This window comes from Chenopodium album, chromosome 19 (assembly GCF_948465745.1).
Source record: "Chenopodium album chromosome 19, dcCheAlbu1.1, whole genome shotgun sequence".
NCBI classification, from domain to species: Eukaryota; Viridiplantae; Streptophyta; class Magnoliopsida; order Caryophyllales; family Amaranthaceae; genus Chenopodium; species Chenopodium album.
Window position 1 is genome coordinate 34,363,299 of NC_137852.1, and position 72,089 is coordinate 34,435,387.

At 41.3% G+C, this 72,089-nt stretch overlaps 1 protein-coding gene and 1 non-coding gene across 2 annotated transcripts; both read right to left on the reverse strand.

Moving 5' to 3' along the window:
- Window positions 1–17,680: 17,680 nt before the first annotated feature.
- On the reverse strand, window positions 17,681–27,746 carry LOC145595224 (protein ELC-like). Its single transcript, XM_081651603.1, has 2 exons — window positions 26,343–27,746; window positions 17,681–18,110 (listed from the first exon to the last, which is right to left on the reverse strand). The coding sequence occupies exon 1, from the start codon at window positions 27,661–27,663 to the stop codon at window positions 26,383–26,385; it is 1,281 nt and encodes a 426-aa protein (XP_081507729.1). The 5' UTR covers window positions 27,664–27,746; the 3' UTR covers window positions 17,681–18,110; window positions 26,343–26,382.
- A 42,690-nt stretch (window positions 27,747–70,436) lies between these two features.
- LOC145596226 (small nucleolar RNA R71) lies at window positions 70,437–70,543 on the reverse strand. Its single transcript, XR_014103095.1, has one exon. It is a non-coding gene; the product is annotated as a small nucleolar RNA R71 (small nucleolar RNA).
- Between the last annotated feature and the right edge of the window lie 1,546 nt (window positions 70,544–72,089).

The window sequence follows — 72,089 nt, forward strand, 5'->3', positions numbered from 1 at the left end:
CCAAAATAATCTACACACTTTCAAGGCCGTTTATGACATTGGTATCAATATTGAAGACGACCTAGCTAAACAAAAAGCTACTAACAACAATAACTCCAACAGTGGCTGGAAAGGCAAGAAGAACGACAATCCTTCTTCTTCCAAAACCACCCACTAAAATAATGTTGGCACCTTTAATCTAAATGAGGTCCTAGCTATGAATAATCAAGGACAAAAGAAACCGTTTAGGAAGAACTATACTCCTATCGGTACGAGTTATGATACCGCTTTCGATCGCCTACACGCAAAAGGTCTTATAACTCCTATTGGACCGTTTGGGGACCCACCTGTCGAAAGGAGAACGGCTAGCTGGAACCCAAACGCACACTGTAAGTATCATTAAGGTAGGGGCCATCCCACGGAAAATTGTTGGAGGCTAAAAGAAGCCATCCAAGATCTAATCGATAGCAACAAACTTCCATTGCCCCCTGCAAGCAAGAAGCTAACACTAATAGAAAAATTGAAAAAAACACCGCTCAATGGCCACCGGTTTTTGAAAACTGGTGGCGTAAAAAATGGGCGGGATAGGCTAATTTATATTGCCACCGGTTCAAACCGAACCGGTGGCATAAATGGTAAAGGCCACCGGTTTGAACCCGTGGCAATAATCAGTTAAAAAAAAACCCTTATAAGCCCCAAACCCTACCACTCTCCCCTCTCATCAGCCGCTCTCTCTCCTCTCTCCCCTCTCCTCTTTCTCTCTCTCCTGCTCTCCCCTATTCTCATCTCATCTCCTTCTTCGATCCTCCTTCTCCTTCTCATCTCCTTCGCCCTCTTGCCCTCTTCTCATCTCCTTCGCCCTCTTCTCCTTCGATCTCTTCGTCTCCTTCTCTTTCATTTCCGCCATCACCAAGACCACCACCGCCAAAATAAACCACTACATGCACCACGAAGACATGCACGAGGTTTGTGTTCAATTAATCGATTTTTCTTGGTTAATTAATCGGATTTTGTTGGTTTTATTTGATTGATTTTCCGGGTTTAATTAGTCGTTTTTGGAATTGTTTGAGTTTCTTAATCGATTTTAATTTGTTTTTTAATCGATTTTAATCAATTAATTTTGGGTTTTTGTTTTTGAGTTCGTGAATCAATTGATTGTTAATATGCATGTTTTTTTGCTGGGTATGATTGATTCTCATCTCCTCTCGTCTCTCGCCTCTCTTGGTTAATTTATTTTGTTTAGTTTTTTTGCATTTAATTTAGTTTCAAATTTTCTGGGTTTAATTTCGAAATTGATGGGTTCGATATTGATTCAAATTTCAGGGTTTAATTTTTTGCTGGGTGTGATTGATTTTTGAAAGTTTTTAAATCAATCTGCCGCACAGCTCTACAATCTCACATAACAACAACATTATTCTTCACAAAAAGAACTTTCTTCTTCATTGGTTTTAATAATTTGTGGGTTTTTTTCGCAATTTTTTTTTAGTTTTAATATTCTGGGTTTGCTTGGTCTATAATCTCTAACAATTTCTGTTTTTTTTTTTCTGGGTTTTCTTTTTCTGGGTTTTTTTCTGGGTTCTCTTTTATGGGTTTTTGTTTATTTTCTGGGTTTGGTTTATTTTCTGGGTTCTGTTTAATTTCTGGGTTTATGGCTTTTTTTTTCTTTTTTCCGCAGCTTATTTATTTTTTTGTTTTAATTGATGCAGGTATATCGATTTAGATCTTAGATCGAAGAATCAAGATGCAAGAATATTGATTTGGATGTTGTATGGGGTTTGTTTGATTTTATTGTTGTAATTTTTTTTATTTATATTGTAATTTTTTTTGATTTATATGTTGTAATTGTTAGATTAAATTGTAATTTTGATGTCCGTAATTGTGATCGAAAACTCATCATTAATAAAATTATGATGTTGCGTTTCTAATTGTTTGATTATTATTATTTTTTTTTTTTTGCATTTGTTGGAGGAAAAAAGAGTACTCATTAATGGAATCAGCTCAGTATCCACCGTTTTATATTTCAAGTGAATAAAACACAAAAAAAAAAAAAAAAAAAAATTACATGGACTATTGCCACCGGTTAACCGGTGGCATTTAATTTAATATCGAAGAAAAAAAAGGTGGGAAGTGAGTATTGCCACCGGTTAACCGGTGGCAATAATCATTTTTGCCACCGGTTTTGAACCGGTGGCCTTTTCTTGGGGTTATTGCCACCCCCCAAATGACCACCGGTTCAAAACCGCTGGCTTATCGGGGTTTTGAACCGGTGGCTAAGTGGTTTTTTCGCCTAGTGTAAGTATCAACACCGCACCACTATCGGATTCTTTGGCCATTTTCGATGAAGAAAGTCAAGTTGACCCATCGAGTCTTATTAAACCTGTCGAGACTATTGAAAAAGAGGAAATCTTCGAGGATGCTAATGACTCTTTCCCTTATGGGCAAGAACCTGCAACTAAACAGGAAGTATACATGCTTATACAGGTTATGTCAGAAGCAAACAGGTTAATGTACCAAGCCACGGAGGTTCTAAAAGAACGCAATGAGTTACTCAAGAATAGACCTCCACCAAGAGAGAAGAAACCCTTCTCCCTCTAAGTGATTGACACTCCCAAAAGGAACAATAGGCCATACACTCCAATTAGGACATCTTACGCAAATATGTTCAAAATGCTCTCCGAGAATGGTAAAATTCAACCTCCCGAACCGAGACCATTTGAGTCACTTAAAAGGACATATAGGTATTACTGTCCATATCATCAATCAGGGGGTCATACAATAGAAAATTGTTTCAAGTTCAAAGAATTGGTTCAACGACTGATTGATGACAAGAAGATAGTCCAATTCCCGCAAGATGCTACAATTAATGGAGTATGGGACAGTGATGATGAGGATGTCTACCTCAAGGATTTCGAAGAAACTCCACTTTCAACAATATATCCAGTAGGTGACATTTGGAACGAGGAGGATTCACCTATAGATGTCCTTACAAGGTCCGGGAGAATGCAACATCCCATCACAACACAACCTATACCTACTATTCAACAAGTTCCTATACCTATTATAGAGGACAACGATGTTGTCAAACAATTAAAGAAGACTAAAGTCGAAATGAATGTATGGAAACTTTTAGCTACATCCCGAGAACATAGAGTTGCGGTTATGGATGCTTTGGCTAAAGTAGGGATAGATTCGAACATAGTCGAAATGAACAGTACTTGATTTTAAATTTTGAAATGAAAAACATAAAATTAATTACAATCATACTAATAATAATAATAATTACAATAATAATAATAATAATAATAATAATAATAATAAAGACAAAGCTTTTACGGCATGTTCCCGTTGTTGGCCTTGGTCAAGCCTTCGCGGATTTGTAGCTTCTATATAATGGAGTGGTTAAGTCTGACATTTTGAGTAATTTTAGTGAGGTCGCTGCCCCTAAACTCATGAAGAAATTAGCAGATATATTTCACAAAGGTTACCGCATCTGCAGAATCTACCTTCTCTTTATCTCCTCGTCAATTAGCATTATGGAAATCCCAGCAAGGAGTTCACACCTTTGCTTGGCTACGGGCTGTCCCTATTTCTGGGTTGGGTCAGACGATGAACGCAAAGACATACCGATATGTGTTGTGCTACCAGGTGGGTGTTCCATTGTTCTCTATCTCGACGCCGTGCTCTGCTTGTTCTCGGGTTTTTACTAGGGATATATTTGGCGACCATGCGGTGTCATGTTGTTCGGGATACTCTTGTAGATATTTGCTACAGATCTGGGATTTCTGCAAGAAAGGAGGTTGACAAAGGATTGTCTGGAGGGAATGACGAGGCCCTCAGACCTGCCGATGTGTTGCTTTATTCATGGGATCGTGGTCGTGATGTATGTGTCGACTTCATAGGGTCTTCTCTTTTGAAATAGACAGGGCTAGCTAACTTTGATCCTGGACGGGTTGTGGCTGATGTGGCTCATCGGAAGCGGGTTAAGTACGAAGCTCTTTATTGGGCGAATGGATATGGTTTCATTCCCTTCTTCTTTTCTTCACTTGAGGAATTAGAGAAGGAGGTTGTGGCGCTACTGAAGCGGGTTCAGATGTTCTCGACGACGCAAGACATTGGGGCTCGTGCGGCAGCTCATATCATCACTAGGGTAGGTTTTGCTATAGGCTATAGCTAGTGGAGTGGGAGCCCAGATTGTACAATAACAATAACAATTGTTTCGGGGTTTTTTGTGATTCCCTCGGATACTGGTCGCGCTCTGTTGACAAAGACTTGGACACCTGCAAAATAACGAATATTCCGGTGATCGGAATATTCGCCTCCGACGCTCAAGTTAGTGAACGGAAACGGAAAGGGCTAGGGAGAGAAAGTAGAGAGAAGTTGGAGCGTTTAGAGCTCTAGTATTTATGTCACATCAAATTCCACCCCTCCCATCATAAATGATTGGGGTATTTATAGGGGTGGGAGCTTGTGCCCCCTTAGGGTTATTAACCTAAAATCTCGGGACGTGATTGGCTGCGCAATCAGAGGTCGCCACGTGTCATGGGGGGCGCCGTTTTACGGCTTTCAGGGCTTTCTCGGGATTTGGGCCTGAGGTCATCAGAGCCCTTTTCTCTTTCTGACTTGTAGCTTTAGGGCGTTTGACATGGCTGACAAGTGTCACCTTAACAAGGAGACACGTGTCTCACTCTCATATGGACACGTGTCACCTATTTATTGGGCCACGTGTCACTATGAGATTGGGCCATGTACTTGGGGCATTTTTTACCCTAAACATTTGCCCCTCAGAGGGGGTGGCTCGTACACTTACTGGCCGCCTCCTCTGATATTGCATGCGGACGTCCTGGTACTCTGGGTTGGATTTTCTTCTCATCTGCCCTGGACGTCCGTATACTTCTGATTCAAGACTCTTTTTGCTACGTGGACGTCCATATATCTTGCCCTGGACGTCCTCGTAGTCTAGGATGAGCTTGGCTTTTTGTTTAGTTAGATGTCCATATTTTTTTTAATGGACGTTCTCATACTCGGAGAGAGGTTTACCCTCTGGATCCATGCGGTCGCCCGCTGGACGTCCTCACACTCTAGGAGAAGTTAACCTTCTACCTACCCAAAGCAGCCACACAGAAGGAACTGGACGTTCTGGTACCCTGGGAGGAGCTTATCTCCTAACTACTCAAAACGGCCACAAAAATGAAACTGGACGTTCTGGTACTCTGTGAGGAGCTTATCTCCTAACCACTCAGAACGGCCACAAAAATGAAACTGGACGTTCTGGTACTCTGGGAGGAGCTTATCTCCTGACTACCCAGGACGGCCACAGAAATGAAACTGGACGTTTTGGTACTTTGGGAGGAGCTTATCTCCCTACTACCCAGGACGGCCACAGAAATGAAACTGGACGTTCTGGTACTTTGGGAGGAGCTTATCTCCCTACTACCCAGAACGGCCACATATTTTCTTTTGGGGTGACCTGGGCTTTCCTGATTTCAGACGTACTTTTTGACTCTCCCACCATGCTTCGTATGTCTGGACTCTCGTTTTGAACTGTACGTTTGAGAACTGGGCGAACGCTTTTCAACTCAGATCTTTCTCGTTGTGGAGACTAAGTGTTGAAGGTGTAAAATTCTCGAATCTTCCACTTAACTCATTTCATTCACTTTAACGTGCCGTTAATGGTCCGTCTGGTGTTTTTCACAAGTTAACAGAACCCTAACGTCGTCCACTTACTTCTTTCTAGTAATTTCTCAAGGAATTACTGTTTGAATGTTTAGGCGGGAAAGATGATTTTACCATTTTACCCCCATGAATTCTTTCTATAAATATGGGAGGTAAATTCTCATTTTCACACTTTACCCAATTGTGAATTCTAGAGAGAAGGCAGAGCATTCTAGTGAGAGAAAGTGATTTTCCCCTAATCTTCAAGAGCGCCGCCGTGAGTTTGAGTTTTCCGTTGAATTTTCCGGACATATTTGAGTTTTCCGGTCAATCTTCAAGAGCTTCACCACCACCTTCAAAGTTTTCAGAACGTACAGAGGTAGGCCGTCTACATTTCCTCTTTTTATTTTTCCTTGTTTTCTTTTTCTTTTACTTCAATTCTGGATCCATACTCGGCTTCGTCCGACTCTTCTCATGAGGCCGGCCGTTCGCCTGGGACTGAGGAATCTAGAGTGGACGGAGAAGGGATGTCTCCTCCTTGGAGTGAGTCTATGTCTAGTATGTACATACTCACCCCCACTTATTCTTCTTTGTCCCAACAGGCAATGGCAAGAACCATGCGTACGCGAGAGCGTCATGCGGCCAGGAACCCAGACGGCAGTCTGGTTCATCCAAGGGTCCCCTATGACCCCAGTAACCCAAGTACTATGGTGGAGACTAACTCCACCACCCAAACTACGACCGCCTGCACTGGCTCCCAACACCTGGCCGTGGAGGTCACTTCTTCTTTTGAGGAACGCCTTCAAGCTGAAGGCGCCTCGTCCGCTCCTGTCCCGGAACTCAGGTTCCCTCAATTCGCCAACTCGGTCATGGATGGGGCCGAGCTGGTAGCTTGCAGAGACAACCCTTCCAATCCTGGGTCGGACGCTGCTGGTCCGTCCGTCCCCACTTCTTCTTCTCGACCTCGGCCTCCTCTGGGTGGGGCGGACAGGCCCTTAACCGGAATCTCCATCCGAGAACCGTCCGCCCTGCCTATTCGCAACGCCCCTCCTTCGGGAAATGAGACGGACGCTGCCAAGGACAAAGGCAAGGGTCCAATGTTTGAAGAGGACGCTCGTTCTCCCATGGGCGTTCCTAGTTCAAGGGGCCGAAGCTCGGCCGAGGCAGCAAACCTGGATAGGGTGCTGTCTTCGGAGTTTGGGAATGCCCCTCCTCACCCAATGGAAGAAGAAGAAGTTGAGAAAGTGGCCGTGGGTGAGGCGGCCGAAGGTGAGGTGGCGGCCGAGGAAGAGGTCGCCAATGTGGACAACTTCAGGGACCCATACGCCTGTTCAGTTGGGGAGACAGCCCTGAAGTTCTTAAGGAAGGACTTCGAGAAATACAAGGAGTCCCTCCATTTGGGGGAGGGATTCGAGATCATGGTCCCCAGGAAGCCCTTGGCCGTGGCTACCTGGGATGAGGAGAAGCCGCACAGACGAGCGTTCTGCGTTTATAGAGCCGCCTTGGACGTGGGGCTCCGCTTCCCTCTTCACCCATTCGTCCGGACTCTCCTGGACAAGTACGACATCGGCCTCTTCCAACTGACGCCAAACAGTTGGTTGAACATTTTTGGGTACTTGGTGACGTGCATCGCCAAAAAATTCGAGCCAGACTTCGCGGTCTTCTGCGAGATGCACTCACTTACTCGGCTGGAGAAGGATGTGGACGGTTGGCTTATCTTGAGCTCAACCAGGGACTATATGGTCGTGGTTGACCGTGTCAGCAAATAGAGGGACTGGAAGCACCGTTTTTACCGCATCAAAACTCAAGATGCGGAGTTCAATCTTCGCATGAACAGGTGCCATCCAGAGCCTATTCAACTCGGACGTGGAGACCACAAACCTGACAAGCCGCCCATCCACCCAAAACACGAACACCAGCTTGAGTATTTCAAAGTCAAACGGGTCAAGCGGGGCAACAAAACTGAACGGGTCCCTAGCCATTGGGTTCCTCTTGCCAATTGGCTTAGGGACCCTGTCTTCATGTCTGCGTACGGCCTGTACCAGAACATGCCCCAAGGTGGACACTTAGAAATATAGACCCTTTTTGTATACATATAGAACTTTTTAGGAAAATTTTCTAACACTTTGCTTTTTGTCTTTGCAGCGGAGGCGTACGCTATGCTTGACTCGGCCTAAAAAGCTGAAGTGGAGATGTCCGAGGTGGACCTGGCTCGATACAAGGCTCGTTTCAAGATGTACGAGCAAATCAAAGAGGTAAACACTTAGATTATTTTTCGAATTTTTCACCCCTTGATGTGGCCGTTCTGATATATTGGGAGGAACTCTCTTCCTGAGTTTGCACGGACGCTTTATGTCCGTTCATGCATGCTGGGAAGGAGCTTCTTTCCCAGATTGCACGAACACCATTCTATGTAGACTTCAAAAATTTTTCTAACTTTGTATTTTTGCAGACCAAGTCTTCCTCTCCAAAGGCCAGGCGGAAGCAGCCGGCCACATCAACTCCAGAGGCGTCCGCAAACAAGCGGAGAAAGACGGTTGCTTCTAAGCCGTCTTCCAAGGCCGCGGCCACGGCAAAGCTGCAGACTGTTAGTACACAGTCTAAAGGAGAACAACCCCGGCTGACACAAAGCGGGGACTCCAAGCCCGTGGAACCTGTTGCTGATCAGGTCCATGAGGAGTCCGTCCACTCGGACGGTGGGGAAAGGTTAACCCCAGAACAAATGACCGGTCGCTGGATCGGGACGATGCTGGTCAACCCGCCGTCCAGCGACGCTGAAGGGGGACGCCCGGAGGAGGGGGAAACTCCTCTGCCGCCTCCCCCCACCAACCTTTCTCCTCCAACCTTCTCCACTGGTTAGCCTTCTTTTTCCTCACTTTTCATAAGTCTTTGTTTACTTGTAAAATTTAGCTAACTTTTCTTACACGGTCGTCCGCAGATATATCAAAGGAGATGCAGTTGAAGGTGCCCGGCCAGTCACTGACTGGCGCGGACAGGAAGGCCATGCGCGAGGCCATGGTTCGCACGGTCCCCCAAGCGCAGCGAGACAAGCTGCGGGGGATCAACGAAGGCTTCCTCGGCCCCATGCTAAACTGCAGCGCCGAGGTATACTTCAATTCTCCTTATGTTTTTGCTTTCCAACACTTAGCCAATTTTTCCATATTTTTGACTAAGTTTCCTCCGTCTGTCCGCAGCTCTTCCTCCGTTTGAACGCCTTCCTAGATTGGAAGGACAAGGAGAACGAACGGCTGAAGAATGCTTGGCTCGAAATAAGAAAGGCCGAGGATGCTGTAACTGGGACGGCCGCCGTCCAAAGGGTGCACTTTGAGACCCAGATAACCGCGCTGTCCGACAAAGCGGCGCGGCAAACTGAAGACCTGGTCAAACTGGGCAAGGCACTCCAACAGGAGACCTTGGCCAGGGAGGCCATGAGGGTTAAAAGGGACGAGGCCGTCCTGGAGAAGGAAAAATGGAAGTTGGGCTTCGAGGCGTCCGAAGCCTTGAAGAGTGATCTGCAGTTGGCCCAAGCCAACCTTAAGTCTGCGCTAGATGAGGCGGACGCGCTGAGGGCCGAGGTGGAAACCTTGAAGAAGTCCCTTACGGACTATGAGGAGCAACTTAAAACTCCTCGGCCACTTAGCGTGGAAAAAGTTATCCGCATCAAGCAAAATGCGGAAGACAGGCTTAAGGCATACTTCTTTGATGCCTTTGATTTAATGGTGGATGAAGGTGAAGCCGCCTATTACTAGGAACGCTTTAAGAAGCGGCTTCAATACGTCTGCCTTCGAGAAGAGGCGAAGAAGGCCGGCATGCCTCCTCCAGAGCTGGTAGTTACTTCCCCCGAGTCCGGAGAGGACGGGGATGAGGAGGAGGAGGACGCCGAGGAAGTGGAGGAGCCTGCCAACGACGATACGGCTAAGTAGAGCTCAGGTCCTCCAACCGCCGTCTGCCCAGCTTCCCAACTTCTTTCCATATGCAGCTTTTACTTAGCTTTTTCTGTACTTTTTTTTTTTTTTATTTTGAGGCCGCCTGTTAGAACGGTTTTGTAAACATTTTGGCCGCCTTTGCGCGGTCTAATTAATGAAAGTCTGTCCGCCCGTTGAGCGGTTTTTACTTCTGTTTCATACTTAGTAATTTTTTGCAATTTTCTACTTTTTACTTTTTGCAAGTTTTTCGTACGTCTCAATATTATGCTTTTTTGTACGTCTCAATATTATGCTTTTTCGTACGCTTCTAGGGGTATGCCCCTTTATTCGGTGTTCGCCTAGTCCATTTTCACAATAGTTTGATTCACTTAGTAGTTTTTATACCTTAAAAGGGTATGACAACTAATAAGTTAATCAAATCATAGTAATGATTGCCTTTGGACTAGGCGAAGCACCGAATCAATTTAATTGGCCGTGTGGCTTTTATTGTACGAGTGGTCCGTTGAATCTATCGCTCGGACGCACCCTAGAAAACCTAAGTATTATCTCAACTTAGGGATTCCTTGATCGGCCGGGCCAAACGCCTTGGTATGCCCTTGCCTTATTTGTAAAGGACACTTGCTTTCTACACAAGTTTGGAATACCATGCCTTAATTGTCCGCCTAAAATTGGGGCGGTCGCAATGTTTTCTGAAATTCAATCATCTTTTTCTTCTTTTTTTTTTTTTTTTTTTTTTTTTTTTTTTTTTACATGGCCGAATTGCTATATTGGGAGCAATCTTGCTTCCTTTTTGCTTCGGCCATGGTAAGCCATGTTGCTATGTTGGAAGCAACTCAGTGAGTCATGTCACTCGGCCATTAATCATAAAAACAAGCAAATAAATATAGGTTAAACAACAAATAATTCAACAATGTCTGACTTTTCATTAATGTTGTCAAAAGTACATTGTTGTGGCCGTATGGCTTTAATTACAAGGCTCGGTCGATAGACCTAACTGTATAAACAGCTTTTTTTGGCTAAGTACTTAGAGAAACGAAACTCAAACATAATACTTCTTCAAGTTATCAGTGTTCCATGTCCTTGGGATCTGACGGCCATCTATTGCCTCGAGGCGATATGTGCCGTCTCGGACTTCTTCTCTGATTCTGTACGGCCCCTCCCAGTTTGGAGTCAGCTTGCCATCCTCATTGGCTCGGCCAACAGCTTCCATTTTTCTCAATACCAGGTCCCCCATCTTGAGCGGACGCTTAGACACTCGGCGGTTATATGCCCTTGTCATCCTTAAGCGATAAATTTCATGCCTAAGCACCGCATTGCCCCTAGCTTCTGGAAGGAAGTCTAGGGCGGTCTTCATGGCCTCCCAATTGGCCGACTCATCATAAAGCATTACTCGCAAAGTGGGCTCGTACATTTCAATTGGGAGTACAGCCTCGGCTCCATAGACCAAAAAGAATGGAGTTTCCCCGGTAGAACTCTTTGCTGTTGTCCGTATGGACCAGAGTACATTAACCAACTCGTCTGCCCATAGGCCGCCTGCTCTTTCAAGCTTGCGTTTAATCCCATTTGAGATCAACTTGTTATAGGCCTCAACTTGGCCATTGGCTTGTGGTCGGCCGACTGAGGCAAAACAATGAGTAATGCCTTGGTCTCCCAACCACTCTTTGAGTTGACGCGTCTCAAACTAGGGTCCATTGTCGAACACCATTGACTGAGGTACTCCATACCGAGTGATTGTGCTTTTCCAAATGAAGGCTGACACATCCGTCCATTTAATGCCCCGGACGGCCTCAGCTTCAACCCATTTGGTAAAGTAGTCTACTGCCACAAGTACATATCGTCTCTGGCCGGATGCAGGAGTATACGGCCCTAAGATGTCCATGCCCCACTTGGCAAAGGGAAGCGGACTGCTGATGGCTGATAGACTATTTGCTGGACGATGGATAAGAGTTGAAAATCTCTGGCACTTGTCACATTTTTTCACCATTTTCATGGCGTCCGACTTTAGGCTCGGCCAGTAATATCCCAAATGTGTTGCCTTTTCAGCTAAGGCTCGTCCTCCAATATGTGAACCACAATGGCCCTAATGGAGGTCATCCAATACATCATGGCCTCTTTCAGGAGTTATACACTTAAGGTAGGGTTTCACAAAATCTCTTTTGAATAGCTCCCCATCCTTCATCTCAAACCAGGCCGCCTTCCTCTTCAATAGCCAACTCTCTTTTGGATTGTCCGGAAGTATTCCATCTCTTAAGTAGGAAATAATTCCGTCCACCCAAGTTGAACTTCTATCGATGACCTGAACAGGCTCGGCATCAATGCTCCTTTTTTCCTTTACTTCCCAAAACACTGATCTTGGAGTATCACATGATGCCGAGGAAGCCAATTTGGAAAGGGCGTCCGCTTGATGATTTTCTGAACGGGGAACTTGCTTGATAGAAAAAAGTTCTAGGCCCTCGGCCTCATCTTTCACCAGCTGCATGTACTTCATCATGGCCGGCTCCCTAGCCTCGAAGCCACCATTGACTTGGTGGACTATCAGCCGGGAGTCCGAGCATACTTCAATTTTGGTTGCCCTGGCCGCTTTACACATCCTTAGGCCGGCCAACAATGCTTCGTACTCAGCTTCATTGTTTGACGCTTGGAACTGAAATCTCAACGCGTACTCATACTTATCTCCCTCAGGAGATTCACATATAATACCAGCACCACACCCGGTCGCTGTTGCATTACCATCCACAAACACTTTCCAGACTTGGTCCCCGGCCGGCTGAAGATCAGGCCGTGTCATTTCAGCCAAAAAGTCCGCAAAGGTTTGCCCCTTGATTGCCTTTCTTGGTTCAAACACAAGATCAAAACCTCTGAGCTCTAGGGCCCACTTGAGCATGCGGCCACTTGCCTCCAATGTTGAGAACGGCTTCTTCAAAGGTTGGTGTGTATAGACCACAATTGAATGGGCTAGGAAATATGGCCGCAGCTTCTTTGACGCCATATACAAGGCAAGGCCAAATTTTTCTACCGGGGGGTACTTCAGCTCGGCATTATGGAGCACATGACTGACAAAGTATATCGGGGCTTGATGGCCGTCCCTTTCAGCAAGAAGGACGGCACTTAGAGAGTGTTCGGAGATGGCAAGATAAATATATAACTTCTCATTCTTGAGTGGACTGACGAGGCGAGGCAATGTATGCAAGTGATTTTTCAACTGTACGAATGCTTCCTCGGCCTCCTCTGTCCACTCGAACATGGCCTTCTTCTTGATGGTTTGGAAGAAGTAACGGCACTTATCCCCTGACCTTGACAAAAATCTCCCAAGGGCTGCTAAACAGCCGGTCAGTCTTTGCACCTCCTTAATTGTTCTTGGAGACTTCATGTCAAGGACGGCTTGAATTTTTTCAGGATTGGCCTCAATTCCGCGTTGATCAATCAAAAATCCGAGAAACTTGCCGGACTCAACACCAAATACACACTTTTTTGGGTTTAACATCATCTTATGCCGCCTGAGTTCGGTGAACGTTTCTCGTAGATCTTTGAGATGGTCGGCCGGCTCCTTTGACTTGACAATCATGTCGTCAATATATGCCTCCATGTTCCGGCCGAGCTGATCTCTAAAGACCGTATTTACAAGCCTCTGAAATGTAGCAGGGGCATTCTTGAGGCCGAATGGCATAACCTTGTAGCAGTACAACCCCTGCTCAGTCACAAACACTGTTTTCTCTTGATCTTCTTCCCACAAAGGAATTTGATGGAATCCAGAGTATGCGTCCATGAAGCTCATAAGGGCGTGTCCGGCCGTAGAGTCAACCAAACGGTCAATCTTAGGCAAGGGGAAGCTATCCTTTGGACACGCCTTGTTCAAGTCCGTGTAATCCATGCACATCCTCCAACTTCCATTCGGCTTTTTCACAAGAACTACATTGGCCACCCAATCTGGGTAAAAACATTGCCGAATGAAACCGGCGTCCAGCAGCTTTTTCACCTCTGCTGCGGCCGCCTGATTCCTCTCTTCTCCGTGATTTCTCTTCTTCTGTCGGACAGGCTTCATCAAAGGATTCACGGCCAACTTGTGCACGACCAGGTCAGGACTTATTCCTGGCATTTCACCAACTTCAAATGCAAACACATCTTTGAAATCCCTTAACAGCTGAACCAACTCATCCCCAAGCAATCCCAAGGCTATAGTGCCGACACTAACTGTCCGTTCTGGGTAGTTGGAGTCAAGCACTATATCCTGGTGGCTGCCGGCCGGTTGGGGCCTCAACTCATCTGGCCGGCCGACAGTCATTAATTGCTAGGCTTCTTCTGCCCTGGTCGCCTTACGCTTCTGGCCGACCTGGTATGCTGGGAGTGAGGTTCCTTCTTCCTTAACTTCGGACAGTTTTGGGCCGCGTGCTGTTGGCTTCACGGCCAGCTGATTGCATTCCTTAGCCATTTTCTGGCTTCCTTGAATTGTTCCAATTTTTCTGTCCGACCTTTCAAATTTCAGCAACATCAAATGGGGCACTATGACCGCCTTGGCTGCATTGAGAGTAGGGCGGCCAAGGATCACATTGTACCCCGTCAACTCTTTTACAACAAGGAAACGGACGACCATGTCTCTCCCTTCACCCTTTTGTCCAAAACGGACAGGAAGATCAATCCGTCCAACTGGATGAATAATATTCCCCCCAAATCCTACCAAGGGATGAGTTATATCTTGGAGAGCATCTTCTGGGAAACTTAAATTCCTCAAGGCAGAGAGACTTATGATATCGGCCGAACTACCCGTATCAATCAATATCCGCCCCACCTTCAAATTTGCTATTTTCATCACAAAGGCCATGGGATCATTGTGCAAAGCTCTGACCTCTCCTCGGTCAGCCTCACTTATGATCACTTCAGGAAATGGCTCGGCCTTAACAACATCCGTTTGCATCACATTAGAAAAATTACGAGCGTCCTGCTTGATTCCTTTCATGGTAGGGCTGCCTGAAGCAAAGCCTCCTGATATGACGGCCACAAAGCCTGAATCAGTGCTATTCCCATCATCTTCCTTGGCATTGTTTTCATTTTTTTGCTTTTTCTCGGACGTGTTGTCTGTCCGTTTGAAAGTGAATTTGGACTTGGTCACATAGGGTTTCAGCAGACCCTTGTCGGCCAACTTATCCAACAGCCTCTTCAAATTGATACACTCATTCGTGTCATGACCCACATCCTTGTGGTAATGACAATACTTGTTCTTGTTTCTGTACTGGGCCGAGCCTCTCAAGGGCTGAGGCTTCTCAAACTCAAACTTGTCTTTTATCTCCATCAAAATGGAGTAGCCATCCTTGTTGAACTCATACTGAGGTTCGTACGTCTTACTTTTCTTTGACTTGGGTTGCTTGTCATCGGCTACCCAGATTTCTTTCTTTTGTTTCCTTCTCTCTTTCGGCCGGCCGAGTTTTGCTGAGAAGGTTGCTTCTTCTCAGCCCCCTTGGCCGGCTGTTCAGATTTGGTGAGCGAACTAAAGTCCGCGGCCTCAATATAGGCTTCGGCTTCCCGCAACACGCCTGCGTATGACCGAATCTTTTTTCTTACCAAATCAAACTTAAAACCATTATGCCTTAATCCCCGGAGAAATTCAAAGTAAGCCATTTCGTCCGGAAGATTATGAATTTGGGCTTTTTCTTGGTTAAACCTTTGGACGTACGAGCGTAGTCCTTCATTCTTTCCTTGGACAATCGTAGCCAAGTTGAGACTTGTCTTTCTTGGTGGGATGTTGTATGAGAAGTTTCCCACAAACAACAAACTGAGGGTGGTAAAGCAATTGATGCATCCGGCTGGAAGGCTGTTGAACCAATCCTGAGCTACCCCTTTGAGAGTGGCCGGAAAGCATCTACACCATGTAGCATCATCTACACTTTGCAAGTACATCAGATTCCTGTATGAGCTAACATGCTCTTCTGGGTTGCCCGTACCATCATAGGCACCCACTAGCACACTCTTCACTTTTGCTGGTTGAGGGGACGCTAATATGTCTTGCGAAAACGGAGGCGGCTTATCTCCCAAATTCAACAAACGCATCTGCCAATCAATTGGCTGAGGCTGAGCGGACGTTCCAGCCAAATAGGGAGCCTGGCCGAGCATCTGGCCATATGGCCCATACTGCCCGAAAACTTGTGGAGTTGGTTGTACCAACCCATTGGGTACTTGAGGAGGCTGATATTGCAATGGCTGAATTAGACGGGGAGTAACAGTATGGCTCTTGCTGGAAGCGGCCGTGTTGGTGTATTGGGAGAAAGATCGGTTGGAGGCCTCATCCGGCATGGTTGGGGTAGAGGCCGTGTCAGAGTATGCGGCCCTCTCCCTTTGCTTGTGCCGAATGTAGTCCCTTGCATCCTTAAAACGCTGGGACGGCTCAGCCTCGACTCTTTTTGGCTGCCTGCCCCTCCCCCCAGCCGACTGTGTTTTCGCCAGCAGGCCAGAGAGATTGGTCCGTGGGACTCGGGGAGATCTTCCGTGCGGACGACGGAATGGGGTGTTACCAGCATCAGTTGCATTGGTCTTGTTGTTGGCTTTCTTAGAGGTACTTCCTCCCCCCTTTTGCTGGACAGCCGCTAACTCCTTGCGGAGCTTAGTCAGCTCGGCCATTAAGGCAGCTGGGGTAGGTTGTTCGGCCTCTTCAAATGAGGCAGTCAAAGGATTGCTTGAGTGTATGGTAGTACATATGTCCTCTACATATCCATCCTCGCCTGGACGAGGTCCAAGATTAGGTGTCTGACCATCTATTGCCATAACGGACGAGTATCCCCACAAACGGCGCCAAATGTTTCGGGGTTTTTTGTGATTCCCTCGGATACTGGTCGCGCTCTGTTGACAAAGACTTGGACACCTGCAAAATAACGAATATTCCGGTGATCGGAATATTCGCCTCCGACGCTCAAGTTAGTGAACGGAAACGGAAAGGGCTAGAGAGAGAAAGTAGAGAGAAGTTAGAGCGTTTAGAGCTCTAGTATTTATGTCACATCAAATTCCACCCCTCCCATCATAAATGATTGGGGTATTTATAGGGGTAGGAGCTTGTGCCCCCTTAGGGTTATTACCCTAAAATCTCGGGACGTGATTGGCTGCGCAATCAGAGGTCGCCACGTGTCATGGGGGGCGCCGTTTTACGGCTTTCAGGGCTTTCTCGGGAATTGGGCCTGAGGTCATCAGAGCCCTTTTCTCTTTCTGACTTGTAGCTTTAGGGCGTTTGACATGGCTGACAAGTGTCACCTTAACAAGGAGACACGTGTCTCACTCTCATACGGACACGTGTCACCTATTTATTGGGCCACGTGTCACTATGAGATTGGGCCACGTACTTGGGGCATTTTTTACCCTAAACAACAATTATTGTTATTGTAATTGTTATTGTTATTGTTATTATTATTATTATTATTATTATTATTATTATTATTATTATTATTATTATTATTATTATTATTATTATTATTATTATTATTATTAGTATTACTATTATAGACGGAATATTCCCCGAAATTTCCTAACAAAAAAAATCCCCGAAAAAGTTTTTGGTGACTGACATACAATTTTACACATAGTACAAAGGTGTCACTAATAGCAAATAATCGAGTTCATAGTATTTTGCACATACCGTCAATAGTTGGTATAATTTTTTCTATTTTTTTTTTTTTTAATTTTTTTTATTTTGCCTTATTATATAGTTGTGTTAGACTTTTTGACTCTATTTGAAAAAATATCTTTGTTTAGGAGGGATACCTATAATCGTCTTTTCAAGTAGCAGTGGAGGGATATACGCGTCTTTTAATGTACTAGTTGAGGGGTACATGTGTAATTTCCTCACCAAACAGTAAAAGCAAAAGGCAAACAGTACTTGAACAGTACTTAATAAATGACCCTGCTTTTTCAATATATTTACAAAAATGCCATCAAATTAACAAAAATTCGTTTATCTGGCAGATTAACTTGTATTTTCTCTTTGTTTATGGCAAATCTAAGTGGGATAGTTCTAGGAATTTGCTCAAGGTTTTAGGGGTAATAACAATCAAATCTAAAAATAACAATCACAATAACCAAGAATAATAACAATAAAGAACAAGTAAAAAGTTTTGCATTGACATAGGTGTAAAGAAACGTTGGAGTATAATTTTATCAATTTTTCGTTAGATAATTGCTGACTTTTACAAGTCATCATTGTATAGGGAAATTAAAAACAATTAAGGTCATAAAGCCCAATCCCCAAACAATAAATTGGATCAAAATAGACTAACACATCAAATCAAGTAAGCACAAGATTGATCTTTAGCCCAAACGAGAGTACGAGACAAAACAATTGGAAACAAAAAACAGCATGGTATATTCTAGGAAATATCAATGCAATCATTGTATATCCTGTATGATACAATAATGTATGTTATTAACAATTTTAAACCAAAGCTCGTATTCACGTTTCCTCCAGTCACTCGCATACAGGTTTCTCCATCGGCCATCCCAGCAATGACTTCATTCATGGAATATTAACAGGTTACTTATTGATTCCAGTTTGCTTTGTATTTACTTCGACATATAATCCTGCAGCAAAGCCAGAACCCTAAAATCAGTTCAAGTAAAAGAATAAAAGCTTCAGAGAAATAGGAAAATAATTCTGCCCATACGAGTTTCTTTATCAAGCGCTCTGCTAATTATTTGCCAACTCTTCATCAAGGGAATACACAGTGTCTCAAACTGCTCAGCTTTTTTAATCCTTAATTGACTGTTGGAACTAAAATGTAAACCTTCTATTGTCCAAATTAAAACCTTAAGGACTTATAGTCTGCACAAGGTACCATATTTCCTGTACTACTGGGCTGTTAACACACTAAGGGGGCGTTTGGTATAGGGTAAAAAGGGAATCAATAGAGTAGATTCCCTTTACTGTTGTTTGTTATTCCCATTTTATTCATTTCCTTTACCCCCTCCTTACCCCAAAATTCCTCTACATTGATTCCCTACACCCCCATGGAATTACAATCACCTTTCCCAAAGCTATTACCACACCACCATACACCCGCTACCCCACCACCGTCACCCGCACTGGCACGTCCCCACCGTTGCTGCCTCACTAGCCAATCCTAACCACCTCAAAAAAATCACCAGACCAACGAAAACCACCAATAACCCACCATCACCCCCATGAAAATGCACCCCCTCACAAAATTTCACCACCTTCTCCACCCTCAAATACCCACTCCCAACCACTGGAAAACTTCCCTTATTCCCTAGAAAAACCACCCCCATCATCCCCAAAGATAACCACACCATCCATCGGGAACTCACCCAAACTCAAAAAACCACCTAACTTCTATGATATCCCACCCATAACCCATAATAAATCAGATTTAGGAGGGAAAAAAGTGTGAGAACTGATCGTCGGTGAGGTTGGGTGGTCAGGTGCACGGTTGAGCATCCAAGTGTGGTGGCGGCTAGAGCTAGTGTGGTTGTGGAGGTGGAGTTAGGGTTGAGAGGGAAGGAGTTTAGTAATTTCATGGAAGAGAAAGATGGGTTTCTTTTCTTTCTCTCTCCTCTTTAAACAAACATCGAAGTAAATCCAAGATTTTTAGTTTCCTTTCTTACTAATCTCTTTGTTGATTTCATAACCTTTCCCTTTGTTTTACCAAACACCCCCATAATGGTTCCAACTCTTATTCTTAGTCCTACAACACCTCATATACTCTTTGTCAATATCCTGATATATACAGAAAAGATACATAACTTATGTTGATCTAATAAGGACCTGGATAAATAATAATTAGAGCACCTGTTTAGGTATGTATTCTTATAGCTATATGTATTCACCCAAAATACTTGCAACAACTTGAAATATTAGGCTAAAAAATTATACTTCCTCCCAACGTTAGAAATTCTATATTATTCACACAAACTCCTTTAATTGTCTTTTATGATTTATATGGTAGGAAAAACATAGTCATTTGGCGTCTTGTTATATTCATCTCGATGTATACTTTTAAAATATTCATTTCATAACTCTACTAAAACTAGTATTACAAATAAAAAATATTATGATTATATAAAGTACATTGGCAAACATGAAAACCCCAACATTGCAATTAAAAAAGAACAAAGCAAGTATAACTTGAACCACTGGTAACTAAAGTGTTGACACGCACACAAGCTAATTGATGAAACAAGCAGAATATGACTCAAAGTCATTACACACTTCATACAAATAAAGGCAATTACTTCATTCGTAATTCATTATAAAATAAAGATCGAGTTCCATCACTTTTTGTTATCTAACACACTTGCTATTTTGTTAATAAATGAAAAAGAAACTGAATTGGCTAAACCCCAAACCCTCTAAACATGGAGATCTTTTCTTATACTACATCTTTATAACAATAACATCACTAATCATTTGATTTCCCAACCTATTTCTTATTTTTGACACCTGTAACATGGCAAGTCAACTTTAGATTTTAAGTAAATTCAAATATAGAAGTTGAAGGGTCATTGAAAGATGATTAAAATCTATATTAAAATGTCAATACAATCCTTAATCAGAAACAAGAATGTCAAGTAAAATATGTATCACAGTACATTCCTTCAGAACGGTCAAAGATAGCTGCAGCTAGGAAAGTAGTCAAGTACAGATGGTTTATAATCCCTCTATTTTATTCAAACCCAGGATCTCCCAAGTTCCTCGGAGGTGGGAACACGCTACTGCTAAACCGTCTTTAAAGAGGTATATCAAAGTTTGTTGAGTGACATTCAATACTCTAAAATCTTAGCACAAAGAGCAAGTAGACCTACTGAAACAAGATGGCTAAATAAACAAAGTAAGTTGAAAAGGGAGCCAAATACAATTTCAAACTATAGAGCATACAAGAAAGGTTATAAATGCTCTCTTATATACGAGTAACAAAAATCTAGGTCAGAAAATCTTGAGTTAGAAGTGTCCCAGGGAAGTGGACAGCAATGGGAGCAACTTCCCCGCATTACCATCCATGATCAAATCCTTGAACAAACACACTAGTCCATACACCTGGAGGCAAGTAAAGTCTGAGAATTTATTTCAAGGGGCGGATGAGGTGAGATTTAGCTACATCCCTTGAACTGCCAAAAACATTCTTTAACTGAAGCTGCTAATCTGGATTTAAGTTAAAACATGGAAGAATTTACAATCAGTTTTGAGGTAAATTGTGGCAGGTCTGTGTCTTCAATTTTTCAAAGCGCAAGGGTTTAGGACCATGGTTAAATGGGATAGGGCTCAATTCCAAATGTGGTAAAATCACGGATATGCCAAACATTACCCATGGTGAATCTGGTACAATTGAGTACGAAATAAATAAATTAATTAATAAAAATTTGTCAGTGATTTTTTATTGATATTTATTTGGATAATAAATTAAATATAATTCCAGTTGAATTTGTTACTTTTTATGTTCACTTTTAGTTGCAACACTTCAGAATTTACACTATTCATATTCTTACAATTTACCTGTATTTGTTTATATGTTGAGAACAATAGTAATGGGGAATCTTGTTAAATTTGTCTCGTTTTATATTTTCACAATATCTAATTTTCATAATTTTTACTTATCCATAATTAGAAATACGGTGGTTTAAAATTTTATAAAGTCAAAGTGTTGCAACTAGAAGTGAAAGGAAGATATATCTTATATGGTTGTGTTAAAGTAAGTGGGTTGCTTATGAAATAAAATTATTAAAGGCCCAACGTAAATTAAAGGCCCAAAGTAGCTTAGGGAGATCAAAGCTAAATCACCAATTAAAAAGCGCTAGCCGTCAAATTTCTTTAAAAAGGGTAGCCCAAGTTATGGCCACATAGAACAAGGAGAGAGGAGAGAGAAAAAGGCTTTAAAATAAATAAATTAGAAGCACATGAAAGTGGGTTTTCCGCTGCCATTCCCAAGCCTGGATAAAGGAGGAGGGTTTCGGTAGGCAAGTGACATCCCTTGGCATGAGCCACAATGATTGAGAGTAGTACTAGGATGGGTGACCTTCTGAGAAGTCCTCATGTTGGTTCATGTAACTGACCCCACTAATGGGATTAAGGCGTTCAAGAAGAAGAAGAAGCACATGAAAGAAGAGAGAAAAAAATTGGAATTTGTCGATTAGAGAACCAATCAAATGAAAGTTGCAAAGCTGCATAAACAACCGCATTTGGCTCAGCCACAAAGAAGAGTCGCCACCTTCGATCACGAGAGCTAGTGACCTAGGTTGTGTATGTTCCGCATTCCGATACGGAAACCAATTCACGTATGTCTTGTATCACCTTTTAGGACAGCAATTGAACAAAGTTAACACTTAACAGGTTCAGGCTCACATTCACAAAGTTTCCACTTTGGATTACAACAGCGAGCACATGAAACCTTTACTCAACATAAGTAGTAGGCAAGTCATCTTCTTTGAGATCAAGACTGAAAAAACTTTTATGGAATCGAAATGATAAGGATTAAATCCTTTGAAATATTGTTGAATAATGTATGGGAATGGCATACAACACCCTTGCTTGGCCACTACTAAGAGGCTAAAAGACAACCCAGCCTTTATCAGGAGCCTTGTGTTAGAGGAATAGAGAAATGGTAGGGTATGGTAATATAGGACACCATATTCAAAACACTAGGGTTAGTTAGCATCAGACTAGCAAGAAAGAGAAATCTTACACATGTTTTCATAAACCCACAATGACTGTAGATAAAAGCTGAAATTCAATCTATGTAAAATTTACAAGGCACATGCAGTTAAGGCTAAGGGTGGAGAGCCTCATAATGATGTGGGGGATAATTACAGCTTCCAGCAAATCATAGGACATAAAGATGGATCTTTCACTAAAGATACATTATATACTAAAACTCAGCAATATTTAAAAAAACAAAAAAAAAATAAATCAAGGAAACAAGGCTTCAAGAAACTCCATCACAGATGAAAAGGACTAGCTCTCCCAATGATGAAGAGTTCAGAGAAGGCTTGTTGGAAAAGATTAGAATGATTGAGTATCATAGTAGTTCAAGGTGCTTTTTAATACTTACTAAAGATAATATTAGGTACAGCAATTCAATCTTAATTCAATCTAAGTCCGACCTGATTTGAAGAAAAAAAACCTCCTATCCAAATCCGGGAAAGAGAAATCTGAATCCAAGTCCAATTAAAATAGTCCAAATTCGAATGAAGTCGGATTGGACTCAAATCTTACTTGAGGCCCGATGGATCTGACCCGAGTCTGAGTCTGACCCGCTATATATATTTGTAGGACTTTTACTGCAATTTTTTAGGGGGTATAAAAGAAGTAAAGAACCAAAACCCTTTTTTTTAATACTTCAACCACTTTCTTCTGCTTTGCTATATTGAACCATCTTCTCCTCTAACCTTTCTTTCTCCTCAAAGTACCTTTTCTCTAAAAAATACCCCATATTTATCCGTCTAATATTTCAATCTCATCTATTAATGTTTCTCCTCTCATATCAATGAACTTGGTTGTCATGTGTACCTATGTGTATTGGTTCAAATTCACAAATCTCTTTCTCAAAGTTTTCCTATCAATTTGTAGATCTAGATTTGTAACTTGTAATAAGAATCAAAATTGAGAAAAACATAAGTATGTACTTTTTGAATTAATATTGTTAGTTGATATTTCTAAATCTAAGTTTCATCATTTCTGTAATTGTTTGTTTATAATAATTAAGAATTTATATATATAATATAATACTATTGAAATTTCATTTGCTATTATACAATGTACTACTATTATTTTCAATAATTTCGATATGTATAAAATATAAAATGTAAAATTTTTCCTTTACAAGCGGATTCAGATCTGGGAGGTTGCAGAGGTTATCGGAGACAGAGTCAGAGTTTAGGTACTTAGAGTTTAACTCCGATTGTGTGGTGGGATTGAGCCGGATAATACATAGTCCAACCCATTACCTTTCCTATATGACAATAATCCTCCATTTCCTTTTCAAGTGATAAATATAAAGCTTATTTATGAATCTGAATTATGAAAATACAAATCAGGAGGAAAAGTCGAGAATATTGGGCTGGATACTTCTTAGGACTCCATAATTCAATAATGGTCTGAGCTCATAGGTAAGGGTTGCTTATTATTCCTACTATCCAACTCTAGTACGACATATGAATGGATAAGGAATAGAACTTTTGAAAGGGCTCTTGAATAATTCTATCCTACAAAAAGGAATCGCAATCAATAACCATCCCAATCCCCTCCCCCACAAAATAAACTAGAGAAAAGAAGAACTAAAAGTAGCTTTCAAGCATTTATATAAAATAAAAAGACTTAGTTGTAAAGTTTTATCCATTGAAATTCAACTTCAAAAAAAATATACCCCCATTACTGAATAGCAAAATGATTTTAAATTGATCGCAAACAACCTTGGGAAAGCCTAGCTGTGGAAAAGACCAAACCTCCCAATTTTAATTTTGGCTAGTGGTTACATATTCAATAATCGAGGCAAAAGAAAATTTAGGTAGTGATCAAAGCACAAAGATAGACTATAAGAGGAAGAAGGAGACTTAGCACAGAGAGGAGAGATTGCAAAAGGCAGCATAAACACAGGAACATGGAAGGGGAAAGAAATGCATAATAGAGTAAATTTTGGTTTGCAAAGCCAAGCAGGGATCAATTATCTAGCCAAAAAAAATACTTCCTCTGTTTTTTTTAGTTGACACCGTTTGACTTTAACACTATTCACACAACCAGCTTTGACTCGCTTTTGTGGTTTATAGATCTTGTTTGAATCATTTCAACGATATTTTATTAACATCCACTTTTATAATTTTACAATGTTGATAATTAGAGATATTAATCTTTGCAAACATATGTTGGCAAGCGCAATAATAGAAAGGTGTCAACTAAAAAAACAGAGGAAGTATAAAGGATGAGAAAGGATGCATTCGAATAAAGAAGAGAAACAGGTACATCACATACATTGTTAAGCCTAAGCAACTACTTTCTGTTAAGATGGTGATAATCATTGATTGCCTTACATCCAATAAAATAGGATTAGAAAAGAGGCATTAAATAAGGAGGAAAAGCGCTAAATTTGCAGAGCCTAAGGAACCTCTCTTTGTTAAGATGAAGATCGCTTAGTCATCTATAAAATGTTCAAAAAAATTTAGCATATGTAGATAAAATGGAGGCTGAACAAACTAAAAGCTCCTTTAGGAATGCAGAAGTCTACGTGTGCATCTCCTTGAGGAGGATAGAGATAGCCAAAGAAGATAAAGAGAGAAGAGGAACTTTCTACAGCACAAAGGAAGGAAACCAGAGAGACATCAAGAGGAGAGGGGCATAAGCCAAGAAGTTGTGAAGGAGAGATTCAATGGAAACAGGGATGGAGAAAGAAAGATATCATGTAATCACATTCTAGAATTTATTTTGAATCCAGTTTTCCTACTCTAAGGGTGTGTTCTATTCTATTCACTTAATTATCTGAACTTATTAGACCTTATTAAAACTTTTAGATGTAATTTATACTTACGTAACCCTTATAACTTATTACACCTGAAATAAATGAAATAAGGTGAACAGAATAGACCCAAATTTTAGAACAACTAAGATTTCTCCGAGTGAAATAAATCTATGATTTTTCTGGCCATCTAGGTTGCACGGAAACGGGAAACGGAAACGAGGAATCGGGGAAACGAAAATTACTAATTTATGAGAAACGGGGAAACGAAAAAATTAAAATAAATAAAGATATTTACTTCATATCAGAATATAATACCAATTGATTAAAAACCAAACTATTTCTTTTTTCTAATTCAATGTCCCCACCTTCATTCATCTTCCTCTTCTTCTCAAGCAATAAGAATATATATGCGGAGTTGCAGACAATTCAAGATCATCACTTGCGAATAAAAACTAAAATTGTTCATCATAACAAGACAAAGTAGTTTAGGCTTTTCCTCTAACTCTTAATCTTCTACATACGGCCATACAAGAGTCACACAAATGTACGATGACGGTAATTTGTAAGATTACGATGACAGTAATTTGTAAGATTACGATGACGGTAACTTGTAAGATTATTTCCTTTCTTTCTCAAATTAAAACAAAAATAAACCCCAAATCACCAAGGTTTAATTGCTTTTTCAAAGGGGAAACGCTTTTATCTACCCCTGATTAAGTTTCCCCAAGGTTTCCAAACTTTATGGTGTGAGACGTTTTGCGAAGCCAGGAAACTTTCAAATGCGTTTCGAAACGTAAAACGTTTCCGAAACGTTTCGGAATTTTGACGTTTCCGTGCATCAGAGCTGGCCATTAATTTCTACTCACCACTATATTTGTGGGCATTTAACGATACTTTGATAGTTATTTATCTTGTTACGAAACTGCGATTCAAGTACCTTCTACAAATATATGCAACATAGTTCCAGCCAAGCCAATGACAAATACTACATACAACATTGTACTGGACAACCACTACTCTTAAAGACTTAACTTGGATAACAGCAACGAAATTCACGTCCCTAAATTACCAAATAGAATACATATAAAGTTTTAAATGCAATCCAGGTAATTAAAAATTAATCTCCATTCTCCAAAATAGCTAGTGATCTTCAACAGACCAAATCAAGCAGCGGGTTAACATTAATCAAATCACTATGTCGTATACAGTCTAGGTACCACATGTAACAGGGTAGTACAAACTGGCAATTCAGCATGAGAAAAAAAACTATAAGATCGTGAATGTAAAGAAATTGAGACAGCAATACATTTCACAAGTAAAATAACAACAATCAAATCACTAGTAAGAATTTTACCTGACTAAGAGGTGAACTCCCATTAGCTAAAACCTCCAGCTCACATCATATACTGTGATGTCCTGGCAGCCATACTAGCAACATGAGCTTGCATCTGAGCGGCTCGAACTTTCATAGAAGTAGCCCTGTGGAAAAACTGCTCTCTCGACAACAGCCTCACATTCTTCAAGTACTGATCAAAAGGTATAACTCCATCCTGAACCGCCTTATCCAAAGAATAAATGACATCCTCAATCGCCAAATCAGAGGCGCTAGCATCGATCATCTGCTTCGAAAGAGCATCACAAGGCTCGAATGCATCATCAACATCCACATTATTCCCCAATTTCGACATCTTCTCCTCATTTTCCCTCAACCACCCTTCCAATACATCTGCATTTGTCAACACCAATTGCAATTGCTGTTCCAACCCTTCCTTCTCATCCATCATCTCTTTCAACCCCTTATTGATCTGCTCCTCCCGCTGCCTCAAATTCGCTTGGGCACTAAATAAACCTTCCATTTCCGCCTCCCTCGTCTTCCTCAACCCCACAACATCTCCATGAACCATCTCCACAAGCTTATTAATGGCATTCCTCTTAAAAACCTCGTTCGGGTCATCAGTCCCCCCGCTAGGCCTCTGAGGCGAGGGGGGCATAATCCGCCCACTACCCACATACGGCGATGGCGGGAAAACCCTCGGTCCCGCCATCGACGGATGCCCAACAGACCCAGAACCCATAGACCCCGAATACCCAGAATTGGACAAAACCCCAGAATCCCCATGACTATGACTATGACTATGATTAGCAGTCGGATTACTCGAGCCGGAATCGGGTTTCCTCTGCGAATACAAAGGAGGGTCTCTCCCAAAATAATGACTCAAATCACGACACAAATCAACCAAATTGGAGCTAGGGTAGATCCACTTCTGCAAATACGGAATCGAAACCATCCCAGAAGGGGTAACATGAGGATGAGGGCGTTTGATGATCATATCACGAGTAGGATTGACAAAGACGCAAGGAGGATGACGAGGGTAGAGCTCCATAAGCCAGATAACAACAGGGATATTGTAAGTAACACCAGCATAAGACATGGGAATAGTGCCGTCAGCTTGAAGAAGGTTGACAGTGCGACCATCGTTGTGAGTGAAAATGGCGGTTTTGGGTTGGAGAGAAGGGTAGGCGTCGGTGAGAGAGACGAGGTGTTGGCGGATCAACCATTTGACGTCTTCGGAGTAAGGGAGGGAAGAAGGGCCGCGTTGTGAGAGGACGTTGCTCAGGAATTGAAGGGTTTGGGGGTTTGAAGCGCCGCCGTGAAGGGGTTGTGGAGGTGCCATTGATGGAGGAGAAGGAATTTGGGAGGAAATTCAACTCACCGACCAGATTATTATAATGGGTTGATTTTTACGAGTGGTACTTTGGTAGAATTTGTTTTTTTTTTTTTTTTGGTAGAATTTGTCAGGGGTGTTCCCGTCCAAAAAAAAAAAAAAGAATTTGACAAGGGTTGTTCAAAAATTTCCGACCCGAATAACCCGACCTGCTGACCCATTGACCCGGTGTAAAATATTTGGGTATTTTAGAAAAAGGAAAATTTGCACTTTGTTGTCCCAAGGTTTAAGTGAATTTCACTTTGGTGACCCGTGGTTGCAATATTTCCACTGTAGTGTCCTGTCATTAGATAATTGTCCAATATTACTCCCTCCGTTTTTAAATATTTGCTCCACTTTTCATTTACGGCCGTATTTAAATACTTGCTTCATTACCTTATTGAGAAAACTTTTATATATTTAATTAATTTCTCTCACCTAGTGGACCCAATATATATTCTCTCTCCTCCAATTCTCTCTACTACTTTTGCTTTTTAAAATTTTTTATTCTTCCACCAACCCCACTACCTCCATATTTTATTACTTTATCAAATTTCTCCTAAAACTTCGCGCATGGAGAAATGGAGCAAGTATTTAAAAACGGAGGGAGTAGCACCTAATAGTTAACGGTGTTAAATTCTCTGTTAATTTTTTTTTTTTGAAAAAAATTATTATTTTTTATTAAACTAAAGCAGCAAAAGCCACATATTAGCATAAAAACATAATCAGACCATGTCAAATTCTCCTCTTTCCTTTCTCTCTCTTCTCTTTCCTTTCATTGGGTTAATTAATATAAGTTACGACTGTTAATGTAACAGTCGTTGAAAATAAAGGAAACGGTCGCAAATAAATTGCGACCGTCAATCAGTCGTAATTTTGACTTTTCGCGACCAGAAGAATAACAACTACCATGTTACGACCGTTATCGGTCACAATTATTTTTAGCGACCGTTTTTGCTATTTAGAACGACCGTTAGAGACGGTCGCAATTTAGCTGAATTTTAGTAGTGACCCATCACTCCATGCCCAATCTACTATCTTCTTTACAAAAGTTTATGATGTTGCAATGTACAAAGCAGAGTATTAAATATACAAATTATGATCCTAGACAATATACAATCATATCCAATAAGCAAGCATGTTATTATGCATAAATAAAATAAACATCAACTAGTGACATTGATATTCATACCATAGACTACGTTATTACTTTAATTTTGCCAATAATATTGATCGCTTCAAAACTATAAAATTTGTTTACTGTACACATATAATTATAATTTTGAACTCACAAATTGAAGATCCCAGACAAATTCATGATATCAATAGTTAATAATTTAACAACTATTAGCTTCATTTGCACCGCAATTGCCAATTGCCTGTTTGCTTGGATTGAGTTTTACGATTGCGGCATTATCTTCACCGATGAATGAGACAAATTTTATTTGATTAAAGGAGATACTTAGTTTGTGATGAATTATGGAAATGGGTAGAAGTGTAGAATCCTAGAGGCGTAGAAGCTAGAAGGAAATTTGGAGAGACATGAGGGAAATGGGAATTGGGTTTTGGGGGAAAATTTAGAGACCCTAATATAATTAATTAATTAATTAATTAATTTTACAGATTTGTTTTTTTCTTTTCTTTTCTTTTCTTTTCTTTTTTTGTTAGCGGAAAATATAACATTGTTAACTATTAGGCACTAATATTGAATAATTATCTAATGACAGGACACTAAAGTGGAAATTGGTGGGGTTTGGTGAGTCCGACTCACCACGGATTAAACCCGAGCCAAGGATCCACTCGCAATAATTAAAATCACAAAAGCATAACAAATAAACACAAAGAGCGAAATAGGAAGTATACCTTTGGAGCGTGCTTCGCCCGACCGATTGGGCTCTTACTGGAAAGCTAGCCCCGAAACTACGATGGCCTCCGACGGAAATCCACCCACAAAACGAACTTTCAATTAAAGTCTTTCTTATTATTGCCTTTAAAGCAACAATATTCTCAACATATACTTTAGTAGACTCCCCGATGATGCCTTGCTTGGATTTCACTCCAAACGACTCACAATGATTTAGGATACCCTAATCACTTGTGATCATGGAAATTTCCCATAAATTTCCGCACATTATGCATGGATGCATATCCATGCTACCATTCTCAACACTAGTAGAATAAATAAAATGGCAAGCGGTTCAAACCCCACAATGGCAAGCGGTTTTGAACCGCTCGCTATTGGGGGGCTTGCCAATGTCCATTTAAATGGCAAGCGGTTCTGAACCGCTTACCATTTGAAGAGAAAGGGCAGCGGTTTTGGCGCCAAACCGCTGCCCATTAAGACTATAAAAAATAAAAATAAAAAAATTTGTTTTTTTTTTCACTGAAATTGGTAAACAAACAAAATATATATAAAAACAGTAATATTTTTATTAATTAATTGATGTAAGTAATACATTTTCATTAAAAAAAAATAATAAAATTAATACAAGTAATAAAATCAATACAAGTTCTGTAAAAAAAAAATAATAATAATACAAGTTGTCTGAAAAAAAAAATCAATACGAGACAGCTCTTGTTCCACCACCACCACCGTCCACGTGCACCACCACCGTCACCACCATCCACGCGCACCACGCACCACGCACCAGCACCACCACCACCCACCAGATCCCAGCCCTTTTCGCCCACCACGACCCCCACCAACACCAAATCGACCTGAAACAAACCAATTCAACCACACATCACCATTAAAATAAAAAAAACTTAAAAATAAATAAAAAAGAGAACAAACCATGAATTCCACCAAAACCTCGTAATTTGCTTGAAATTTGGGTTTTAAGGGTCAAATTCGACCATGAAAACTCTAGATCTAGAGTTTTTATGGTCGAATTTGACCTAAAAAACTCGAAATTCCACCAAATTAAAATCGAAACCAAAAAAAAAAAAAAAAAAAATTGAAACCCACAAATCGAAACCCACAAATCCGAACCCACAATTCAAAATTCGCTCGAAATATTACTCAAAATTCGCTCGAATTTTTTGGGGGTTTAGGTTCAATTTTTTTGGGGTTTTGGTTAGAAATTTAACTCGAATTTTCTGGATTTTTTTTTTGGGGTTTTGGTCGAGGAGAGTAAGAGTGAGAAAGAGATCAAGGAGAGTGATATTGAAGGGAGTGAGAAACTGAGAAATGGAGGGAGGGGAGAAATAATGGAGGGAGGAGTGAGAAAAGGGAGGAGCGAGAAAAAGATCGAGAGAGGAGAAGTGAGAAAGAGATCCACTGAGAAAAGAGGGGAGGAGAGAGAACAGGTGAGGGGTGAGCTGAGAGTGGGTTATAAAATGGGTAGGTTTTTTTTTTAAAAAAAAGGCAAGCGGTTTATGGTATGAACCGCTTGCCATTTGGGGATTTTGCAAGCGGCTCACACAAAACCGCTTGCCATTTACAATTTGGCAAGCGGTTCACCCAAAACCGCTTGCCATTTACAATTTTGGAAGCGGAATTTCAAAACCGCTTGCCATTTGGGGCTTCCCATTTACTATTTTCTACTAGTGCAAGCCACGACGCTTCTTGCCTCGTGCTTACAAATGACTTCCTTGTTAAGGATCTAATCCTTGTTAAGGTTTGTGTTTGCAACACCAAAATTTAAATATATTTGTTTCCATGCATCAAGAACTCATCCTCTAGCTCATCCAAGTGCTTTAGATGTTCTTGACTATAATCTAATGATCTAATATTTAGATTAATGTTGATTGGCATTACATACGTACTTCACATGCTCTAAGCAAGTAAGTCTTATGACGATTCCATATCGTAGTGTACATGATGGTTTTAATTCTAGAATTGTTTAGGGTAATTTTACCCCTCCACGTGGTCCAATCAGAGGGTGACACGTGTCAGCCCGGGGATGGTCCAAAGTGGACCTATCCCTGTGTGACACGTGTCATTCCGGATATTTGGGGAAGATGTCGGCCTTCAGGCCCAAATCCCGAGAAATCCGTAATACGGCGCAGCCTATCTCTGATTAGGGTTCTGTCACCTAATCAGGGGCACAAATCCCAATGACCCTATAAATAGGGAGATTCCCCTCTTTTGGAGGGCACGTTCTTCCATTTTACTACAAACTGTCCCTTTGATAGAGACAATTGAGCTAGAAAACCTAACAGATCCCCACCTAAATTTCCGCACCTTTTTCTCTCCTTCAAGTTACTAACTTGAGCGTTGGAGGCGGAGCACCACCCAAACGGTGTCTCCGTTGATTTTGCAGGTACAGAAGCCCTCCGGACCAGTCTTCGAGTTGTAACTCTCCCAAGGGACAAAAACACCCAAAACATTTGGCGCCGTCTGTGGGGAGAGTACCTCAAGATGGTTCAAAGTTCTGTACCGATTCTTAATTCTACCTCTCTACGTCCGGGCACTCAGACGGGTACCCCGGACGGCATGCAACCGGTTATTCAGCCGGTAGGGTTTGAAATCCCTCAGCCTCAGCCAGAGGTATTCACTGAGGAGGAGGAAGAAGATGAAGATGATGATGTGGAGACCTACACATCTAAGGATGGCTCTCTCATCTCTAAATCCATTCGTTCCAGAGATCAACTGGAGCGAAATGAAGACCAGGCGGGCCCAAGCAGGCGCCCATCTGGAAGGCCAGAAGGGGAAACCCAGAAGGCCAAAGGTCAAGCCCTAGTCACCCGAGATGAACTCATGAAATTCATGAACTCTTTCAAAGGTGAAATCAAGGCCATGATCAACCAAAACAAGGCAGGCTTTAGCAAGAGTCAGCCGGCTAAAAAGACTCCCAATGATGGGAAGAAGAAGAAGCCGGTCAAGGACAGGCAGCCAACTCCTCACCCAAAGGAGAAGGCAGCCGCAAAACTTGACTGGTCCAAGATTCTGATGCCCCGGCGACCCCAGCCGGAGGCCAAAAAAGCCTCTACCTTCGATGCAAGAGAAGTAATCAATCGAAGGAGGCAGCAGCAGTCTCAGTCAGCTTCCACCTCAAGCTTTCCAGACAGCTTCAAGCAAGCATCTGCAAGGAACTATATGTCCTTGCATGAGAGTCGGACAGGCGATAAATCCGTCAACACCGAACCTCAGCTGATGATAGGGTCTATTCCATACACACCTCAGGCGCAGTATGGACAATATGGCCTCCAATTCATGCAGCCACCTCCATTTGGAGGTCAGGCGGCATATAGTCCTGCCCAGCCTCTGGACTGGCAGCTTCGGCTAATGAGGCTAGGCGAACAACTGTCTGCCTTTGCAGCCAATAAAACCGAGGCGGCTCAGCCGGCCAAGGTTAAGAATGTACTGGTGGGCACCTATGATGGTACCACCAACCCAGAAGACCACCTGATGGCATATACCAACCTCATGTGCTTACAAGGTTGGGACGATGCCACCTGGTGTTGTTGTTTCCCGGCTACACTGAAGGGCATTGCCCAGTAGTGGTTTGGCAACTTGCCAGCCGGTTCTATTGACAGCTTCAAGAGGCTAGCCTTCTTGTTTGCTACCAACTTCTCTATGAACATTCCTGCCAAGAAGACGAGCCTTGATTTGAGCACCGTCAGGCAGGGTGAGAGAGAAGGGCTACGCTCATATGTCAGGCGGTTCAACCTGGTCAGAATACAGATCCAGGGGCTGTCTGACGAGGTAGCTTTCACAGACTTTTTCAAGGGTCTGAAAGACGGGTCGACCTTTAAGTTCGACCTTGTCCGAAAAGGGGCATTTACGCTACAGGCGGCCCTGAGGGAGGCGGAGAGCTACATTCAGGCTACCGACCTCTGCTCGCCTGGTAGCCAGTCAGACTCCAAGAAGTCTGACAAACAAAAAGAAAGCCGGTCAGCTCAGCCGGGTAACAAAAAAGAAGAGAGCAAGAAGAGAAAAGAAGTCTGGGCGGTTAGTGATTCTGACCAGTCGTCCCAGAAGAAAAAGAAAGAGTTTAAACCGTACGTCCCCAAGTACGAGTTTAACAAATATTGCAACTCCATCCTCATGGAGGTGAAGGATCGGCTGTCTATTGAGAAGCCGAATCCAATGAAGAGTTCCGTCCAGTCGCGGAACAAAAATAAATTTTGCCAGTTCCATGAGGAGGTTGGCCATGACACCAACGACTGCTTCAGTCTACAGCGGACGTTGCACCGTCTGGCTGACAAGGGGCTTCTAAAGTCCTACATCTCTAAGTCCCCTGCAGGGGCAAAGAAGAAGAATAAGGGTCAGTCCTCCAAGGCTGGCCCCCAGCCTGCTAGTATCTGGGAAACCGACAAGGATCCGGTCTACACCATAGCAGGCGGATTTTCATGTGGTGGCCCTACCATCCGGGGCACCAAGAGCCATCTTCGAAAGATGGATAAGGATGATGATGAGCAGGCGTCTGCCTCCTCCACCTTCCCAGACGTCCTCATAACTAAGAAGGATAGGGGCAGCGTCCGCCGTTCGCATGACGATCCGGTCGTCATTGAATGTAAGGTTGCCAACCAGCTGGTTGGATGGATCCTTATTGACACCGACAGCTCGTCGGATATTATCAGCCTCCGGTGCTTGCAGAAGCTGAAATACAATGTCAGCAGCATGCATCCGGTCACCCACCCCTTGGTTGGTTTTGGGGGTGGGATGGTCTACCCAGCCGGCAGAGTTGACTTGCCCATCCGGCTGGAAGAAAAAAGCCAGGGTCGGCATATTGTCGTCAGGTTCCTGGTCGTTGAGGAGTTGACCGCCTACAATATCATCCTTGGTAGGCCAACCCTCAACGAAGCTAAGGCGGTGATCATCCTGTCTCTCATGCTCATCAAGTATGAGCGGGATGACGGCTCTGTTGGTTCCCTGAACGGGGATCAGAAGACGGCAAGGGAGTGCTATCTCTCAGCCGTGAAAGATACTGTGGCCTCAGACGGCCAAGAGAAGGAACCAATAGACCTTGACGATTTCAAGGATGCCAACCCTACCCCACCAGCCGTTGGTAAGAAAAGAAAAGCGCCTCTGCTGGTGGAGGTGAAGAAAGAGAAGAAATAGCAATCACTGACCGGTGAACGATCAGACGAGCTCCGTCCCCAACCGGCTGGAGAAAACATTGATCTCGTTCTGGACGACAGCCGTCCAGAGCGTACGGTGAAGGTTGGGACGGTTGCTTATGCTACTCTGGGTGCAAGCTTGCACCTTCTGATGAAAGAATTCAAAGACATTTTTGCCTTTGAAGTGGAAGAGATGCCAGGCGTCAGCCCGGATCTCGCTGTCCACAAACTCGCCGTGGATCCCAAAAAGAAGCCCATCCGACAGAAGAAAAGAAACCATGGCGAGGAAAGAAGTCAGGCGGCAGCTGCCGAAGTCAAAAAGCTGCTAGACGCCAGGTTCATTCGGTCTGTAATTTCCCCGACTGGGTGGCCAATGTAGTCCTTGTCAAGAAACCGAATGGGACCTGGCGCATGTGTGTTGACTACACAGACCTCAACAAGGCGTGTCCAAAGGACAGTTTCCCGCTTCCAAAGATCGACAGTCTGGTCGACTTTACAGCCGGTCACGCCTTGATGAGCTTTATGGATGCCTATTCCGGCTTCCATCAGATACCCCTCTGGAAGAAAGATCAAGAGAAGACGCCCTTCGTCACTGATTTGGGGTTATTCTGTTATACTGTGATGCCGTTTGGCTTGAAGAATGCGCCTGCCACTTTCCAACGGATGATTAATACGGTCTTCATTAATCAAATTGGGAGGAATGTGGAGGCGTACATAGATGACATGATAGTCAAATCCAAGCAACAGGCGGATCACCTTGCTGATCTCCGAGAAACATTCACCACCCTCAGGCGGCATAAGGTCATGTTAAACCCCAAGAAATGCGTCTTTGGTGTTGAGTCTGGGAAGTTTCTCGGATTCCTGATTGATCAAAGGGTGATAGAGGCTAACCCCAAAAAGATACAGGCGGTAATTGACATGAAGTCACCCCGTTCTGTCAAGGAAGTTCAGAGACTAACTGGTTGCCTGGCCGCCTTGGGAAGGTTCCTCAGCCGGTCAGGTGACAAATGCCTTTACTTCTTCCAAGCAATCAGGAAGAAGACCAGGTTTGAATGGGGAGACGATGCTGAGACGGCATTCCAAAAGCTGAAAGAGCACTTGCACTCTCTGCCTAGGCTGGTCAGCCCTCTACCTAGGGAGACGCTGTATATGTATTTAGCCGTTTCAGATCATGCTCTCAGTGCCGTTCTCCTTGCTGAGCGAGACGGCGTTCAACTCCCGGTTTACTTCATTAGCCATGTTCTTAAAAATGCTGAACTCCGGTACCCCGTGGTTGAAAAATTTGGTCTTGCTTTGTACATGGCATTCAAAAAGTTGAAGCCTTACTTTCTGGCTCATCCGGTGGTGATTTACACCGACCAGCCACTCAAGCGGCCAATGTCTACCTTGGAGTCATCCGGCAGAATGTTAAAATGGGCTATTGAAATGCAAAGTCTTGAAATCACCTACGAACCGAGAAAGGCGGTGAAAGGTCAGGCGTTTGCCGACTTCATTGTGGAAATGACTGTCCGGTGGCTCCGGATAACATCAATCAGGTTTGGAAAGTGTATGTGGACGGGAGTTCAACAAAAACCGGCTGTGCTGTAGGCGTAATTTGTGAGTCTCCTGAGGGGGACAGATATGAGTATGCACTGCGGTTCAAGTTTCAGGCCTCAAACAATGAGGCGGAATATGAAGTCCTGCTAGCCGGAATCCGCATGTGTAAGGCGGCAGGGGCAATAAAAATTGACACCTACTCTGATTCACAGTTGGTCGTTAGCCAATATAAGGGCACATTTGAAGCAACTCACCCGGCTATGATCAAATACCTTCAGGCGGTCAAAGAGGAGGCTGGGTCACTTGAGGAATTTCACCTGAATCAAGTACCTAGGTCTGATAACAACCAGGCGGATGCTTTGTCAAAACTAGCATCCTCCGCCTGCCATGATACGCCTCGGTCAGTCTTTTGGGAAGTACTTGAAAAAAGAAGCATCTATGAAGATCCCATTGGAGTCTTAGACCGAAGCTCTACCTGGATGGATGGCATCTGGGCCTATCTCTCAGACGGGACACTTCCTGATTCGCCACAGGAGGCAGCCGTTCTGAAAAAGCGAGCTTCAAATTTCGAGTTAAGAAATGGAGAGCTCTTCAAGGCGGGGTTTCTTAAGCCTCTTTTGAAGTGTGTAACCCCAGAGAAGGGGAAGGAAGTTCTCGAAGATTTGCACTCAGGGTTCTGCGCCTCCCATATAGGCGGCAGATCTCTAGCCGTCAGAGCTAGACGACATTATTTTTGGCCCACTTTAGAGGCAGACGCCAAGGATTTGGTGAGAAAATGTGACAAGTGCCAGAAATTTGGCAAACTTATTCACCATCCGGCTACTGATCTGACAGCCATCCACAGCCCAATCCCGTTTGCAAAATGGGGCATGGACATCTTGGGTCCTTACACGCCTGCTCCAGGCGGAAAGCGCTACATCTTGGTGGCTGTGGATTATTTTACCAAGTGGGTAGAGGCTGAGGCGGTAAAAAATAGCAAGACCTCAGACGTGATCTCCTTCATCTGGAAGAATATCATCACCCGGTATGGGGTTCCTATGTCTATGGTGTTTGATAATGGGCCTCAGTTTGAGACGCCTCAGCTCAAGACTTGGTTGGGAGATCAGGGGATCTCAAGTTATTTTGCATCAGTTGGCCGGCCCCAAGCAAACGGTCAAGTTGAAGCCTTCAACAAATTAATCTCAAACGGTATAAAGAAGAAAATTGAAAGAGCCGGTGGCTTATGGGCTGAAGAATTAATTCATGTCCTATGGGCCATCCGGACAACTGCAAAGGGGGCAATCGGTGAAACCCCATTTCTCATGGTTTACGGTGCTAAAGCCGTCTTGCCCATTGAGCACTATGAGCCGACTCTCCGAGTCATGCTATATGATGAAGAGGCAAACTGGGAGGCAATGCGCCTAGCATTGGACTCACTTCCAGAACGCAGGGGCAATGCCGCCTTGCGTCATGAGATTTACCGTCTGAGAATGACAAGAGCCTACAACAAGAGAGTACACATGCGTCCCTTGAAAGTGGACGACCTAGTGTTACGGAAAATGGAGGCAACCGGTAGGGCCAATGAGTGTGGAAAGCTAACTCCTAATTGGGAAGGTGTAGACACCCATTTGTGTCTCCCCAAAACCAAACCCAGTGATGAATACCTTTCACGTCGAAACATAATCGAATGAGGTAAAAGTGTGAAAAGTCAAGTGTTGCGGTTAGTTTTTATTAAAATCCTTCTTTCTGTTTTCGAAAACCATTTCTATTTTATGAAAACGTCCAATTCAGTTTATTTTGGCCCATGATAAGGGTCCAATAATGGTGTATTTGGATGGGGCTCGAAAAGAGCTTTCCAACGATATATTATAAGCCCAATTCCGATGAATAATGAAGAAGTTATGGCCAAAATACTAAACTGGGCCCAAACCGGATTTTACCTACGACCCAATGATCATGAGGAGGGTCCAAAGGTTTAATCCTATTCCTCAACTAATTAGGATTAATTAGAATCTTCTTTAAGTTTCTAAAATATCTTAATTATCCTTTTTTGAAAAGATAAGATCATGGAATTTGATTTGAATATAAACTTTCCTTTTTTAAAACTTTCCTAATTCTATTCGAATTTAAACATGTTCAAAGATAGTCAGATATTATTTTCGTGCCTCATATTTTTTATCCAAATTTTATATGGTTGGATAGATCTTGAAATTATCTTTCCAATGATATATTATAATAATAAATCCGAGCTATGACGAAAAAGATATGAAAGATATACGAAACTCTATCCAAAACTGACACCGTCCTACTATTTCGTCCATATCTTTTTATCTACAAAAGATTTTAATCTGATTCTAATTGAATTAGAAAGTAGATTTCAAGAGCTTTCCAACGACATATTATATGACTTATTTGGACTTCTAGATCAAAAGATATGATTGAAACAAAATCCGCAAAAAACTGTCTTGTCGCGAAACGACAGGCTTGTCGCCTCGCGACAGACTCTGTCGCCTGGCGACAAGATAAATCTTTGGCGACAAGGTCGGTTTGATTAGAGACAGAGTGGAGTTTTATTCCTTATCAAATTCTATGATTAGAGACTGTTTTTCTTATAAATAGGGTACGAACCTCTGCTTTTATTCATTCTCTCAATCAACTTTCATCAATTCTCATCAATTCTCATCAACTCTCCTCATTAATTCTCTCTTTTCTCTCTTAAGCAATATAGCTTAATTCTTATTTTCTCTCTCTTTCTAAACTACCTTTTTATCATACAATATTCCGCATACATAAGACTTAGAGTCTCTTAGCCAAGTTCGAAGTTGCCTTCGCCCTAGACGTGAAAGGTTTAATATTTTCTGAGGGTTTGGTCCAAAACTAGTCAAAACTTTGTTTAATTTGATTTTAATTTAATTATTTAATTGTTCTTTATTATTTTCATTGAAGTTTACTAACTTGTATATTTTGTTATTAGAAAGAGGTACGAGGCTTCAAAGTAAGTAGATTAGCTTACTCCCTATTTCTTTCACAATGTAGATTGCATGATTATTATTGTTTATAATTCCTAGTATCATGTTAGGATGCTTTTAATGCTTCCTAGTATCATGTTAGGATGTTTTTTATGCTTTCTAGTATCATGTTTAGGGTGCTTTTATCCTTTCTAATATCATGTTAGTACCATGTTAGGTTTAAAGCTTTGATCTTTATTGCTTAGTGACATGCTAGGATTTGTTATTAATCTTGTTAGTATCATGCCTAGGATCTTGCTATTATTATCAAGCTTTATTATGCCTTATCATTCTATTATCATTATTTATTATTATTTAATATTGTTAATTATTATGTTGCTTGATATATATTTTTGTTATTGCTTGATCACACCTTTTATGATTGTTAAAGGGAATTTGTACTTGAAATCACGCTTAATAAGATAATTATTAATTTGGTTTAGGCTAATGTGATTTTAATTCAAGTGATCGCCAATAATAGTCTTATTTGTGCATTAATTTCAACCAACATAGATAAACAGGGTAGGATTAATATAATGTTTGTATGTTATTCGAAAAGCGCACATGAATACGAGCAGAACAAAGTAGAGGCCTATTTTATAGGGCGGGTCATTTCTTTTGTAGATTGGATTCGTACCCTCATCCCCGGACCCTATTTGGTTCAAGACCTTATGGAGTAGTTGATGGTCCTTTGGATTGTCTTTTGGGTTTACAAGTTCCTAAAACTTGTTGGCGACTCTTTTTGCTCTTTGTCTTTCCCTTTGGAACGCCACCGTACTTTAGTGTATGATCACAGTGGGGTTCAAGTTTGGGGTTATCATAATGCTTGAAATATTCCCTACAGAAGGCCCCTACCGGATTTATGAAGAAGTAAGAGACGACACCTACCGCCTGGAAACTCCAGACGGCAGGCGCCTGCCTAGAACTTGGAACGTAGATAATTTGAAAAAATACTACGTCTGAGATTTTGTAATAATTTTTGTAAACAAGAATTGTACATTAATGAGAAATGGCTTTTTGTTTTCACTTTTGAAGTTTTTTATACCCCGTCTGAAACACAGACGGGTCGCATATTTGTTTTTCTAAGTTTGATACTTGGAAATTGAATTGACGTCTGATTGACGAAGAGGCCAATGGCCAGATAATTAAGCTAAGCAAAAAAACGCTTAGTGGCTACATAGCCGGTCTCAAACAAGACCAAAGGCTAATGGCCAGACGGCTGATTTTCCCATAAAATCGCCTGTCCCTACATGGACTAAGGCGTCCGGCGATACCCCTCCGGGTGCAATTGTCGCAGAGAGAAGCCAACTTGCTTACTCTACGTACCAATGCAGGCGGCCACGATTGGACGGCTGAATCAGCCATTCATAGTCGTCTGCCTGAACAACTTAAGGAATGACCAAGGTTAGAGAACCAGATGTCCATGAACATCAGTCGGCTACCGACTGCATTCCTTACTTAGCGTTTTTCGCATTAAAATTGTATACATCCTCGTTTGGGGCAAAAGAGTTGTACAATGGCTAAATGAACTTCACTTAGACGGACATTACCGTCTAGGTAGAAGTAGAAACGCCTGTAAATGTACGGCTGTGCACTTGGTTTGGGGCAATCACTATTGTGATTGATTGACTTATAAACGTATCATGCTCTTTGCAGCATCAGACGTTCCCAAGTCAATCAACCAACTCCACTTGAAACCAAGCACACAGCCGTCCAGGGGCAAGGACAGCCACATACTTTTGATAAGTTAGGCAAAAAATTGAAAAATTGAAGCCGCATGCTTTTGATAAGTTGGGCAAAAAATTTAAAATTGAAGTGCAAACACAAGCGCAGAAAAATATCAAAACCGACTCAGTCGGTGCATTCATTAAATTTCCACCCAGCCAAACGGCTGTGGTGGATCAATTGTTATCCGGACCCCGTCCGGGAAAGTGAAATTGTTTAATAAAAACACGGCTCCTCAGCCGGTAAAGATACACATATACTCGGCACGCAGGCCGGAAAAGCCAAGTGAATGGCATACTGCCGCAAAAAAAATAAAAAAAAAAGCAAAGACTTGGCTCACAGCCGCTGAAGTCACTGCCCTGCAGACGGCCCCTCCTGGTCCTTCTCGCCTTCTTCAATGACCTCAACCTCTGGAGCTTCAGCTTCAGCTTCAGGCTCAGGTTGTTCCGTCTCAGCCCAGACGAGAAAGGATTCAGGCTCCGGCTCACCCTTTTCCCGCAAGTAGACGACTTCTTCCGCATACTTGTGAGCCAGAGCCCAGACGCCGTACTCCTTTCCAGGGTACAAGGCTTCCCAGGAGATCCTCATCATGGCGTCGTTGTCGGCGGCCATCTCAGTAACCAGACGGTTTTGATCCGCCTCGAGGGTTGCTCGGAAGTTATCCTGAGCTTTGGCCGCCTCCTCCTCCATTTTAGCCACTTTGCTCTTCGGATCAGCATTTTCTGAAGAGGCGCTTTGGAGCGCTTGGAGGCTCTCCTGGCCTTTTTGAGGTCCTCCATAAGTTTAGGGAGGTCAGCCTCCGCCTGCTTCTGGGCCGCCTCTGCAGCCTCAGCCTTCTGGTTGGCCGCCTGCAGCTGCGACTCCAGCTCTGAGATCCTGGCCGCCTGCGTCATTTGGGTTGCTTTAGTTTTAAGTTCATTAACTATAGACGTGTGTAAAGCAACGTCATTGACATTTGTGGCGGACTGATTGGCCCGTCTTACCTCATCCCGTTTGCGGGTGTAAGGACGCTTGAGCCCATCTACCCGCAGCATGGCCTGCAAAAATAAACAAGGTCAGGAATACAGGCGGGGAAAGGGGCAGGATCAGTTATTAAAAAAAGGGAAAAGAGAAAAATGGCTAAGTAAGCTACCTCAGCCAAAAGGGTCAAGATACGTTCAAGATTGAACGTCTCAATCCCCGGGATAGCATCCTTATCCCGTTTGCCCACAGCCTCCAGCATTGCCCTCGCATGCTGTTGGACGTCTGGCCGGCGAGGCGATCGATCTGCACCACAATCAGCATCAGATTGAGTTACTAAAGCAGCGCCTATCTGGTTTCGACCGTCTGAGGATGAAGTTTGCTGGGAGTGTGATTTCACTCGCAACGGCCATCCCAGTTCAGGCGGGGATTCAAAAGGATTCTTACCTGCAGAGCCGGCGTGGCGAGAGCCGCTGACAGCCGTTGATTGCCCCCCGGTTGCAGGAAGACGGACCAAATCTAGGCCAAAGAGGCCTGATACTTGCTCGTTTCTCTCCCCAACCCTCATTTGCCTCCCAGACGGGGCAACAAGGGTGGCCGAGGAGGCGGCCTTTTTTGAGGACTTGCTAGATTTAGAGACGGGGGTCTCCTCCCTAGCCCGTTTGAGACTCTTCTCAAACGTCTTGTCCACTATGCCTCCCTGAAAAAATAACAACTTAATGTCAGCAGACGAAGAAAGGAAACTTTGAAAGTAAACTCATAAAAGGGTCAGGCGGTTACCTTGGCCCTGAGCTCTCACGCCTAGGATTCCGCCAAGTCTCGGTGGATCTGTGCTGAGGACCGCTTGGGGGTCTTCTCTTCTGGCAACATGTTTAATGCGTCTTCTGCAAGTTCAGACGGGAAAACAGTTAGAACATTATCAAGAAATATATTTCCGATACAAAAGTACTACAGACGGAAGTAAGTCAGGCGCATACGTCTATCAAACATGTGCCCTAGCCCGCAGGCGGCTAGGAAGCACTCGTCCCTGAACCAGGCGCTCTCGGGGATCCAATTTTTTGGAACCTTTATTGTTTCCCCGGTTGACAGGGTTGCGTCTGTGAGGCCGAAGAGATCAGCCTCAATTATTTTGTCGTAATCCTCATCCGGGATTCGAGGAAGACAACACTTCCGACCCATAAGGTCGGGCTTTTTATTGTACTGACGGAGTTCGTAATTCTCCCGCTTGGTGGGAGCCGTGCACAGGTAGAACCTGTGTTTCCAGCCGTCAAACTTGGATACCTTGTCCAAGGTCATCATATATACTGGGGGAACGTGGTCAGAGTATACCACGCTCTGTACCCGCCTGGGTTGCGACTAAGATAGTGCATTTTGGCAAATGCTTCCCAGCCGGGGTGAACCCCTTGAAATTCGCAGGCGGCAACATACCCCAATATGTTTGCCCAAGAATTGGGGGTAAGTTGCCAGACTCCGAGGCCATAGCCTCTCAAAATTGCCTTCACCGCCTGATGAAGGGGGAAACGAAGGCCCGCCTTGAACGTCGCTTCGTAACAGCCAAAGTAGCCGTTTGCGTTGCGTTCAGTGCTTTCCCAAGAAATGGTGCCATCTGGGGGATGCACCCTTATTTTCCACCCGTCTCCCATGGGGTGTGCCTTCAAAAATTTGTCAAGACCTTTTTCCATAAGGTCAATGTCTTTTGAGGAGACGTGGATCTTGTAGGGATCATCTTTCTCCTTCCACGTCTTCCTCTCTTCTTCCTCACTATCTTCAAACGGAGGAAGATCGTCGCTGCTCTCTGAGGAAGAGACGTCGAGACCACTTCCCGTCTCCTCCCCAGATTAAGAGATGGAAGCTGAGGCGGCCTCCTCACCGCCTTGGTTGTGGACCTCCTCCACGATTTGGTCGCATTCCTCTAAAAAGGAATCTGGAGGAGTTGGGGGGCCACGCGGAGGAGATCTCTCTAGAGCCGTCTGGTGTCTAGAGCCAGACGTCTCCCTTTCAGGCGTATGGCCGCCTGAGGCATCACTTCTGTAATCTGGATCTTGTGCCGTCTGCATTGTCCGAGCCATTGTGTCCTGCACAGACGCGCAAATGGTCGGAATCCAAGCATGAGGGTGGTCCCAACACCCTGAGACGGCACTACCAGTCCTAGACTCAGCCGTCCCTGGTGAACGGCTGGACTCTACCCTAGGTTGTGCCGTGTGTGTTGGTGATGAATCCATTTATTGCAAGGAATATATACAAACGGAAAAATGAAAAAATAGCTGAAAGAATCAGAGACGGTACCTTTAGATTTGATATCTGAAGGTAAACGGGTCCGCCTGTGTTGACGCGGCTAAGTTTCTTCGAAAATTACGCCTGACTCAGACGGATGACTTCTGTTCTCTCTTTCAAGAATCTTTCTAAGTTTACTCTGAAATTTTTGTGAAGCGTAAACGAAAATGTGAGGGTAAACGGCTATATAAAGAGGGTAAATGAAGGGGTATTCCCGTAATTTACCCAGAAGTTGAAAAGTTAAAATTAGGCGGTAAAATTACCACCACTCAGAGAGTGACGCGTGTCACAGATGCCACGTGGCGTGCCACGTCACACCTGTGAGGGGCAAATGTTTAGGGTAATTTTACCCCTCCGCGTGGTCCAATCAGAGGGTGACACGTGTCAGCTCGGGGATGGTCCAAAGTGGACCTATCCCTGTGTGACACGTGTCATTCCGGATATTTGGGGAAGATATCGGCCTTCAGGCCCAAATCCCGAGAAAGCCGTAATACGGCGCAGCCCATCTCTGATTAGGGTTTTGTCACCTAATCAGGGGCACAAATCCCAATGACCCTATAAATAGGGAGATTCCCCTCTTTTGGAGGGCACGTTCTTCCATTTTACTACAAACTGTCCCTTTGATAGAGACAACTGAGCTAGAAAACCTAGCAGATCCCCACCTAAATTTTCGCACCTTTTTCTCTCCTTCAAGTTACTAACTTAAGCGTTGGAGGCGGAGCACCACCCAAACGGTGTCTCCGTTGATTTTGCAGGTACAGAAGCCCTCCGGACCAGTCTTCGAGTTGTAACTCTCCCAAGGGACAAAAACACCCAAAACAAGAATGATTCTCAATTTTATTCCATACATGTGACAATTAGTTCATTCAGTTACACCGAGTCTTGCCAAATTGTTCGCTATGCGATATGGTTGAAAGTCTCTTACTAGAGTCTTTTTTGTTTGACTTAGTACTTAGCCTAGCTTATACTTAGTTCAAACATTTACTTAGCTTTATACATATGGGTCGAAAGCCTATTAAAGTCATTCAAGTTTAACATGGTAAATTTCTTTACTCATTTAAACATTTAATTAAGTCTATACCATAGAACTTAATTCTCAATATGTGCTAAGTATCACCTTTAGCTTGGTCCATTGTCGAAATTACTTTCAAATCTAAGCTTTTAGCATTTGACAATTATTTCACAATAGAGTTCGTAAACTTCTCGTTGGACCTTTACTTTTGCTCCCACTAAACTTCGTATTCATCGTAATTTCTATGTTTATCCATAATTCAACCCTCTTATTAACTTTATGAGGAAAGACGTTCCAATTCCTATATGCAATCCTTCCTTTAATCCCATGACGGATTACTTGAGCTTGCATTCAAATCTAGCATTATTTAGATTTTCAAAACCCTTAGACTATTTTATAGTCACTTCCAAAATCCTATTTCAGGAAGGCGGTTTTTGTATCTATTTTGCCATATTTCATATGTGCAATTTTGCTAGATCAATCACGAAAAGACTTAAGGATTCTGATTAGTGAATAGGTCTTTCTTAAAATCAACTCCGTGAATTTATTTGTATCCTTTTTAACCAATCTAGCTATGTATGCATATACATTTCCACATTTGTTAGTTTTCTCCTTGAAAACTTATTTGCAATCGATGGGTCTTTTGCCCTTCATGCAAATTATTCAAGTTTCAAACATAGAGTCTATTTCGGATTTTCATGGCCTTTAACCATTATTCGTAATTTGGATTTGTCGTAACTATCTTACATGACATTATTCCTTTACCATCTAATAGTAAATAGATGCTTGTAAGTCTTAGGTGTATTTCTAATTTAATAGAATTTTGTAGGATTCAGTACAAGCCTTTGGTGAATTCTATACCTATACGGGGTAATTACATCAAACACTGAGTTTTAAGGCGCTTTCAAAGCCCTTTTATTATGTTGATCTTACTCTAACACTAATGTTTTGTGAGTAATGAATTCTCTTTTAAGGAACTTGCATTGTAAAGTCCTTCTGAGTATTCTTGATCAAGCATTCTCACGAAGTCCTTTTAAGGTCTTCCGAGATTCTCAGTTCTAGTTTGTTGCTAAGCTCGATGGTCATCGAGTTCATTTTCCTCCCACTTGTCGTTTTGGAAATGTGTTACTTTCCAGAAAGACACCAGTTAGAGCAACAAACATTATGTTCTCAATTAGGTTGTGGAGGTAATGCACGTAGTCTCACTTGAATGCTTACAAAGAGACATGTATATTGTCTTTGAGTAAAAGTTCATTGTGAAACAAACAGTTAGCTTCCACTTGAGCTATCTTAGCCTTTATTGAGCCATTCAGCTCCCACTAAGCCAGTGAACTCCCACTGAGACTAAGAGCCTTATATACTTGAAAAGACGTATAGATGTTATTTTTGTCCGTAACTGAATATGGAGTCCTTTCTTAGCTTCGACATTTTGTTTAGTGTAACATTAGTCATTTGTTCCAATCTTTAAGAACTTTATAGGAAGAAATGTGATCCATTATCGTCCAAGTCATTTTCCAATGATATCGTGGTCTCCGTGAAGACATACTATGTTCTATGTGGAGTTGTTTATGAAAATTTCCATTCATAACTTTGATATGGTCATGCTTGGCTCAAGTTAACATCGCTCGATCTAATCTAGACTTTTTGATATCTTGCCAAGTCGATTTTGTACTTCACTGGACTCTTGAGCTAATTAGGTCAAGTTTGTTTACATTTGATAAAAATATCCATACTCTTTCAAATTCTTGTGAAACGTTGAAGTAATTGAATCTTCTTTAGCTTTCGGAGTCAATTGTCTATACCAAGAACAATAGCTCTTTGCTTTGTCGGTTTTAACAAGTATGACTTGCTTGTCTTAGAATGATTTCAAATTGAGCAACTATCAAGAGCCTATCTAATAGAGCCTTGAGTACGTTCTTGTCGATGTGACATTGCTAAAGATGTTCGGAACGCAAAACATGACTTGAACTTAGTGAGTTTATAATTATCATGTTAGGGAAATGTTTATTTATAATCAAGCATTCTTGACTCAACGCTTGGATAACAATGCCATTCAAATAAATTCGCAACTATTGCTTTTACTTTGAATGTGAGCCTTTCCGTGTGTGAACGGATCATTTGCTGATTATGGAACATAATAATAACCATTATTCGTTCTAGCCTTTTGCTTAAAAGGTCTTTAAAATAAAGCATACGACCTTACAACTTATGTAGCTCTACTTGCTTCATTCAAAGCTTGTAAGTCGATAACTTAGCTAAACTTCAATGGTTTGAAGTCACTATCAAAGTGGAACACTCAAGCAGTATTCGATACTTGTGAAGATAACGAATTGTTAAGTTAACTATAATAACATGAACTCATGAGTTGAAATGGAATCCAATTCCTTTTCTTCGTTCCTTCTTTCCGATATTTCTTATCACTAGTCATGGACTTCCACACGCGCGATGCGCGCGCTCCATTTGGCGAATCGAAATAGTTTTCCATGGCAATTAAGGTAAATGTGTAATTAATTTGTTGTATTTTGACATAGTATTGTTGTATCTACAAATATAATGTTATTGTTACATATGGATTAGTAATGTCGTTGTTTATATAGTAAGAAATTATAACGTGATTTAAATATGGGCCGTTCTTTTTTATGTGAATGGATTGGTTTTTATTGTTTTACCAAATTAATAAGATGATTTTATGGCCCATCTATTAAGCTATTGATTTGTAAGTTGAATTGGGTCTAGCCTAACTTATCTTAAAATTTTATACATGTTCTATCAAATTGATAATATACATATTTAAATTGATACATTTGTACTTGATAACTACTATTTGTTTGTAAATTTTATACATGTTCAAATTGATAGATTTACATTTTGCAGTTTATGAATTGTTTTAGCCGGATCTGATCAATGTGCATTTAGATTTAGGTTAAATTGTGTTTTTTGTATGTTCGATGCTCTAATTTTTCTCTTTCTCTTTCTCTTCCTCTCTATATCTCATCCTCTTTTCTTCATAACCTATATTTCTATCTCTCACATGTTTCTCTACCTCCCTTTCCCTTTCTCTCGTTCTCCTCTTCCTCTACTACTCTATCTAAAGTAACCCATGACCGACTTACCCCGGACTTACTAATTCTTCAAGTAACTCTTGAATGAATCCTCAAGTAACCGCCGACCGAGTAATGACAGGCTAAAGTCGTATCACCTAATCAAAAGTATTACCTAAACCCTCTAACTAAAGTAGATAGGGAAGTAGGGTCGAATCCACAGGGAAACTGGTCTTTCTACTCCTAAATAATTAAAATAGTCTAAATTATTAAAGTAACCAATTTGTTGTTTTTAATGTGAAACTATTCTACGGAGATTAAGTTTAGGGAGAAAGTCAATAATAAGAAGGCCTAGGGTCATAGGTTCACCAATAATTAATATTCCGGGATAAAACATAACAATCAACAAATCAACATTGCACAAATAACATGATTAACAGGCTCTCGCAATTTATTAACCAACATAGATCTAACAGGCTCTCGCAATTTACTAGATCTAAGTTCCTATTGAAAATAGCCTTTAATATCAAATTAACATCTGCTCGATTCATCAATTTAATATTGCTAAACATTCACAATCAAATTACATCTGCTCGATTCATAATCTAATTGCAAAGAATTAAAACAATTCAATAGGAAATTATCATGCAAAGTCAATAATCAATAATAATAAATTACCCCTTCATATTAATTATGGATCCCCGTAAACCCTAGAATAAAACTACTCGGACATAATTAAAACTAAACAAAACATAATAATAAAGCAAGACATGAAGGAAATTGGAAAGAATAAAATACTGAAATTAATTAAGGAAGAAATCGTACCAAGACGGCGGAATTACAAAAGTGTTGAGGAACAAGAGAGAAAATAAAATCTAGAGAGAGAAAGTTAAGTAGAGAGAGGGAAGAGAAAAACTAAAACTAGAGTATATTAATGAAGAAGTACCAATCTTGCCTAATAAAAATTACATTAATACTAAGCAAGAATTATCCGTTAAAACAAAACAAATCGGAAAATAAATTCCCTAGAAAATCTACACGCGCCCGGTCGGGCAAGGGGCCGCCCGACCGGGCCCGCTCTTCCTCTCAAAGAAGGTTCTTCTCGCGCCCGGCCGGGCGCGAGCACCGGGCGCCTTCTGCTTTGGCCCGCCCGGCCGGGCGCGTGCACCGGGCGGAGAGAGTGGACTTGGGCGAGCTCTTGGGCTTCGAAATCTCCAACTCTTGGGCCTCCGAACTCGGCCCAAGTCCTCAAATCTTCATAACCGAGCCCTTAATCACCGATTTGATCCCTCCAATCGGTCTTGGGCTATCGAACGCGGTCGCGGTCTTCCAATACTTGTAGATGCTCCTCTAAAAGCCCGGGAAAATGCTCCAAGTACGCAAATTCCTACAAAACTCAAGCAAAACTACCAAAGCACTGGAAAACACAAATTAGTAACAAAAGTGGCTCGGAAGAGCCAAAAACACTACTAATTACGACCAAGGGACGAGGATAAACATATATGTAAAATGAACACATCAAACTCCCCCAAGCCAAACCTTTGCTTGTCCCTAAGCAAAGAGCTCCTCAATGAATAAAACATGCCTCACCCCAATATAAAAATCAAGCACAAACGACTCAAGGCAAATCAAGTGAACATGCTTCAAAATCAACCAATCCTATCCATCTAATCACCCTTCATCCCCAACAATACTAACTCCAACACAAATCCACCAAAAATACTCCAATCATAAAAATCAATCCCAAAACTTACAATTTCACTCATAAAAATATAATAATAAGGAACAAGAGTGAATAAACAAACTTTGAACTCAACTCAAATATTTACAATGAAACTCAAATTTTTTCTTTCTTTTGATAAACCTTCACTTAGATAATTTGAACATGAAACTTTTTTTTCTCTTTTTGCTCTTTTTTTTCATTTTTTTTTTCTTTTTTAGAAGTTCACTTTCTTTTTTTTTCACTTTTTTTTTTGAACTTCTCTTTTTTTTCTTTTTTTCTATCACACTTTTATTTTCCAAATATATACACAATAAAACTCATCAAATAAAAATATGATCAAGAACAAATAACTTCTCAAACCCACCCAATTGTGCAAATAATGTGCACACTACAAACTCCCTCACCTCACTCACTAATAGCTCCCCCAAGCCAAGCTTGGGACTAGTAACCAATGGGGCAAAATAGGCTTGTAATGTGGCTAATAAACAACAAAAAGTCAAGGCAACAACATGGGTAGCAAGAAGGGAACAAATGTATCTAAATAAATCTGAAGGCCACCTAAAAGAACAAATGCCTTTGTCCTCCACATGTGCATAATAGTGAGTTATGAAACACTACTCATAGTTGCAAACCAATACTCAAATTCATTGACATACCAGGAACTAATCACACATTCCTAACCAAATCAACTAGTCAAGCACTATATTCACAAGTAGTTGGACAAAATTGACGCATGTTTAGGAATCCAAATAATTAAACTTCAAGTCATGATCAACTAATCCACAATGCTCATAGTCAAATACCAAGAATCAAAACAATTTTTTCTCAAGTATGGGGCACAGGGAAGCATGATTTACAGTTCATTGGTTCGTATTTTTTATTTTTTTTTGATTTTTCAATTTTTTTGTATTTTTCATATAAGGAAAGCAATAAACTAATCTAAAAAGCAATAAATCTAAACTAACAAAACACACCAAAAAAAAAACAAAAAATAAAGAAAAGGAAAGAGAAAAGTATATACCAAATCCAAAAATCCTCCCCCAAGCCAAGATCGGACAATGTCCTCATTGGCTCGAAAGTAGCCCAGCTGGCTACTCATCCTCATCCTGGTCCATATGAGAGGACCCACCTGCTCCACCATTGGAACCGGCACCATCTGCACCGAAAGAGCCACTACCAAAATAGTTAGCATGAAAAGTCCCCCCCCGGCGGTCCCCCAAAAGGAATGTCCTGTCCGTACCCATGGAACGAGAAATAGTCTGTGTAAATGCCATGGGCAGTGGGATCCCTATCGTATCCCTGGGGTGGGGGCTGAAACCAGTCTGGGTAAACCGCATCGTCGGGAATGTTGCCCCGACGAGCGTAATCATCATAAATAGGGTAGAGCCCCCTACCCTGGTTCCTCTCTAGGTAGCCTAACCTATGGTCGACAGAGCCAATCATCTGTCTGAACTCGGTATGGGTCTGCTCTATGCGACCTATGGCCTGGCTAATACTCTGTAAATCCCAAACTGGGTCAGAGTCACCGTGAGGGACGGAATAGGACTGTCGGGGTGGTGATGGTGGCTGTGGAATGGGCTGTACAGGAGGTGGCTGGGCCTGCTGTGGATCCTCACCCCTAGCATGGGCAACTAACAGGGCATAAGTATAAGACTCTTGCCCTGGGGGAAAGGCGGTCAGGTCAGGGTTGGGCAAAGGAAAAAATAGGCAAGGGTTGTTCAGTCCCTGTCCTAATGCACCAATGGGGGACCTGGTTCTCGTCGACCCTCAACCACCCAAGTTCCTCAAGGTACCTAGAGGTCATGTAGGTGTCCGGCCCCATGTTAGTCATCCTATGAGGTCCACTCTCTACAAAACCGGCCTTCTTGATGGCTATCCTAGTAATAAGGCCACCAAGACGGATAGGGGTAGTGTGGTGGTTGCTGGCCGTAGCGTGCCTACCTAGGTGGTGAATGATGTACCGGGCGATGTTCAGTTTTTCATACCCAAACATGTAATGGCCAATTACAGCTAGTTCATTGGTCTGACAGTTATGGGGTTCATTTCTACCTAGAAAACATACACCGGCAAATCTTTGCCACAATTTGGGGATGGGGTGATGAATAGGCCTAGCACTAGCATGTTGAGCGTTCACATGTGGAATACAAGTTAAAGCTAAATAAACATCCTCCATTTTAAATTCAGCATTCCATTGGCGGTTTAATTCCGGTTCCAGTTCAAACAATTTACAAAATTCCGCAAAAGAAAGAGTGATGTTTTTATTATTAAGCCTAAATATTAATTTTGGACCACTTTTATGGTTTTGAATTACAAGAGAAGACAAGAATTCACAAGTTAATTCACGGTATGTCGAATAATGCATATCTACAAATTTTCTCATACCAATATCATTCATGAATCTCCTAACAAAACCAAAAATTCCTAAAGCTTCTAAAGTGGGACGGTGTAACCACCGTGAGGGAATTACCTCTCTTCCGTAGAGCACCTCCAATTTCTCCCGTTGCTCCGCCGTCGCGATCTTGATCGTCGGCCACTGAGCGAGTTGAAGAGATGGGTCGTACTGTTGGGACGAGCTGGAGCTACCCCCGAGCAAACTTTGAGCTCTTTTAGCCGCCATTTAGGTAGTGGTCAAAAAAACTAACTTTGTGGAATTTGGAAATTTTTGATATGGGAGTGTAGAGGATGAAGAGAGGAGTAATAATATGTGAAAAGTTTTGGATTTGGGTAAGGGAATAAGGAGAAAACTTAGAGAGAAGTCAGAGGAAATAAGAGTTTTCGGGAGATAAAGTTTAAGGAAAATGAAGACGAAATGAAGAAAGGAAGGAGAAGGAGAAAGAAAAAGGGGACGGAGGAGGGGCAATATAGGCGCGCCCGGCCGGGCGAACGGCCGCCCGGTCGGGCGATCTTGATTAATTCGCCTAATTGTTCTCGCGCCCGGTCGGGCGCCATTTCGCCCGATCGGGCGATCCATTCATCAGTTTAGCTCCCTCTCTCGCGCCCGGTCGGGCGCCATTTCGCCTGTTCGGGCGATCTTTCGCATCTGGGGTCCTTTTGTCTCGCGCCCGGCCGGGCGTCTCACTGCCCGGTCGGGCCAATTTCTCCAAATTTTCAAACTTCTTCTCGCGCCCGGTCGGGCGACATCCCGCCCGGTCGGGCCAAGTTTTACTCCGTATACGTCAACTCTCGCGCCCGGTCGGGCGAAGCTCCGCCTGGCCGGGCCCGAGAGCAAGTTTTGACGAAATTTTTCTTCTTCAAAATTTGACTAACTCTTTTCCTGTAAACTGTACCAAAGGCTCATAAAACTCATTAAATTCCCTCCTCTCTCCTCTCATAGGAAAAAAAAGAAAAACAAAAATTAAAAGCAAGTAAAATACGGGTTGCCTCCTGCAAAGCGCTGGTTTATCTAGGTCCCGCACGACCTTCTTACCTCCTTTAAGCTCATTTAGGAAGTGGAGTTAGGAGAGTCTCCTCCACATCCCTAATAGTAGCACCATCATGATACACTTTTAGTCTTTGGCCGTTGACCTTGAACTCTTCACCTTTGTTATTCACCAACTCTACCGAACCGAATTTGTTCACCTTTGTGACAGTGAAGGGACCGGACCACCTAGATTTCAACTTTCCTGGAAAAATCTTCAATCTAGAGTTAAAGAGAAGGACCTTATCACCCGGTGTAAACTCTTTTGGTAGGATCCTCTTGTCATGCCACTTCTTGGTCTTCTCCTTGTAGATGCGTGCATTGTCATATGCCGACAATCTAAACTCATCCAACTCATTGAGTTGGAGAAGTCTCTTCTTGCCCGCGGCCTTAGAATCCATGTTAAGCTCCTTGATTGCCCAAAAAGCTTTGTACTCCAATTCTACGGGAAGATGACATGCCTTACCATAAACTAGCCTATAAGGTGAAGTACCAATCGGTGTCTTGAATGCCGTTCGGTATGCCCAAAGTGTGTCATCTAACTTCATACTCCAATCTTTCCTAGACTTGGCTACTAGCTTCTCTAAAATCGCCTTGATTTCTCTATTAGAGACCTCAACTTGACCGCTAGTTTGGGGATGGTAACTAAGCCCGGTTCTATGATACACACCATACTTCTTAAGTAAGTTGTCCAACTGTCTCTCGTGGAAGTGGGAACCCCCATCACTAATAATAGCTCGTGGGACACCAAACCTGGGAAATATGATTTTCTTGAATAGCTTGATGACTACCTTGGAGTCATTTGTTGGTGATGCTATGGCTTCGACCCATTTGGACACATAATCTACGGCTACAAGTATGTAGCAATTCCCATTGGAAGATGGGAACGGCCCCATATAATCGATACCCCAAACGTCAAATATTTCAACTTCAAGTATCCCAGTTTGGGGCATCTCATGCCTCCGCGAAATGTTGTCAGTCCTCTGGCAAGAGTCACAAGCCTGCACAAAAGTGTTAGCATCTTTAAACATGGTAGGCCAAAAGAAGCCTGGCTCGTTAATCTTGGCCACCGTTCTAGAGGGGCCGTGATGTCCACCATAGGGTGAAGTGTGGCAACTAGTAAGGACGCCGTGAACTTCCCATTCGGGAACGCACCTGCGAAATAATCCATCTGCACACTCACGAAACAAAAAAGGATCATCCCAAAAATAATGTTTAACATCAGAAAGGAATTTCTTTTTCTGTTGGTAGGACAAGTCAGGAGGTAGAGTACCACCCACCAAATAATTAGCAAAATCTGCATACCAAGGGTGATTCTCTACTACTGCATACAGGTTGTCATCGGGGAACGAATCATCTATAGGAAGAAAATCCTTACCCTCATCATACCTGATACGTGACAAGTGATCTGCCACTACGTTCTCTGCTCCCTTTTTGTCTCTTATCTCTATATTGAAATCTTGGAGCAAAAGAACCCACCGGAGTAGCCTTGGCTTGGATTCCGCCTTAGCTATTAGATATTTCAACGCTGCATGGTCAGTAAAAACAATGACTTTAGAACCAACAAGATATGATCTAAATTTTTCTAAAGCATATATAACAGCAAGAAACTCCTTTTCCGTGGTGGCATAATTGACTTGGGCCTCATCTAAAGTTTTGCTTGCATAATAAATAGCGTGAAAAACTTTATCCTTCCTTTGTCCAAGCACGGCTCCTAGAGCATAGTCACTTGCATCACACATAATCTCGAATGGAAGATTCCAATCGGGAGCACATATGATGGGTGCCGATATCAAAGCCTGCTTAATCCTGTCAAAAGCCTCAAGACACTCGTCAGTAAAAACAAAAGGGGCATCCTTAAGCAGAAGCCGAGTTAGTGGTTTAGCAATTTTTGAAAAATCTTTGATAAAACGGCGATAAAACCCCGCATGACCTAAGAAACTCCTAACTCCCTTAACATTAACTGGGGGAGGTAATTGCTCAATCACTGAAATCTTAGCTTTGTCCACCTGTATGCCCTTATCAGATACAATATGACCCAAGACTACTCCCTCTGTCACCATAAAGTGACATTTTTCCCAATTTAAAACCAAATTGCATTCTTCACATCTTTTCAGGATTTTAGCTAGGTTAATTAGACATGCATCAAATAAGGAACCATAAACACTAAAATCATCCATAAAGACTTCCATGATAGACTCTATGAAATCAGAAAAAATGCTCATCATGCAACGTTGAAAAGTAGCAGGCGCATTACACAAACCAAAAGGCATTCTACGATATGCAAAAGTGCCATAGGGGCATGTAAATGTTGTCTTTTCCTGGTCGTCAGGGTGGATCGAGATTTGAAAAAATCCCGAATACCCATCTAAATAGCAAAAGAACTTATGATTCGCTAACCTCTCAAGCATTTGATCAATGAAGGGGAGAGGGAAGTGGTCCTTTTTAGTGGCGACATTTAATCTACGATAATCAATGCACATACGCCACCCTGTAACAGTTCTAGTGGGAATTAATTCATTTTTATCATTTTTAACGACAGTCATCCCACCCTTCTTAGGAACCACCTGTACAGGACTTACCCATTTAGAGTCAGAAATAGGATAGATGATACCTGCATCAAGTAACTTCATAACCTCTTTCTTGACTACCTCTTGCATATTAGGATTCAACCTCCTCTGGGGTTGAACGCAGGGCTTGTAATTGCCCTCTAAGTGTATCCTGTGCATACAAAAATCAGGGCTTATACCCTTGAGATCATCAATACTGTACCCTATTGCCCTTTTGTGGGTTCGGAGAACCTCTAAAAGTTGAGAAATTTGTGGGTCATCCAGTGCAGTACTAATGATCACAGGGTACAATTCCTGCTCATCAAGGAAAACATATTTTAAATGGGAAGGGAGAGGTTTTAGTTCAGGTTTCCTCACAAATATCATCCATTATATCAAGCACATCAATCAAATAACAATTTTCTTCAAGCATTGGACCTTTTAAAACTTTCCCTAAATTAAACGTGATATTATCGTCGCCTACAGAAAGGGTTAGTTTACCATTTTTTACGTCAATAATGGCTCCTGCAGTATGGAGAAAAGGTCTACCTAATATAATGGGAATTTGCGTGTCCTCAGCCATGTCTAGAACAACAAAATCAACGGGGATAAAAAATTTACCGACTCTAACAGGTACATCCTCTAAAATACCTAAGGGGTATTTAACAGAACGGTCTGCCATTTGCAATGTTATATTAGTAACTTTTAAATCTCCCATATTTAATTTAGCACAAACAGACGATGGCATTACACTAACAGAAGCACCTAGATCACATAATGCTTTATCAATGAAGACATTACCAATATGACAGGGGATAGAAAAACTACCGGGATCCTTTAATTTAGGAGGGGATTTATTCTGTAAAAGTGCACTACATTCCTCAGTGAATGCTACGGTTTCTACCTCATTAAAGGCCCTTTTCCTAGTCAGAATGTCTTTCATAAATTTAGCATATGCAGGAACCTGAGTAATAAGTTCTGTGAAAGAAACTGTTACCTGCAAATTTTTAACAACCTCCAAAAACTTACCAAACTGTTTATCCAACTTAGTCTTCAAGTGACGGTTGGGAAAAGGTAGCTTGATAACTGGTGGTGCTTCCCTACTCTTCTCCTGGGGTGCATCCTTCCCTGGGGTTGTACCCTGCAATGAATCATCAAAAATATTAGCATCAGGAATTTTACCCTGCAGCCCTGCAGGGGAAATTGGTACAAAGGAATCAGGATTAGCAATGTCAGATAATTCAGGTTCATCCTCTTTGGGCATTTGGGGCCCATCGTAGTGTGAACCACTCCTTAGGGTGATTGCATTTGCATGATCCGTTGGTTGCATTCCATGTGCTGGTAAAGCTCCCTGCTGACGAGATTGAAGGGTAGAGGACAATTAGGCAATTTGGGTGTCCATGACTTTATTATGGGCTATAATAGAGTCAATCTGTTGGTCTCTACTCTCCATATGTTTTTGCATATTAGTCACCATTGCCCTAATTTATGATAAAGCAGGGTCAGAAGATGTAGTAGGGGGTTGTGATGGGGGCTTCTGATTGGCATGAGGATGGTGATATTTCTGCTGTGGAGGGGGTGCTTGTTGTGGTTGTTGTGGAGGTGGCGGATTTTGAACATTAGTGCTACGGTAAGATAGGTAGGGATGGTTCCGGTAGCCAGAATTGTAGGAATTGGAGTATGGGTTATTTTGCTTGTAAGTTTGGAAAGCATTAACTTGCTCCATAGAACTCCTGCAATCTTGTTCATAATGACCTACACTGCCACAATTTTCACAAAAAGCATCATTAGCATTATTAGCAACAGCAGAAACATTAGCAACAGAATTGGAATTGTTAGTGGTAAGATTATCTAATTTCTGACAAATAGAAGTAAGCTGGGCTTGCAATAGAGTGACTGAATCAACATGATGCTTGCCCTTGTTAGCAAAACCTCTAGCATTTCCATATTGGGAATTATGGATTGCCATATCTTCAATAACCTGACCTGCATCATCAACATTTAAATTCATAAATCTACCGCTAGCTGCGGAATCTAAAATTGTCCTAGATGCATTTCCTAATCCATTGTAAAAAGCTTGAATCAGTTGCCACTTAGCCAAATTGTGGTGAGGACACTCTCTCTGCAGATCTTTGAATCTTTCCCAAGCTTCATATAATGCTTCATCTGTTTCCTAGGCAAAGTTCTGGATGGCGCTTCTTAATAAAGCTGTTTTCTCTGCAGGGTAATATTTGTTATAAAAATTCAACGCAAGAGTCTCCCAGTTAGTAATACCAAGTGCAGCTCTATTCAAACCATTAAACCATAATTTAGCTTTTCCACATAAAGAAAAAGGAAAAAGAATCTCCCTGATTTGATCCTGCGTTACCCCATTCTGCCTAATAGTATTGCAGTATTGACAGAAATCTGCAATGTGAAGATTAGGATCTTCACCCTTCGCTCCACTGAATTGCTTTCTTTCTATCATCGTTATGAATTGGGGCTTGATCTCGAACTGGACTCCCTCGAGATCGGGCGTAGGAGAAAGATGCGGAAAATCTGTCAGCGATGGTTGCGAATAATCGCTAAGCTTACGAGGTGGAGGTGGTGTACCCATCTCTAGTTCAGAATCAGAAGAATGCTCCGAATCACTAGAGGTAGGTAATGGATTTCCAGGAATATTACTACTCCCGGAATCTGCTAAGATCTGCCTGTAAAGATTCTTTTGTCTATGAAACGAGCGTTCGATCTCAGGATCGAATGGAATGTAACCTGATCTGGAACACCTGGGCATAAACAAAGAACTAAAAAAACAGATATTAGTACTGCCTTAAAAAACTAATGTCCCTTGAGGCAAAAGAGAAAATAATCTAAACTATAAAAACAAATAGAAATAAAAATAAAACCGTTTCCCCGGCAACGGCGCCAAATTTTGACAGGCTAAAGTCGTATCACCTAATCAAAAGTATTACCTAAATCCTCAAACTAAAGTAGATAGGGAAGTAGGGTCGAATCCACAGGGAAACTGGTCTTTCTACTCCTAATTAATTAATATAGTCTAAATTATCAAGGTAACCAAATTGTTATATTTAATATGAAACTATGCTATGGAGATTAAGTTTAGGGAGAGAATCAAATATAAGAAGGCATAGGGTCACAGGTTCACCAATAATTAATATTCCGGGATAAAACATAACAATCAATCAATCAACATTGCACAAATAACATGATTAACAGGCTCTCGCAATTTATTAACCAACATAGATCTAACAGGCTCTCGCAATTTACTAGATCTAAGTTCTTAATGAAAATAGCCTTTAATATCAAATTAACATCTGCTCGATTCATCAATTTAATATTGCTAAACATTCACAATCAAATTACATCTGCTCGATTCATAATCTAATTGCAAAGAATTAAAACAATTCAATAAGAAATTATCATGCAAAGTCAATAATCAATAATAATAAATTACCCCTTCATATTAATTATGGATCCCCGTAAACCCTAGAATAAAACTACTCGGACATAATTAAAACTAAACAAAACATAATAATAAAGCAAGACATGGAGGAAATTGGAAAGAATAAAATACTGAAATTAATTAAGGAAGAAATCGTACCAAGACGGCGGAATTACAAAAGTGTTGAGGAACAAGAGAGAAAATAAAATCTAGAGAGAGAAAGTTAAGTAGAGAGAGGGAAGAGAAAAACTAAAACTAGAGTATATTAATGAAGAAGTACCAATCTTGCCTAATAAAAATTACATTAATACTAAGCAAGAATTATCCGTTAAAACAAAACAAATCGGAAAACAAATTCCCTAGAAAATCTACACGCGCCCGATCGGGCAAGGGGCCGCCCGACCGGGCCCGCTCTTCCTCTCAAAGAAGGTTCTTCTCGCGCCCGGCCGGGCGCGAGCACCGGGCGCCTTCTGCTTTGGCCCGCCCGGCCGGGCGCGTGCACCGGGCGGAGAGAGTGGACTTGGGCGAGCTCTTGGGCTTCGAAATCTCCAACTCTTGGGCCTCCGAACTCGGCCCAAGTCCTCAAATCTTCATAACCGAGCCCTTAATCACCGATTTGATCCCTCCAATCGGTCTTGGGCTATCGAACGCGGTCGCGGTCTTCCAATACTTGTAGATGCTCCTCTAAAAGCCCGGGAAAATGCTCCAAGTACGCAAATTCCTACAAAACTCAAGCAAAACTACCAAAGCACTGGAAAACACAAATTAGTAACAAAAGTGGCTCGGAAGAGCCAAAAACACTACTAATTACGACCAAGGGACGAGGATAAACATATATGTAAAATGAACACATCAAGTAACCCATGACCAAACTCTTTAAGTAAACCTTACCAAATTACTCAAGTAACCCCTGGCCAAACTCCTTAAATAACCCCTTACCTAGTAACTCAAGTAACCCCAGACCGAGTAACTCGAGTAACCCATAACCGAGTAACTCCTCGAGTAACCCTTGACCGAGTAATTCGAGTAACCCCTGATCGAGTAATCTCTCAAGTAATCCTTAACTGCGTGAACCTCTCGAGTAACCCCTATATGAACCCCACAAGTAACCCTTGACCGAGTAACTTGAGTAAGCCCTGACTGCATAGCTCGGATAACCCCCAACAAAATAACTTGGGCAACTCCTGCCACGCGGTTTGGCTTGCTGCACCAAAAAGTTGTAGTTTGATAATATATGTTGTGATAAAATCGAGTTCGAATAAGTGAGAAAAGATAAAATAATAATAATAAATTATAGGTCGCACTTACTCCCTTTCTCTCCCTCGAGCCTTGTCCTTTGTTCTTTATTATTATATCATATACTCTTTATCTGTCCTTTAGTTTTATTGCCTATTCATCACTCTATTTATTTCTTTTCCAACCCCCTTGCATTTCTCCTATCCCTATATTTTTTTCAGCCTCTCTCTATTTCATCATATTTCCTTTAAAACCCATATTTCTATCTCTCCCATTTTTTCTAAGTTTTTTTTTTCTTTCGGCCTTTGTCCCTTATTCTATCCTACCCCTTATCTCTTTTGAACTGGTATCTCTATCTTTCGGTCTGCCCTATCTCTTAGCCCCTCTTTGTCTCTTTCTTCAAACCCTTCGCTTTCCTAGTTCCTTTTATCTCTCTCGATTATTCTCTCTATTTTGGCCCTTGTTTCTCTACCTTCCTTTCCCTTTCTCTCCTTCCCCCCTTCCTTTCCTCCTCTATCTTAAGTAATCCCTGACCGACTAACCCCGGATTGAGTAATTCTTCAAGTAACCCCTGAATGAACCTTAAGTAACCGCCGACCGAGTAACTCCTGACCGAATTCTTTAAGTAACCCTTACCAAATTACTCAAGTAACCCTTGACCGAACTCCTTAAAAAACTCTTACCTAGTAACTCAAGTAACCCTTGACGGAGTAACTTGAGTAACACATGATCGAGTAACTCCTCGAGTAACCCTTGACCGAGTAATTTGAGTAACCCCTGATCGAGTAATCTCCGAAGTAACCCTTTACCGCGTAAAACTCTCTAGTAACCCCTATCTTAACCCCACAAGTAACCTCTGACCGAGTAACTCGAGTAACCCTTAACTGCATAACTTGGATAACCCCTAACAAAATAACTCGTGTAACCCCTACCACACAGTTTGGCTTGCTGCACCAAAAAGTTGTAGTTTGATAATAGATGTTGTGAAAAAATCGAGTTCGGATTAGTGAGAAAAGATAAAACAATAATCGAAAATTATAGGTCGCACTTACTCTCTCTCTCTCTCTCGAGCCTTCTCCTTCGTTCTCTATTATTATATCATATCCTCTTTCTCTATCCTTTTCTCTATTTATCATATTCTCTATTTATCACTCTCTTTATTTCTCCTCCAACCCCCTTGCATTTCTCCTGTCTCTATATCTTTTTTTAGCCTCTCTTTATCTCATCCTATTTCCTTCATAACCCATATTTCTATCTCTTCCATTATTAAACGTAACTAAAATTCCAAAAAGATAGAATACAAATACGAGTAAAATTATGAGATTAAATCTCATGTACATCATTATCCTTCGTAGCTCTTTCTACATCCAAAAATAATAATTTACATGAATAATGTAAGGATTGCCAGCTATACGGTTAAGTTTGCCATTGTGGAATATAAACCTTTATCGGCAATGAAAATTGACAAATAGTTTAATTTTAAGGGGGGTGTTTGTTTAGGACTTAGGAGCATTTTGTAGTAAAATGAGCATTGTTCATTGCTCATAGTTTAACTTTTCTCAAAGAACATTTGGATGATAGCCTTGTTCACAATAGTACAGTAATAATAATCAGGAAAAAGCACATACTAACGAGTTTGCAGTATACTAAACCAAAAGATTGATCATTGCATTGCAACTAAATGGAGTAAACATAAATGATACAATTGGATAGTTCAACACCATAAAATGATACATAGATGGAGAGACATGGAGTATACAATTGGATAGCTCAACACCATAAAACTCTGCAATGTCTTCTACTTCTGCAATTGGATAGTACCTCAAAAAAGTGTGCACGCCTGGTTTCAACAGAAAAAAAAAGAAAAAAGAAAAAGAAAAAAAGAAAGAAAAAAAGCACTCACTCCTAAATAGTTCACTTGCCCTTAAAGAATTTGCATTCAATTGGATAGAGTTCTTCGAATTGAAGAATTCTGACCGAAGTATGGAGGTTCAACTCAAGTGGTGCTAATTGATCTTGCTCACAAAGGGGAGCCTTCTTTGAGACCCCTGGTGGCTAACAAATTGATGCAGCTTGAATTGTTACAAGATCAATCCAGCTACTTCTAGTCATATGTTTTGATAGGGTACATTATGTAATATGTTTGCTCTTTAGTACTCCTGTATATATATTTTTTATGCACAGTAGATTGGATCATTTAGGCTTGTGATCATATATAATAGTGGAAATATAAGAAGAGGTAATTATCAATGAATGCAAATAATGTGTACACCGTAATGCATCAGCACAAGCATGAATAGTCGAGCATACATGTGAAATCAGTTGTATGAATTGAAGGAATTTTTTGAACCTTTTATTGAAACTTTACTACTCCGTAATATATTTCATTTAAATTCTAATCCCTTAAAATTTATGAGAATTAGCAGGGAAGTAGGCATACAAAGTACATTGCTAATAAACATGAAGAATGAAAACATGGCTGTGAGACTATCCCTTAAAAGTTTACTTAAACACACAAGAAGGTCAAGAAAAACTACGCCGTCATGGAATCAATTTCACACACTAACCTCTTTTCAAAATAGCTGTAAAGCAGGAAGAACTGACCAGCAGAACATACCTTTTCTGCTTGCTGTATTTAGTCAGGTTCAAGTCTCTTACTAAGATCCAATTTTAGCAACGATGTCCATGATAGATTCTATTGCCTCGATCTTGCTTTGTTTGAGAAAAATTGTACTCTGTAGCATAGATACAGAAACCCCTATGTTCATATGAGCAATCCTATAGGAGAGCACAACTGCACAATGTTAAATACAGACTTTCAGAAACACACTCACTCTCCAATTCTCCATGATATATGTTAAATATGAGAGCAGTCACATAAGGTTTATTGTGCAAGAAATGCTGGCTAATTGGAATCAAACTTCAGTCATTCAGTCATGAAAGTGTTATTGACAAAGTAATTAACTAAGGTATAAATATCAGCTAAAACCAAGCGTGATAGAAGAAAACTCGAAACTGTAAGTTGAACTGTTGCCCAGGGATGCTCCCAATCATTAGTCCTCAGATGTAATCCAATCCAAAAATTGGATGGCTGCATAACTTGATCATAACAAAAGTACTAAGTATTTACCAAGCATGCATTATCACAAGTTAATATGGTTCCGTGAGCTAAGGTGAGGATGTCAATAAGTCAAGTCGAGTTGAGTATAAAAGCACCACCATTATATACCAAATTCAAGTCTAGAACTCGACTCATGGGCCCCAAAATTCCAGCCTAGACACGACACTTAATACCAACCGAAGTTAGTATGCATTCAAATGACAAACTCTTTCTAATATTAATTACCATCAAATTTATTCATGAAAGCTATCAATAAAAGCTAATACAAATCGAAAAATTGAATCAAAGGCTACATATCAATCGAAAGCAGCAACATCAATTCAAATTTCAAGCTCACAAAATCGAACATCAACATCCCATGCTCTTAACAAATCACAAATTCACTATAACATACTTAACATCATTCAATTCAGCCAACTATCCATTAATTCAATAAACATCCTAAAACCAACAAAACTTGGCAATAGATATATCAAATAAATCCGAAAAAACAAAACCCTAATAAATGAAAACCAAATCAAATCAAATCAAAAGTAATTTAAACAACAAAACTAATGAAAAATTAGTGATTTGCATACCATACCCCATTTTATGTTGGCATTTAGGTAACACTGGGATAGTGCAATGCAGTGAGACTAAAGCATGGTAATTTGATAGAGTTATGAGACATACAGTCAAGTGGAGTACATGACATCAAAAAATTTCATTGATACACAACAAAGCATCAAAATTAGATACAAATAGATGTCAAGCTAGTAGATATAGCCCAGAAAAACCTCTTGCTTCCATTAAAGAAGTCTCGTCATCTTGCTGCAAACCCAAAAAAAACGCCAAGCCACCTACAAATCTGTTCGAATTTCACAAAAAAATTGCATGACTTCAACTGATCTTGTTTTTTAATAAATCAAAGTGAAATTCCATCAAATCCACAAAACGCAAATATCAACAACAGGAAAAAAAATTCTAGAAATTAAATACAAAAAACAGATCGAACATCCAATAATACCTGAGTTTTATAAACCTCAAACTCGAATCGAGCAAACCTTGCTCCATCTTCCTCCTTCCGCCTATTTCAAAGAGAAAAACAGAGAAACATGAGGAAACTACTTCACACTACAAATAATAGAAACTGGATTTATTGGCATGAAATAAAATGAATTGAATAAACAAGCTAGGAAAAAGAACACATACTCATGAATTTACTGCTGCCATTGCTACAACAATAGAAAACTTCATAATCTCTAGACCTCCAAATATCATGTTTAGATTTTCCTCCAACATCCTACATTTCATAAAATAACAAAATCAAAAATCAGATCCAAGCAACACGCAAAAGTCACAAAGTCGAATTCAAATAATCCAAAAATAATCGAAAGACAATCAAAAGACCTAACCGGAACAGAAGAGATCGAAACTCCGATGGAAGCATCATCATCCTTAGCAAAACACAAAAAACAAAAATTAATCCAAAAATAAAATTCTGAAACTTCAGTTTCAATCAAAAGCAAGAGAATACCAAAGAAGAGGAAGATGAGCTACGAGTGTGGCCATGGTGAAGAAGGCGAGAAGGATGAGGAGCGAGGAAAGAGAGAAAGCGAAGAAGCAGAGGAAACTCACCGCCATCGTGGCTGAAGGTGTCGAAACCTTAGCTTTGGCTGAGAAAACTTGTGAAAGTGAAAAGAGAGGAGAGGAGGAAAGCTGAAAGGTGAATAATGAAGGTCAGAAAACATATGGCTTAGAGGAAAAGTGAATAATGGGGAAAAGAAAAAGGTGAAAAAGATGGGAAGGGGTAAAACTGTAATTGAATATTTTGAGGGGCAAAAAAGTCACCACACTATTACAAAGGAGTTTCCAACTTGCCAACTTCTCACTTTTAATAGTTATAGATAATCTTACTTTAAGAACCATTTCTGTAAGTTCCTTTGACTTTTATTATTTGTTAGACTTAATCAAGCACCTAGTGCGCCGTAAAACAAACTTTCATCTTTTCCTTTAATTCATGCTTGAATTACTACATCAATGAGTCCTACTCATTTATGTATGAAGCGAAAAGATACATTGGTTGTCAAATATTGACAATGTGAGTTTACAACTCAATACTTCATGTTTTATCAAAACTATTTTGTATTTTGAATACATGATGTCCAACCGTCCTTTCAGACTTTGTTATAAAAGTCATTTATGAGCATTGTATTTTAGAAATGCTTTTCTTTTCTTTGAGAACTATCCTCAAAGATTTCCTTTACCAACCATGGAAACAAGATTATTTGATTTAAAATACAATAAATATAAGTGCAAAGTATAACCATTTATAAAGAACATAATAACATTGAAATTTAAGAGCATCATGCAAACTTCAATCTTATTAAACGTCTTATTCACGCATAAAATTGCCCCTATTTGGCGAGAATAAGGCGATTCCAATATCCAAAGAAACAATGAATGGTTAAGCATGCTTTGGCTTGTCTTAACACTCAATCTTCTATGGTAAGCAACTCATTGCTAATGGCTCCAAGCCATTCTTGGTTAAATAATCGTCGCATCTAATGCGTCATGACAATATATCTCTTTTGCCACGACATGTGAGGACTACTCACTCATACCGATGAGTTCAACCAAAACCATCATGCACACCCGGTGTGCCTTACGTTCCTTAAAGTAGTAATGGTGCCTCGCTTTGGCGTAGCCCACCATCACACTCATTCGGTTTGCAAGTGATGTTTTGGAAAGGCAAGTTTTACTCAATATTATTAGGGACCTAGGATTTCTATGTTGGTTGATTTAAGTGAACTTAACTAATCATCGCAACATATTGAAAACCTAAACATGCATCTAACATATCATTCATTTATAAGCACAAGCATAAATATATAAAGTGTTTCGGGGTTTTTTGTGATCTCCTCGGATACTGGTCACGCTCTGCAGACAATGAGACTCGGACACCTGCAAAACAACGAATATTCCGGTGATCGGAATATTCGCCTCCGACGATCAAGTTAGTGACCGAAAGTCGGAAAAGCTAGAGAGAGAAAGTAGAGAGAAGTTGGAGCTTTTTGTGCTCTATATTTATGTTATGTCATCATCCAACCCTCCCATCATAAATGATTGGGGTATTTATAGGGGTAGGAACATGTGCCCCTCTAGGGTTTATACCCTAGAATTTCGTGACGTGATTGGCTGCGCAATCAGAGGTCGCCACGTGTCATGGGGGCGCCGTTTTACGGCTTTCGAGGGTTTCTCGGGATTTGGGCTTGATGTAATCAGGGCCTTTTTCTCTTACTGATGTTGTATTTGGGTATTTAAAGATAGCTGACATGTGTCACCCTGTCAGGTGGACACGTGTCACACTCTCATAGGGCCACGTGTCGCCTTCTTATTGGGCCACGTGTCACTATAAGATTGGGCCACGTACCTGGGGTATTTTTACCCTAAACATTTGCCCTTCAGAGGGGGTGGCTCGTACACTTACTGGCCGCCTCCTCTGATCTTGCATTCTGGATGTTCTGGTTCTCTGGGTTGGGTTTACCTCCCATCTGCCCTGGATGTCCATATACTTTGGATTTAAGGCTCTTTTTGCTTCCTGGACGTCCATATATTTTGTTCTGGACGTCCTCGTAGTCTGGAATGAGCTTGTCTTCTTGCTCACTTGGACGTCCATACTTTGTACTGGACGTTCTCGTACTATGAGAGAGGCTTAACCCCTGGCTCATTTGGACGTCCACATACTTTGGACTGGACGTCCTCATACTCTGGGAGGAGCTTATCTCCTAGCTCACCGGGACGTCCACATATTTTGGACTGGACGTCCTCATACTCTGGGAGGAGCTTATCTCCTAACTGCCCAGAGCGGCCACAGCGTTGAAAAATGAACATCCTTGCTTTTTAGTCTGGACGCTCTCGTACTCTGGGAGGAGCTTATCTCCTTTCCACCTAGAGCGGCCACAACAGTGGGTCTGGACGTTCTGATACTCTAGGAGGAGCTTATCTCCTAACTACCCAGAGCGTCCACATATTTTTGAGATGGATTGGGCTTCCATGATTTCATGCGTACTGTCTAGTTCTTTCATCATGTTGCGTACGTCTGAACTTTTCCCTTTAGACTAAACGTCTTAGAACTGGGCGGACACATTTTCCCCTTAGATACTTTCAAGTTTTGGAGACTAAGTGTTGAAGGTGTAAAACTCTTGAATTTGTGACTTAACTCATTTCAACTCACTTTGACGTGCCGTCAATTGTCTGTCTGATTTTTTCAAAAGTTAACAGAACCCTAACGTCATTCTGTCCCTTTCTTCGAGTAATTTCTCAAGAAATTACCGTTTGAATGTTTAGGCGGGAAAAATGATTTTACCATTTTGCCCCCATTGTGAATTCTAGAGAGAAGTCAGAGCGTTCTAGTGAGAGAAAGTAATTTTTTCCTTAATCTTCAAGAGCGCCGCCGTGAGTTTGAGTTTTCCGAGCATTTTTGAGTTTTCCGGTCAATCTTCAAGAACTTCACCACCACCTTCAAAGTTTTCAGAACGTACAAAGGTAGGCCGTCTACATCTTTCTTTTTTACTTTTACTTGTGTTTTCTTTTTCTTTACTTCAATTCTGGATCCATACTCGGCTTCGTCCGACTCTCCTCATGAGGCCGGCCGTTCGCCTGGAGTGAGGAGTCTAGAGTGGACGGAGAAGAGTTGTCTCCTCCTTGGAGTGAGTCTTGATAAGTCAATTTTATATATATATTTATTCCCCGTCCCATGGTCATATTTGTGCTTATTTGAGCTCTACGGAGCTATTTTTATTACTAATATATGTTTTCTAGTGTTTTTTGTAGTGTTGGTTTTATTTTGTAGGAATTTGCAAAATTATGACAATTCTCGAGCATATTGAGCCACTACAAAGATATTAGAGTTTGATCGTATTTTATTAGTTCGGTGATTAAGGGCTTGATTAAGTAAAAGAGGTACAAAGTTCTAACAAAAAAATACAAGCCAAAATAAGTGAGAACTTGGACTCGAGTCAACAAGGCTCAAGTCCAACCCAAAAGTTCAAGAGGAAGGAGCCCAACTTTCGGAAGCAGTTAACTGATCCAAACAAGCAACAAGGCCATATCGGGCAGCCCAACTCCAGATGAGGCGCATTTGGGCTGCTGCAATTTGTTTTATTAGGCCACTTATATCATCAGTTTTGTGGTATTGGGTTTTGATATAAAATTTGATGCTTTTCTTTAGGCGGTGGGGAATTATAGTTTGTTTAGGATTATAATGAAGGCTCTATAAATACTACCTGGTACTATCGTGTCAGGGGGATGCTTTTCTAGTTTTTCTTCCATTAGGTAGTTATTAGCTTAGTTTTAGGTAGCTTTTAATTAATTAGTTTTAGTTAGTTTTTTTCTTTTCTTTTTCTCTCTCTAACTTTTCTCTCTCTCCCTTAATTAAACTCTTAGTATTATTTTCTCTCTTACTTTTCTCTCTACAACTCTTGGTTTAATCTCAGTTATTTATTTTATTTCTTCTATCATGTCTTGTTTAATTGCTTTCATTAGTTTAGTTTTAATTATGTCCGAGTAGTTTAATTCTAGGGTTTATGGGGATCCATAATTAATATGAAGGGGTAATTTATTATTATTGATTATTGACTTTGCATGATAATTTCTTATTGAATTGTTTTAATTCTTTGCAATTAGATTATGAATCGAGCAGATGTAATTTAATTGTGAATGTTAAGCAATATTGAATTGATGAATCGAGCAGATGTTAATTTGATATTAAAGGCTATTTTCAATAGGGACTTAGATCTAGTAAATTGCGAGAGCTTGTTACATCTATGTTGGTTAATAAATTGCGAGAGCCTGTTAATCATGTTATTTGTGCAATGTTGATTGATTGATTATTATGTTTTATCCCGGAGTATTAATTATTGGTGAACCTGTGACCCTAGGCCTTCTTATTATTGATTTTCTCCCTAAACTTGATCTTCGTAGTATAGTTTCATATTATAACTACAATTTGGTTACCTTGATAATTCAGACTATATTAATTAATTAGGAGTAGAAAGACCAGTTTCCCTGTGGATTCGACCCTACTTCCCTATCTACTTTAGTTAGAGGATTTAGGTAATACTTTTGATTAGGTGATACGACTTTAGCCTGTCAAAATTTGGCGCCGTTGCCGGGGAAACGGTTTTATTTTTATTTCTGATTATTTTTGTAGTCTAGATTATTATTTTTATTTTATTTTTATTTTTTTTATTATTTTTTTTTCTCGTCTCAGAGAACGCAAGTTCTTTGAGATAGTTTCTCATTTTTGTTTGTTTAGTACAGATCAGGAATCAAGCATGAATCCACCGCCACCACCTCCACCTCGCAAGCTTAGCGATTATTCGCAGCCGTCCCTGACGGATTTTCCACATCTATCTCCTACACCAAATCTCGAGGGAGTACAATTCGAGATCAAACCCCAGTTTATTACTATGATTGAAAGAAAGCAATTTAGCGGAGCTAAAGGTGAAGACCCAAATCTTCATATTGCAGATTTGTCAATATTGCAACACCATTAGGCAAGCTGGGGTCACACAAGACCAAATCAGGGAGATTCTTTTTCCTTTTTCTTTGTGTGGTAAAGCTAAATTATGGTATAATGGATTGAATAGAACTGCACTTGGTATTACTGACTGGGATACTCTTGTTTTGAATTTCTATAATAAATATTACCCTGTAGAGAGGACAGCTTTGTTAAGGAGTTCAATCCTAAATTTTTCCCAAGAAGCAGATGAATCTTTATATGAAGCTTGGGAAAGATTTAAGGATTTGCAGAGAGAATGTCCCCATCATAAACTAGAACAGTGGCAGATAATCCAAGCTTTCTACAATGGGCTTGGATATAATTCAAGAATGATTTTGGACTCTGCGGCTAACGGAAGATTTATGAATTTGGATGTGAATATGTCGAGCAATGTTGTCGAAGAGATGGCTATTCATAATTCCCAATATGGGAATCCCAAAGGATTTGCAAATAAGGGAAAACATCAAGTCGATTCTATACCCTTTTTGCAAGCACAATTGACTTCTATTAGCCAAAAATTAGACAATATTAATAATTCTAATTCATCTTCCGTTGCTAATGTTTCTGCTATTGGTACCAACCCTGTAATATTTTGTGAAAATGGTGGTCTTGTAGGTCATTGGGCGCAGAATTGTAGGAGCTCACTTGAGAAGGTTAATGCTTTTCAGGCATATAAGCAAATTAGTCCATACTCCAACACCTACAATGCAGGGTTGAAAAATAACCAAAATATGTCGTACAATAGTATGAATGTGCCTAACCCCCCACCACAGGTACAACAACCACAGCAGAGGTACTACCAACCTCCACATCAGAGACCACAACAGGTTGTTACTCCATCTGGTTCTGACCTATCAGAAATCAAAATGATGTTAGGTACTGTGCAGAAGCAGATGCAGAGTAGAGATGCGCAAATTGACTCATTGATAGCACATAATAAAATGATAGATACTCAGATTGCACAACTTTCCGCTACTCTGCAAACTCGCCAGCAGGGAGCCCTACCATCACAGCCAGTACAACCTATAGAATATGCGAATGCAATTACCCTGAGGAGTGGTTCACACTATGATGGGCCTCCTATGCCCAAAGATGATGAACATGTTATAACAAAAATTGCTAATCCTGATTCCGTTATACCAAATGATGTTGTTACTAGCCCTGCAGGGCTCCAGGGTAGCACTAATATTTTTGATAATTCTTTGCAGGGTAAACTCCAGGAGAAGAGTGGAGATGTACAGAAACCAGTTATCAAACTTCCATTCCCCAATAGGCATTTAAAGAGTAAGTTGGATAAGCAATTTAGTAAGTTTCTGGAGATTGTGAAGAATTTGCAGGTAACGGTTCCTTTTACAGAATTAATTACTCAAGTTCCTGCATATTCTAAATTTATGAAAGAAATTTTAACTAGAAAAAGATCTATTAGTGAGGTAGAGACAGTTGCTTTTACTGCAGAATGTAGTGCTATTTTACAGAATAAATCTCCACCTAAACTAAAAGATCCGGGTAGTTTTTCTATTCCATGTCATATTGGTAATCTGATGATTGATAAAGCTTTATGTGATTTGGGTGCTAGTGTAAGTGTTATGCCATTATCTGTGAGCTCTAAATTAAATATGGGTAAATTAAAATCTACTAATATTACTCTACAAATGGCTGATCGTTCTGTTAAATATCCTTTAGGTATTTTAGAGGATGTTCCTGTTAGAGTAGGTAAATTTTATATACCTGTTGATTTTGTTGTTCTTGATATGGAGGAAGATTTGCAAATTTCGATTATTTTGGGTAGACCATTCCTTCATACTGCATGGGCAATAATA

Bases quoted from the DNA above. Each gene is read 5' to 3' on its own strand.
- LOC145595224 (XM_081651603.1), bottom strand. From the start codon at position 27,663: ATGGCACCTCCACAACCCCTTCACGGCGGCGCTTCAAACCCCCAAACC.